At 44.6% G+C, this 72,089-nt stretch overlaps 1 protein-coding gene and 1 pseudogene across 1 annotated transcript; both read left to right on the top strand.

Moving 5' to 3' along the window:
* Positions 1-4,687: 4,687 nt before the first annotated feature.
* LOC109741866 (protein ABERRANT POLLEN TRANSMISSION 1-like) lies at positions 4,688-38,329 on the top strand. Its single transcript, XM_073496557.1, is given in 18 exon segments — positions 4,688-5,257; positions 5,357-5,468; positions 5,573-5,831; positions 5,834-5,868; positions 11,218-11,483; positions 17,324-17,531; positions 18,235-18,408; positions 18,487-18,564; positions 19,254-19,492; positions 20,405-22,523; positions 22,767-22,888; positions 24,318-26,005; positions 26,184-26,287; positions 26,995-27,351; positions 27,470-27,588; positions 28,038-28,296; positions 28,509-28,733; positions 36,475-38,329. Coding segments are annotated over 18 exon segments (6,570 nt in total). The 5' UTR covers positions 4,688-5,108; the 3' UTR covers positions 36,532-38,329.
* On the top strand, positions 12,501-13,861 carry LOC123493767 (uncharacterized; annotated as a pseudogene).
* Positions 38,330-72,089: the final 33,760 nt, after the last annotated feature.

Genomic DNA, 72,089 nt, shown 5'->3' on the forward strand with positions numbered 1-72,089 from the left:
CCCAAACCTGAGGTGGCTAAATAAGGCATTGCAAGCCCGATGGCCCTGGGTTCAGAGGAGCTACAAAGAAAGACCCTGTGCAGACTTTCATATCATCGTGCGGGCTGAATTGTTGGCACTGTTCCACGCAGCAGCAAGAGCATCGGTGAGCAATGGCAAGACCACTTTATTTTGGGAGGATAGGTGGATTGATGACTTTAGGATCAGTGAGCTCGCTCCAAGCATATATGGTCGAATCCCGAAGCGACCTAGAAGCACGAGACTAGTTTCTGACGCAACCGCAAATGATACATGGGCAAGAGACATTGGACAGGACCTCACGACTGTGGCATTAGATGAGTTTCTCAGATTGTGGCCTAGGGTGGTGGCCATGCGACTCAAGGAGGAGGTGGAAGATTCGGTTTCCTCGGCCTGGGAAAAAGAGGGGCACTTTTCGGCTAGGTCTACATATGCAGCCAAGTTCATGGGCCTCGAAGTGTCGCCAACAACACCGTTCACTTGGAAGACTAGAGCACCCATGCAATGCCGATCTTCTCTGGCTTGCCATCCAGAAATGATGCTGGACATCTGACAGACTAGCCAAACGTGGGCTACCTCATCAGGATGCATGTCCACTTTGTGATCAACAGGACGAAACAATTCAACACCTCCTAATGTCGGCGTCCTAGGAACGGGGGTATCCAGACTTGCCTGCCTACGGCCCATGGTGTGGCTCCACTAGCGGCCTGGCACGGCCCATCTTCAACAGCAACCACTCAAGACCCTCGCGAGGCGGACGACACCAAGACCTCCTCAGGGGCAGCCTCACTAGGCTGGCTCCCGAGGAGCGGAGATATCTATGCAAGGGGCACCTCGCGAGGTTCACGTAACGTGAGCCATGACGATCAAGGCCAGGCGGGTGCCAGCGGGCGCAGAGTACCAGTTTCCTCTTTGGTGCTAAAGGGGCAAGCGCAGGCGAGGAGTCCCGAGGCATCAGGCAAAGGTTTCCCTATCGGTGCAACGAGACCAAGCCCAGCAGGACGGCAGGACGGAGGTCATCGCGAAGCCCACAGCTACATCACCACTAGAGCCTTTGGCAGGCGAAGACCACCTTTTGCCAGGATAGCTTGTACTAGTTGTCTCCCTTCAAACATGGCCCTTGTGGGATCCCTTCCCGCCCAATATTTGGGAAGAGGACCAACGCCTCTATAAATAGGACTAGCCACCACCATAGGAGCAACTGACCTTGGATTGGATCCATTCCACCAAGGCCATCCCACCAGCTCACCGAGCTCAAGAACACCTCTCCTCAGGGGGATGTTCTTACCTTGTACTTGTCCATCCTCAGCCTACAAGGCAATCCACCACACCACACTGGAGTAGGGTATTACACCGCAACGGTGGCCTGAACCACTATAAACTCTTGTGTCTCTTGTTCTTTGGGTTCGTCGAGCTAGGCCTAGAGATCGTTGTGCAAGCGAGCTAGGGAGAGAGAGTTCTTCGTGCGCACCCCTGTGTTCGAACCTCAAGGGTTTGCCGGAACCCGTAATCCGACATTTGGCGCGCCAGGTAGGGGGTGCGCCGAAGCCTATCTTCCATCGACCGACGCACCACTGCTCCGCCGCATCCATGGCTAACGCTCGCCAAGCCCGTGCTGAACGCCGGGCCGCCCTTGCCGCTCGCGTCACTCAGACGGCGCCCGTTGGCAAACCTCTCCGCCGTTCTCCGTCACTCGCTGCCAACGCTGCCACCCGCCCGGCCGAAAACGAGCAGCAAGCCTCGTCGCTGCACCCTTCTGTGCGGCGGGACGGACGCACCGCCACCCCGTCGCTGACTTCGGACGGCTCGTCATCCCATGCTCGTCGCACGCCCACGGACGCGCAGGCCGCGTTGCTCATGGCACGTGAGCTCCTGCGTTACCGCCCGGTCGACGACCTCTACGAAGATTGGCTGGACCGCATCGCCAAGCTCGTCAGCGCCGCTGGAGACTCTCCTGCACCGTCCCTCTCGCTACCTCGCCCACCTCCAGCTGCGGGTGATGTATCCCATGGAGCGCCTCCACCACCTCCGCATCAAGACGCCGCCCTCGCACCAAGGCGCGCAGCCTTGCGGCGCGACCCACCACGCAGGACGCCCATGCACAAAGAAGGAAGTTGCCAAGAAGTCCCTCGGCCGCAAGAAAACGCTCCTGCGCTCCCAGCACCACCGCGTTAAGACCGCGTACCGCCTGCAGCGGTGGCGCGTGAATACCAGGACCAGGCTCCGCCTCCTCGACAGGCTCCGGTGACCACAGCGGGCTGTCGTGCCTTCACTCCCGAGCTGCGCAGCGTTGTTTGGCCAAGCAAGTTCAAGCCCGACCAGCCTCCGCGCTATGACGACACCCCTGACCCTGCTGAGTTCCTGCAACTATACGAGCTGAGCATCGAGGCAGCCAACGACGACGAGAAGGTCATGGCGAACTGGTTTCCCATGGCCCTCAAGGATGGCGCGCGCTGGTGGCTCCTGAACATGCCCGCGGGATCGATCTCCTCCTGGGGCAAGATGCGTGAGCGTTTCGTCGCCAACTTCCAAGGCACTCGCGACCGCCTGCCTGACGCTGGTGACCCGCGGCGCATCAAGCAGCAACCAGGGGAGACCTTGCAGAAGTACATCCAGCGCTTCAACAGCGTCCACCTCAAGATCCCCAAGGTGACGGACGAGGCCATCATCTCCGCGTTCTCCGATGGCGTCCGCGACGTCAAGATGAAGGTGGAGCTCGCCATCCACGAGGACCTATGCACGGCCCTGGAAATGTTCAACATGGCAACCAAGTGCGCAAGGGCTGAGGAAGGGCGCCTTTCTCTCCTCGAGCTCCCAGCTGCCGACCAGGAGGACAAGAAGGCCAAGATCAAGGACGTGAAGCGCAAGGGGGCTGCCGTGCTCGCGACGGAGCCAGAGATGAAGCGCGGCCGCGACCACCCTGAGTCGTCCAAGGCCAACCGCCCGTTCTGCGCCTTCCTCATAGCGCTCATACATGCACATTCAGTGGGAGGAGACATTCCCGTCGACGACGAGGTGCCTACGGTGACTTTGTAATTTTTTTCGAGGGGTACGCCAAGACCGTACCTAAGCTTTATAGAAGAAGGAAATAATTACAAGAAGAGTTTTTAGTCTCGCGCCACACGCCGGCGGAACCAAAATGCACACCTACTCCCAAAATACCCTACTACCCACACAACTGTTGGACACTCCGAGCACGTGCCGCCAGCCAAAGTCTCAGCTCATGATAAATCCTTGTCGATAGCTCCCATTCATTGATTGTGTCTCTACATCCAAAGACTCGCCCATTACGTTGTTTCCAGATACTCCAACAGATCAACATGACCAAAGAATCAAACCCCTTTCTAACTCCCTTTGGCATGCACTTCCGGGCTCTCGGCCACCAATCTTGTAACCGCTCTGACGTCAAAGGCAAAAGCTGCATGTCTATGTTGGCCCACCTGAAACATTGGAACCACAATTGCCTCGAATAGACACACTGTAGCATAATATGATCAACCAAATCCTCCTCCTGATCACACAGAAAGCAGGCCGAAGTGGCATCTTGCAACCCATGTCGAAACCTTTTGTCCGATGTCCATAGTCTGCGCTGCAACGCCAGCCACATGAACAATCTACATGCCAGGGGGCCCAGCACTTCCACAATCCCTTCGCGCAGCCAAGTTTGATAGCCCCCTCATTCATGATCCGGTAGGCCGAACCCACCGAGTATTGGCCCGAGGCATTCCACTTCCAGATTGCCTGATCACCCACGTTTGTGTCCAAGTTTAGCTCGCTGAGGATCTCCCAGAGACGTATAAACGGCACCAATCCTTCAGTGGATAGCTCCCCTTTAATATCATTGATCCAATTGCTTAAGAGGAGTCCCTCCCTCGTCGATATTTTGTTCACCGTCTGGGTTCTAACCTTCCCAATCACCAGCGGGGCAATCTTAGCAATCCGCAATCCATTGACCCATCTATCTTTCCAAAACAACACTCGGTTCGCGTCCCCAATTTTCCAGTGAACCAAACTTGCACGCAGTTTGCATATCCTTGTCAGCGGACATGGCCAGACCCTGCCACGGTTTTGAAAGATCTGTACGCCTGAGCCATTCCCATCTAAGGCGGAGAGCGATACCCTGTGTTCGAAGATCGATGACGCTCAATCCCCCCAGCTCCTTCAGTCGACAGACACGCTTCCAAGCCACCAGACATTTGCCCCCATGTATCTCTTCCGAACCAGCCCAGAAGAATGCTTTACATCCTCTGTCAATGCTATCGAGCACCCACTTCGGCGCATCTGCCGCAATCAGATGGTGAATGGGCCGCACCCTCACGACGTTGTTGACAAGAATCAGTCTGCCTGGTCTAGTAATCATACCTCTCATCCATCCCGACAGGAAGTTTAGCACCCCATCCACCAGCGGCTGCCATTGGTTACGAGTAAGTTGCTTGATAGAGAGCTGTAGCCCAAGATATTTGCATGGAAAGCACTGGATCTTCCAAGGTAGAGCCGCCGCAACTCTCTCAGTGTCGCCCTCTCCCGGTCTAATTAGAATCGCCGAAGATTTTTGATAGTTGATTTTCAGACCCGACGCTTCCCCAAAGATATGCATCACCTCCTTGACTTTGTAAACTTCAAGATGATATGCTGGCTCAGTCTTTCGGGGTGCTCATAAGGATAGGGTGTGCGTGTGTGTTCATAGGGTGAGTGTATGCGTGTGTATATGAGCGCTTGCGTCTGTACCGTGTTAAAAAAAATAGGGCGTGCGTGCATGCGTTTACGAGAGGAGTGTATGTGCAGTGTGTATGAGGGTCTTGTGTCAATTTTTTGGTTAAGATGAAGAAGACGTGCGTAACCGCCGTGCGGTGGTTCTTCCCGTTCTCTCTCCTCTGCTTGTTCCGGAAATGGCGCACCACCTCCTCTCCACTCCTCCTCTCCACCACTACTTTACTTTGCGATCCCTCCACTCCGCCTTCTCCTTCCCCCCGTCGATCGGATCCAATCCACCGCGACATACGCACGGCCAACCCCACCCCACCCCACCCCATGGAGAATTCCCAGTTTGATGCGGCCACGGGACGGTGGTGAATGCAGCAGCGGCGGCGATGATGCTCGGCCTCGTGCAGCTGCTGGTGGGGTTCGTCGTCTCCTGGGAGGCCCTCGAGTTCGTCCTCCGCTACGGCCTCCTCCTCTCCACCCTCAAGCTCCTACTCCTTGCCGCCTTGGCCGCCACGGCCTCGTGTGTCGCCGTCCTGTATGCCCTTTTGGCTCTTCTCTCTTGCACTTGCTCTTCACTTTTCTTGGGATTTTTCTCTTGTAATATAATGTCTAACAAACAAACAAACAAATGCAGCTTGTTTGCCAAGGCTCTGGCATGGGTGCTCCGTCGCACGGCCAAGCTCTCCATCGGCTGCCGCTCCTATGGTTTCAATTATCTCAGGGGCATCACCATTAACTCTCCTAAAGTATGCATCTCCCTGCCCTGCTTAATCATTACTGTAGTAAGTACAGTAGTAGTAGTATTTTATTTCTTGCTCATCACAACCAGTGCCAATCCTTCTTTTTTCAGGGACCGCTCCAGTCCATCTCTGTCGGTGAAATTAGACTCGGCCTGCGCAAGCCACTCACCCAGCTGGGGCTCACCATTCTAACTCAAGGCCCAGTCCTGCAACTGCGAATTTCTGAATTGCACATTGTGCTCAGGCAACCCGCCAAATCTGCAGACAAAAAGAAACCTGCCCCGCGCAAGCCAACCTCAGCCTCATCGCCCAAACCAAAAGGAAATTCCAAAGGCCAAGCAAAATGGAGGCTTATAACAAATGTTGCCAGCCTTTATCACTATCTCTAGTGGACCTCAGGCTCAATGTGATGTCCCTAGCCAGAGCTAGAAAGATCACAGGAGGAACAAGGGGAAAAGTAGCAGTTGACCGAGAACGAAGGAGCTTGGGCAGCTCAATTTCATTCATTAATTCGATAGTGCCTGCTGGGAGGTTACAGGAGTACTTAAGCATTACCCTTACAGCCGGGCTCCACCGGGACTCACACACGCACGCTTACAGACACGTAATCGGCCGATGGGCCTGCCCTGTCATACACCGCCTTGTCAGTAGGTGGGGGTGTGACAATTGCCCCTCCTTGAATGGTAGGTTGGTCCCAGATTGGTGCTGCTGGAAAACGATTCTTGAGGACATAGTAATCCTCCCAAGTTGCATACTCCACCGGTAGAGAAGACCACTGGACTAGAATTTGAGTGCTTGCTGCATTTCCTTTCTTAACCATACGCCTGTCCAGTATAGCTTCAGGTTGTGGTGCATTGACTTGCCAAACATCAGGGGTTGGCATGGTAGTGAAAACTGGAGTGTACTTGGAAAGAAAAGGCTTCAACTGTGAGACATGAAACACTGGATGTATAGCACTGGATTCAGGTAACTCGAGCTTGTACGCCACCTCTCCTATCTTCCCCACGACCTTAAATGGTCCAAAGAATTTGAACGCCAGCTTGGGATAAGGACGATTAGCAACTGATGACTGAGAATATGGTTGCAGTTTCAGGAGAACATCACCCACAACAAAGGAGCGTTCAATGCGGTGCTGATCTGCATAAGTTTTCATCCTGTTTTGCGCCTTGACCAGATTGTCCTTAAGCAGTTCAGTGAACTTCTGGCGTTCAGCCGCAACATCAAAAGCCGATGAAGAAGGATCCACATTCAAATTTGGTAATGCACCAAAATTTGGTTCCAACCCATATAATGCCTTGAAGGGGGAGCATTTGATGGAAGAATGATAGGAAGAATTATACCAGAATTCCGCCATGGGAAGCCATTGCCGCCATTTGCCCGGGGCGTCATGCACAGCACAACGGAGGTACTGCTCGAGGCATTGGTTCACCCTCTCTGTTTGGCCATCAGTGGCAGGATGATTTGCAGTGCTATAACTGAGCTTAGGGCCCACTGCAGTAAGCAAATTTCTCCAGAAGTTGCTTGTGAATATAGGATCCCGATCAGAAACAATTGTTTCCGGAACTCCATGCAATTTGACAACTTGGTCGAGGAACAGTTTGGCCACGGAAGCTGCGGTGTAAGGGTGACGTAGGGGTATAAAATGAGCATACTTGGTCAAACGATCAACCACCACCAGTATCACATTCATACCATCAGACAATGGTAAGCCTTCCACAAAGTCCATGGTAATATCATTCCAAGGTTTGGTAGGAATAGGGAGTGGCTGTAGTTTACCTGCTGGGTGTATATGCTCGTTCTTGGACTTCTGACAAGTTGGACATTGTTTGACGAAATCCTCCACTGCCATCTTAAGCCCATGCCAAAAGAAAACCTTACGCAATCGCTGGTACGTAGCATGAATACCAGAATGTCCTCCCACCGGGCTGTCGTGTAAAGCACTTATCAATTTGGTCTGTAAGGCCAACTGATTGCCAATATAGAGGCGTCCATTGTAACGAATAAGCCCCTTATCCAAGGAATAAACTCTGGAATCCGGACTCTTCACTGCTAATTGAGCGAGTAAGTCCATTGCTTCTGGATCCGCCTCATAAGAATTGAGAATTTCTTGTGCCCAATCTGGTCTGCAAATGGATAAGGCATCGAGCTGGAGGAGATGAGCTACCCTTGACAAGGAATCTGCAGCATTATTCTCACTGCCCTTGCGATACTTAATTGTGAATTGTAACCCCAGGAGCTTAGACATTGCCTTCTTTTGGAGTTCGGTGGTGAGATGTTGATCGGTTAAGGAACAAAGGCTCTGGTGATCAGTCAAAATGGTGAAAGGCCCTCTCTGTAGATAACATCGCCACTTATCAATTGCCATGATCACTGCCATGAATTCCTTTTCATAGATTGACAACTTGCTGTTCTTGATACCTAGTGCTTTGCTCATATAGGCCACCGGATGCCCCTGTTGAACCAAGACCGTGCCAATGCCCGTGTCACAGGCGTCGGTCTCAACAACAAAAGGTAATTGGAAATTTGGAAGGGCCAATACAGGTGTATTTTCCATAGCCTGCTTCAGCATGTTAAAGGCCACCGTAGCTTGCTCAGACCAAACAAAGCCCTTTTTGGTGAGCAATTCAGTGAGTGGCTTGGCTATGATTCCGTAATTCTTCACAAACTTCCTGTAGTAACCCGTTAAGCCCAAAAAACCTCTTAACTCTGTTACATTTGCAGGAAGAGGCCATTGTTGCATGACCGCAGTCTTGTCAGGTTCTGTGGCGACACCATGACTAGAGATTACATGACCCAAGTAGTCAATGCTGTCCTTGGCAAAAGAACATTTTGTCAACTTAGCATACAATTTGTTTTCACGCAGAATACCAAGCACAAGCCTCAAATGCTTCAAGTGTGTCTCCAAGTCTGGGCTGTATATGAGTATATCATCAAGAAAGACAATAACAAACTTCCTGGTATACAAGGCAAAGATGGAGTTCATTAAACACTGAAAGGTGGCGGGTGCATTGGTCAGACCGAACGGCATCACTCGAAACTGAAAATGACCGTGATGTGTTTTTAATGCTGTTTTTTCTTCATCCTCCTCATGCATGCGGATTTGATGATAGCCTGCACGTGAATCCAGTTTAGAGAACACCTTAGTGCCAGCCAACTCGTCCATCAATTCATCAGCAATAGGCAGTGGGAATTTATTTTTAATGGTGATATGATTTAGTGGCCTGTAGTCAACACAAAACCGCCAGGTGCCATCCTTCTTTTTCACAAGTAATACCGGAGAGGCAAAAGGACTTAAACTTGGAGTGATCAGACCTGCATGCATCATTTCCTTGACTTGCCTTTCAATCTCGTCCTTTTGTAAGGGAGAATATCGGTAAGGCCTAGAATTGACAGGTTGAGCATTGTTTGCAGTGTAATGGCATGATCAAAAGATCGGTGTGGTGGTAATGCCTTGGGCTCCTCGAAGACATCTTCAAATTCAGTTAGCAATTTCTGCACATCAGGAGCATTAGACCCTGTCACTTGGTCCGGCGGAGCAGGCTCAATCAGTGCCAACGCCCACACGTCGTTACCCGCTAAAGATTTCCGAAGTTGGTCAATGTCCATGACTTGTAATTGTTGTTGTTGTTCAGTGAGAATACCCTGCAAATGCACTTCCTTGTCGCCATAAGGGAAGGAAATGTGTTTGTTACGCCAGTGACAAGTCATGGGGCTAAAACTGTCCAGCCAGTCCATCCCTAACACGGCATCATAAGCGCCCAAGTCAAGAATTCTCATGTCGTGAGTGAAAGTTGCTCCTTGGCACCACCAAGTGAGATTTGGAACAGCTGTAGTGGAGTAGATGCGTGACCCATCAGCAAGACCAACGGCAATTTTTTTGGCATCTTGGACCGGCAACTGTGCATATTGGACAAATGCTGAATTCACAAAACTTCCCGTACTGCCGGAATCAATAAGAATCAGCATAACCTTGTTGCGCACCAAAGCTCTCAACCTCATGGTATTCACCTCTTCAGTACCCGCCAAGGCTTGAACTGAGAGAACGCAGCAAGCTTGTTCTTCATCTGGTTCTTGCAACAGTTCCAAGGCATGACAAACATTGTCAGATAGACATTCTCCAAAATCTCCGACTTGTATAGTTAACAGCTGAGTTGGTTGCTTGCACTTATGCTCTTTACTATATTTATCCCCACAGCGGAAACAAAGGCCATTGGCTTTGCGGAAATCGCGCAACTGACGCTCACGAGAAAAATCATCTGCTGGCCGGCGAGTTTCTGCTGCTCGGACCACCGCACCAGCAGCATTAGGGGCTGCAGCAGGATGATGTCTGATGGTAGTTGCAGGTCGCATCCGAGGGCGTTGATGCTCTCCCCCAATCTCCTGCTCTTCTTCCTGGATGCGTGCTAAGGATGCAGCCCTGGTCACGCTTGCTGGGTGTTGCAGACGGACGGCAGCTCGCAGCTCATCACGTAATCCATGAACAAAATGAGAGACAAACCACTTGGAGTTCAGGGAAGCATCAGTGGAGAGCAAATGATACATACAAGCATCAAAGGATCGCTTGTACTCCGTCACAGTTCCTGTTTGCCGAAGCTGCAATAAAATTGACATCTGCCCATCGTAATCGTCAGTGCCAAACTCTGCAACTAGCGCAGCAATGAAGGCATCCCAAATAATCTGACGATGTGTGCGCTTGTAGGCTTGCAACCAAAGAGCAGCATGATCCTCAAAGTACAGTGTGGCAGTGCTAATCCAATGATGAGCAGGGACGTTGTACATATCAAAGTATGTGTAGCAATTGTCGATCCAGAGTAATGGAAACTGCCCTTTGAAGACCGGAAATGCATGTTTGGGAGGCTTGAGGTGAAATCCGTCGCGGCGGTCGTCGCGGTGCTCGTGGCAGTCGTGGTCGTCGCCACGGACGCGGCGGCGCTCGTAGTAGTCGCCGGCGTCGCGGCGGCGCTCGTAGTAGTCGCTGGCGTCATGGCGGCCCTCGCGTCGCCCGCGTGGAAGCTCCTCACCGCGAGGTTCGTGCGGTAGTTTGCTCTCCTTGTCGACTTGCCCCTGGTGGTGATCCTCGGGGTCATCCTCGTCGGGTAGCGACACGCGCAGGGGGGCGCCGTTGCCTCCGAGCTGGGGGCCGCCGTTGCCTCCGCCGCCGATCTGATTTTGGGCGGGGTCATGGGAAGGAGCAGCCGGCGAGCGCGCTCGCTAGACCTCGTCCAGATCCACGTGCAACTCACGGAGCTCGGCCGTCACCGGAGCGAGCTTATCCTCGAGTGCTTTGGTGAAGAATTCCTGCAGGGATTGCTGCATCGCCTCCATCCCTAGCAATACGAATCGGGTCTGGGCGTTTGGGGTTGGTGGAGGACGCGGCGCCGTTGTGTGGAGTGGAACGAACTGAGTCTGATACCAATTGTGATGTCCCTAGCTAGAGCTAGAAAGATCACAGGAGGAACAAGGGGAAAAGTAGCAGTTGACCGAGAACGAAGGAGCTTGGGCAGCTCAATTTCATTCATTAATTCGATAGTGCCTGCTGGGAGGTTACAGGAGTACTTAAGCATTACCCTTACAGCCGGGCTCCACCGGGACTCACACACGCACGCTTACAGACACGTCATCGGCCGATGGGCCTGCCCTGTCATACACCGCCTTGTCAGTAGGTGGGGGTGTGACACTCAAGGTACCTCCCTCCTCTGTCAATTTTTTTAGTGATGTTACTTTTGACGGATAACATGTCATTTTCTTACTGTAGACTCCAAAAGCTGCTCTTGGCATCAAGGACTTTAAGATTGATTTATCTAAATCTGGAGCACTGCATCCAGTCCTTAATGTTCAAATACACCTGATACCTTTATTTGTACAAGCGTTAGAGATAGATGGCACAGAAAATGATTCTTCATCACCATTTAACAAATTGGATTGGTGGGTGAGTGGACAATACCCTTCAGCTATGGACACTACTGACTGCAGCTCTTTCTTGCTTGAGGATATAGCACTCTCGTGTGAGCTTCATCAGAGGTAACCCCTCAATGGGATGCTTTGCAAACACTCTCGACACTGTATGGTCATTTTAGTAGAAAACTAATCATTGGTGGCTAGGATCTCCGGTGTTTTGATTGAGAAGTAGTAGCTGTTGGCGATTAACTGATTACTATTTTCATCACATGTCTCCGCACACAACTAATTGCTATTTGCTGTACCTTTTTAATGCTTCTTACTGCAACATAACCATAATGTACTCATGTGAACCATAGCAGTCACAAATATAATTTCGGAAACCACCTTCTGCAATTCAACTTTTGCCTCTAATACTTTGCGGTGGATAAGGCGGTTTTATCTATCCATAAGTTACTTCCTGCACCCCCAGAACTTATCGATAAGCCTCAAAGAAAATGTGCATTTTCAGTCTACTTTTGTTCAATGAAGTTCAGGATAATCAATTATCCCAAGGCTAACAATCAGGGTCATATAACAATTGTTCCATGCCTATGTGAAGATTAAATTGCCACCCTAGCTGTTTTGATCGTATTCGGGGAACCCATTCGATTACAGAAACTGCATGTGTTGCATCATTAGTGTTAGAGTTATACTATAAGTCATGTAGTACTCCTTTGTATTTATCCCGTTGTATAAGGGGTTTCCTGCATATGTTCCACACCTATACATGTATATATATATCGGCCTATGGCCTCATGGGAATACAAGTTGCTTATTCCTAACATGGTATTAGAGCTAGGTCAATTTTTTGCACGCTGCAACTCGTGCTATTGATCCGTCTCGATCGAGTCCGGCTCGTCTTCCTCTCGCTCGAAGCTCGAAGCCGCCGTCGCTCCCTCCCGCTCGAAGCCCGCTTCGCCCGCTCCTCGCTCCCTCCCGCTCAAAGCCGCCGTCGCCGCGGCTGCTCCCGCTCGAAGCCCGCAGCTGCTGACGCTGCTCCCTCCCGCTCGAAGTCAGCCGCCGCCGAAGCTCCCTCCCGCTCGAAGCCCGCAGCTGCTCCCGCCGAAGCTCCCTCCCGCTCGCAGTCAGCCGCCGCCGAAGCTCCCTCCCGCTCGAAGCCCGCAGCTGCTGACGCTGCTCCCTCCCGCTCGAAGTCAGCCGCCGCCGACGCTGCCTCGATCGATTTCTCTGCCCAGATCGAGCATCCCGTTCCCGATTGGAAGTTCTGATCTCTGCTAAAAAAAAATATATATGTCTGCTGCATCGGGCTATGTAGTTGTCCCTCGCTGTCCGGTGATCTTCGATGGTACTAACTACACCGAGTTCGCTGGCATCATGCGCATTCACATGCGTGGCATTCGTCTCTGGGGTGTTCTTTCTGGCGAGGTCTGCTGTCCGCCACGTCCGGTTCCTCCAGTGGCCCCTACTCCGCCGACTCCACTGGTTCTTCCTACGGACGCTAATCAGGCCGCCAAGGATGCGGCTAAGCTTGCTGATGAGGCTGCTGATCGTGCCTATGATGAGAGGGTTTTGGCCTATGAGGAGGCTCTTCAGATGTATCATGGTGCTTTGTCTGTTTACACCCAGTGGCTTGATGATGATGCTCGTGCTGCAGCTGTTCTCACTGCTAGTGTTCTGCCTCAGTTTGCTTCTGAGTTTCTGGGTCTTCCTACTGTCTTTCAGATGTGGACCTGTCTTCGTCAGCGCTATGAGCCCTCTGGTGATGCCTTATACCTTTCTGTGGTTCGTCAGGAGCATGCTCTTCAGCAGGGTGACTCTACTGTTGATGACTTTTATGCACAGAGTTCTGCTATCTGGCGCCAGCTTGATTCTCTCCGCAGTGCTGGTTGTCGTACTTGCTCCTGCTGCCAGGCTGTCCAGGCCAATTTGGAGTTTCATCGCGTCTACGAGTTCCTGTCTCGGCTCCGTAAGGAGTTTGAGCCCCAGCGTGCTCAGTTGTTTGCTCGTGGCCGTATTTCTCTCATGGAGGCGCTTTCGGAGATTCGTGCTGAGGAGACTCGCTTACGTGGTGCTGGTTTGCTGGAGGTTCCCTCTGTGCTCGCTACTCGGGCTTCTTCCACTCCACCTGCTGCATCAACTCATTCTCGCTCCAGTGCTCCGCCGCTCTTACCCACTCCTTCTGGAGGCTCAGGTCGCCCCCGTCCACATTGTGACTACTGCAACAATGATGGTCATATTGAGTCCCAGTGCTACACAAAGCGGAAACACCTGCGCAAGGCGCGATCACCATCCTCAGGGACTTCGTCATCTCCCTCGACAGCTTCAGCCATTGCTTTGACTGAGCAGGATATTCTGAGACTTAAGCGTCTGCTTGCGGCTTCAGGTTCTTCCTCGACGGGTACTGCTGGTTCTGTGACTGATGCTTCCCGCACTGCGCAACCGCCCTCTACACAGTCAGGTACATCCCCATGGGTTCTGGACTCTGGAGCTTCTTTTCATATGTCTTCTCATTCTTCCGCTTTGTCCTCTCTTCGATCGCTGGATTCTCCTGTTCATGTCTTCACTGCTGATGGTACTCCACTTTCTGTTGCTAGTAGAGGCAATCTTTCCACTCCTCCTTATTATGTTCCTGATGTTGCTCATGTTCCTCGACTTACTATGAATCTGTTTTCTGCTGGTCAACTTACTGATTCTGGTTGTCGTGTCATCCTTGATGTTGACTCTTGTTCTGTTCAGGACCGTCGCACGCACACTCTGGTTGGGGCTGGCCCTCGCCGCCGTGATTCTCAGGGTCTTTGGGAGTTGGACTGGCTTCATGTTCCTTCCGCTGCCACCACCATCGCCAGTTCATCCGCCGCCAGTTCCTCCGCTTCTGTCGCTTCTGTTACGGGTTCCTTCAAGCAGTGGCACCATCGACTTGGTCATCTGTGTGGTTCTCGGTTGTCGTCTTTAGTTCGTCGAGGTCTTCTGGGGTCTGTCTCAGGAGATGTCTCTTTAGAGTGTCAGGGTTATTGTCTTGGCAAGCAGATTCAGTTACCATATTCACATAGTGAGTCAGTGTCTAAGCGTCCTTTCGACTTAGTCCATTCTGATGTATGGGGTCCGGCTCCTTTTGCTTCGAAAGGTGGTCATAAATACTATATTATTTTCATAGATGATTTCTCTCGTTACACATGGCTTTATTTCATGACTTCTCGTAGTGAGGTGTTGTCTATCTATAAGCGTTTTGCTGCCATGGTTCATATTCAGTTTTCTTCACCCATTCGTGTTTTTCGTGCTGACTCCGCTGGTGAGTATATCTCTAAGATGTTGCGTGGTGTCCTTGCTGAGCAGGGTACTCTTGCCCAGTTCTCTTGTCCTGGTGCTCATGCTCAGAATGGCGTGTCTGAGCGCAAGCATCGTCACCTTCTTGAGACGGCTCGTGCGATGATGATTGCCGCCTCTCTTCCGCCTCATTTTTGGGCCGAGGCTATCTCCACTTCTGCCTATCTCATCAACCTTCAGCCGTCCGCTGCTTTGCAGGGTGGCGTTCCTTTTGAGCATCTTTTTGACCGTTCTCCCGATTATTCGATGCTTCGCTTGTTTGGTTGTGTTTGCTATGTTCTTCTTGCCCCTCGCGAACGCACCAAACTGACCGCTCAGTCTGTTGAGTGTGTCTTCTTGGGCTACAGTGATGAGCATAAGGGCTATCGTTGTTGGGATCCTATCGGTCGTCGGATGCGTATCTCTCGAGACGTGACTTTTGATGAGTCTCGTCCCTTTTACCCACGCCCATCTTCCTCGATTTTTTCAGTGGAGGATATCTCTTTCCTCACTTTTCCTGACTCACCTATCACCCCCGTCGCGCCTGTGCCTATTCGTTCCACTCCCTCTGCTTCTCCACCTCTAGTCGATTTGCAGCCACCATCCTCTCCGGTCTCCTCGCCTAGCATGTCACAGGATTCTACGCCTTCCTCTCCGGTGACTTCTTCGTCACCACCCCCCGATCCTATCTTGGTGATTCCTCCTTCTATTGTTCCATCTTATCCTCAGCATTACACTCGTCGTTCACGACCTGTGGATGCCTCATTGGATGAGTCGTCCTCTTCCTCTTAGCCTACTTATAGCTTGCGTTCTCGTCCTCGTCCGCCTGTTGATCGCTTTGGCTTTCCCACCGCTGGTGCTGCTGTTCTTGAGCCAATTTCTTATCGTCAGGCTGTTGTTCATCCTGAATGGCAGTTTGCGATGGCAGAGGAGATTGCTGCTCTTGAACGCACTGGTACCTGGGATCTTGTTTCTCTTCCTCCCGGAGTCCGTCCCATCACTTGTAAGTGGGTCTACAAGGTTAAGACTCGCTCCGATGGTTCTCTTGAGCGTCACAAAGCTCGTCTTGTGGCTCGTGGTTTTCAGCAGGAGCATGGTCGTGATTATGACGAGACTTTTGCGCCTGTGGCCCATATGACCACTATTCGTACACTTCTTGCCGTTGCCTCTGCACGCCACTGGTCTATATCTCAGCTTGATGTTAAGAATGCCTTTCTTAATGGTGAGCTGCGTGAGGAGGTGTACATGCAGCCACCACCTGGGTATTCTGTTCCTGATGGCATGGTATGTCGTCTTCGTCGCTCTCTCTATGGCCTTAAGCAAGCCCCTCGCGCCTGGTTTGAGCGTTTTGCCTCTGTGGTCACTACTGCTGGTTTTTCAGCAAGTGCTCATGATCTAGCATTGTTTCTTCACATTTCTCCTCGTGGTCGGACTCTTCTTCTTCTCTATGTTGATGACATGATCATCACTGGGGATGACCCCGAGTATATTGCCTTTGTAAAGGCCCGTCTCAGTGAGCAGTTTCTTATGTCTGATCTTGGACCTCTTCGCTACTTTCTTGGGATTGAAGTCTCTTCCACCTCTGATGGCTTTTTTATATCCCAGGAAAAGTATATCCAGGATCTTCTTGCTCGTGCTGCTCTTACTGATGAGCGCATTGTTGAGACTCCTATGGAGCTCAATGTTCACCTCCGTGCTACTGATGGTGATCCTCTCCCTGACCCGACGCGTTATCGTCATCTCGTTGGCAGTCTTGTCTATCTAGTTGTCACTCGTCCGGACATCTCTTATCCGGTTCATATTCTGAGTCAGTTCGTCTTTGCTCCCACATCGGTTCACTATAGTCATCTCCTTCGTGTTCTCCGATATCTTCGGGGCACGATCTCTCACCGTCTATTCTTTCCTAGCTCCAGTTCTTTACAGCTTCAGGCCTATTCGGATGCTACGTGGGCTAGTGATCCTTCTGATCGCCGTTCACTTTCTGCTTACTGTGTTTTTTCTTGGCGGTTCTCTCATTGCCTGGAAGACGAAGAAACAGATTGCAGTTTCCCGTTCGAGTGCTGAGGCTGAGTTGCGAGCCATGGCTCTTTTGACGGCAGAGGTGACTTGGTTACGGTGGTTACTTCAGGATTTTGGTGTTTCTGTCACTACACCGACTCTGCTCTTATCTGACAGTACAGGTGCTATTAGCATTGCACGTGATCCTGTGAAGCATGAGCTCACCAAGCATATTGGTGTTGATGCTTTCTATGTGCGCGCTGGTGTGCAGGATCAGGTTATTGCTCTTCAGTATGTGCCTTCCGAGTTACAGTTGGCGGATTTCCTGACGAAGGCCCATACTAGAGCACAACATGGCTTTTATCTCTCCAAACTGAGTTTGAGGGGGGGTGTTAGAGTTATACTATAAGTCATGTAGTACTCCTTTGTATTTATCCCGTTGTATAAGGGGTTTCCTGCATATGTTCCACACCTGTACATGTATATATATATCGGCCTATGGCCTCATGGGAATACAAGTTGCTTATTCCTAACAATTAGATTGAGTTGGCTTGCTTTAGCTCATCTCCTGCACTCCTATATATTGGCCCATTCAGCCTGAATACACGTGATCCACTTGAGTATTTTGCAGTTGTAACATTATTTATAACACTCTTTAGGGATAAAAGAATTAGAGTCAAGAATTTGGATCTGATGCCTGGTCCAATTGCTGTGAACCTGGAAGAAAAACTATTCACCAAGAAGCCCTCTGCTTCTACTGTTGCTGATCAGAAGGATGAATCTACTGAGGATAATAAATCAGCTGCCAAACCCGAGGGGAGCAAGCTTTTGTCATTGAATAAGAAGATCGATTTGATTCCTGAAAAGGTTGTATTTATTTCCTGCAGTACCACTGATGTTTACCATTTTTTGTTATATATGGGCATTGTCTTTCTCCATATATAGTTCTATGCTTTCTAGCTTCTTGTGAAATTATTAAACAAGACACATAGGCCACTTTTGTCCACCAAATGGATGAGACCATAATATTCTTAGTTATATTCACTTAGCTCTGCAACACACCAATATTTTTGTAGGCTAGATAATTCGAATTCCCGATGAATGCACAACCAGGCTAAGATGTGTTATTCTTTATGTTTTTCAGTTACCTAACTACTGTTCTCCACTTGTAATATTTTAGCATGGAAAAACAATCCTCTGCCTCTTAATACATTTAACTATGACTTTTTGATTGAAAACATGCTAGTACTCTAAGAAGTGTCCAACACAAATATCATGAGCTGATATGATATAACATGTACTCCCTCTGTAAAGAAATATAAGAGCGTTTAGATCACTACTTTAGTGATCTAAACGCTCTTATATCTCTTTACGGAGGGAGTAACACATGTACTGTAGTTCATAACAATTGTATACTCCAGGTGCAATTTCAAATATTTATTGTTGGCATCACCTCAGCATCTTCTACAGCTCTTTGTTTTGCCATTTGAAATTGTTACATGTTACATTTTTTTTAATGTAAGTTGGCTGCCGGGTTACCATTCACTAAAATGCAGTTGTTCTTTGGAAGGTTAGCTTCAATATGTCCAAGCTAGATCTGAAGTTTTTGCCAAAGGACCATGGCCTCTCGATCAACAACGAAATTGGTAGCATTTCTGTGAGACTTATGAAGTCACAGCCTCAGAATGACTTAGGGGTGGCTCCAACACACCTTTGGTTGGAAACTGACGTGACAGATATTCATGTATGTTTCTGTGTTCTCCTATGAGTGATCTAGTTTTTTCAACTTAGATTACGTTATGATGATTATTTGTTTCTTCAGCTTCTGATGGATGGTTCTACATCTGTATTAGAGGTCGTGAAAATTGCAACTGTTGTTTCAGCTAATATTCCCACTCAGGTCAGTTTAGTTTGCTTGCAGTGTAAATTTGTACTGCTGTTGATCTAATGATTTCTCTTAAGAAATTTCTGCCGGCTGCAACTCGATATTTACTGTAAATTGCTGCATTTGTTGGAAAACACTTCACTTATGAACCAATAGATTTACAGTTCTTTCATAATTTTGGCTGGACTAGGTCTCTGTGCAAACAAAAGTAACATCTGTATTAACTATGGAATAAAACTACCATTACACTAGTTGTATCTTCCAGTGATGTGGTACAGCCATATCCACTTCTTTTGAAATCTCTGTCCGAGGTATTGCTTTGAGATCGTTAATTAGAATGCATAGGTGGACTTGGCTATGTGGACTCATAATTGCCAATATATGACTAGAGAAAATCTTGGTAATTTGCATACTTGACTTCGCCAAAGCTGTTTTCATGGCCAATAGAGTGAGTCCAAAAGCTTGGTGTGTCTACCGTATGTAGGTGATGTTTGGTACATTGTCATGTCTTGCATTCATGCATACATGTGCATACAAAGGAGGTGATCATATGGTCAGTTCTTATAGGATTGAGCAAATCGTAGGCTGTCATGTCCTTGTTTTCAGGAAGACAACTTTTTTCACATCCCTGTTTTTTTTGTTATACTTTTTGTTGTGTAATATCTTCTTCATAGCATATGTGTTGATGCATTGCCTTCTCTCAGTCAACAGAGCCAATTCGAGCGGAAGTAAATATCAAGATCAGTGGGGGCCAATGTAATCTTATTATAAGCAGAATTAAGCCACTGATCTTGATGAAGTCAGCTAAAAAGAAGCCCCTTGTTCTTCATGAAAGTTCACAACAAGACAAGGTGCCCAAAGAAAAATTAGCACTGGCTTTGGTACTTACATTCTCAGTACCCGAGTTGTCTGTTGTGCTTTATAGTCTTGATGACATACCTCTGTTCCATGTAAGTTCCTTATCATGCGCTCTGTTCTACTCTGAATGTCCATGAGTCTTTGAACAATTCTTGTAACATGACTACTCTATTAAGCTATACTGATGCTTGATATACACAGTACAAATCACGAATTATTTCAATGTGTTGTTTGTTTCTTTTTACATTTTTAAGAAGAATATTCTCAAAATGCTCCACATTTGTAATGACTGAGCAATGGTAATATAATTGTATGATCAATGCATTTGAATGTCATGACTGAACCCTGGTAATGTAGCAGTTGCAAATGATTTCAAGGTGTTCTGGTTTACATTTGTTCTTTCAATAATAACGTCATTTTAAGGTATTATTTGAGTTTTGAAAAGTTTAAAAATCAATTGGCATTTCAGCATTTCTGAGAGAAATTAATTTAGAACATTCCTTGTCTATGCTAATTTTAAATGGGACCAATCTTTTGCCTATTCATACACTCATGGAGGCCAAATGCTAGATCCATTTCTGCGATATTCCTTGTCGTAGCCATAGCAATACTATATCATAAAATGTAATTTGACACAGTCAATTCCTTTTGCTGTTCTGTTCACTCACCTGCATGCCAAACTGCCTAAACATTGGATATGACCAGATGGGATCAACTTAATTTTACAGTAGCATGTTGTTCCACTTCGAAGGCACTTATCCTTGAAACTCTTGGAGATTATATGCTTGTGAAGTAAATGTAGTTATTACTTTCTTAATAATAGAAATTGTTGTCTGCCCACATTCCCATTTATCAAGACCATGCCAACATGATTTAATGAATTATGAGATTCATGTCTTCTTGGTACTGCAGAAATATTAAGGTTTCAAGCTTTCATGTGTCCAAATTATGAATCACATCAAATTGGTATGTTGCCATTTATAACTACTAACCTTAGCTGTAAATACTGGATCATGCATTGTTGCTTGCTGTCTACTCATTTTTCTGCAAGTAAGTTGGTAAATCAAGGACCTGAACTGCATGCAAAGCTTGGAGAATTAAAATTCCTTGTTGCTGTGAAACATCAACAGTTGATAAATGAAAGCATTTCGGGCACCTTACTGCACATTAGTCGCTCAACTCTTGATCTGGAGCAAAAGGAGGCAGGCAAAGATAGTGGTGTTGACCATGCTAAATCTGCTCTCTCTGCTAATATATCTGGAATAGGAATGCATTTCTGTTTTTATTACCTTGAGTTGCTTTGTACAACTGCAATGTCCTACAAGGGTTTTTTGAAAAGCATTCGCCCCCCTAAGAAACGACCTGTACATGAGACTTCTCAAAAATCTACCAAGAATGCTAAAGGAGCACAGCTAGTGAAGATTAGTGTTGAGCAGTGCTCTATTTTGTATGTTGGTGACATGAGGCTTGAAGATATGTCCGTAGCAGATCCAAAGCGTGTAAATTTTGGTTCACAAGGTGGCCGTGTTATGATAACCGATGATGCTAATGGTGGCCCAAGGATGGCCTATGTAAACTCGACCAGGTTTCCAGATAATAAGAATGTTAACTTCTCCACTTCTCTTGAGATTAATCGATTTGGTGTATGTCTGAACAAGGAAAAGCACTCCATGCAGGTTGAACTTGGAAGATCCAGATTAACACATAAAGAATATCAGTTTGATGATAATCCTGCAGAGGAGGTTACACTTTTTGATGCGCAAAAGGCAAAGTTCGTCAAGCGTTCTGGTGGGCAGAATGACAATGCAGTCTGCTCCCTCATCAATGTGACAGATATAGTAGTCAGGTATGAGCCAGATCCCTGCCTGGAATTACTTGAAGTAGGCACGCGGCTTAAATCAGTTCTGCACAGGCTGAAACTCCAGAATTCTGCTACTGAGGTAAAAGATGAAACAGCGCACATGGATACTTTGACAAAAAAAGATCCTACAGACAATAGCCAGCAAGAGAAGGCACAAAAGAAACGGGAATCAGTTATTGCCATTGATGTGGAATCATTGAAAATTTCAGGTGAACTTGCTGATGGGGTTGAAGCAATGGTTCATGTTGGCTCCATTTTTTCTGAGAATGCCAAGATTGGTGTTTTGATTGAAGGGGTTGCGATTATTTTTTGTGATGCACAGCTTTTCAAAAGCAGCCGTATGCAGATTTCACGCATCCCGATTTCTGTTTCGGACAGCCTTCCTGATAAGAAGTTTCAGTCTGCAACTACATGTGATTGGGTTATTCAATTGCGAGATGCTTATATATGTCTGCCTTTTAGGTTGCAGCTGCGGGCTATTGATGATGCAGTTGAAGATACGTTGCGGGCATTTAAACTTATTTCTGCAGCAAAAACATCCGTATTATTTCCTGAGAAGAAACCTAGCAGCAGCAGCAGCAGTAAAAAGAGCAAATCAAAATCCACGGTATTTCGGTATATCAGGTTAATTGTACGTGACCTCACAGCAGAAATTGAGGAAGAACCTCTCCAAGGTTGGCTTGATGAGCATATGACTTTAATGAAGAATGTATTTAATGAGTCCATAGTTAGGTTGGATCTGCTCGATCAGCTTGAGTCAGCCAAAAACAAAGACTCCCCCAAGGCAAAATTGGATGGCTCTGCTTCTGAAAATAGCAATGACAGCCCTGATGTTTATGTTGATGCGCCTGGCATGCAATCTCTTGAAAAGCTTAGAGAAGAAATCCATATACAGGCATTTAAATCATATTACCAGGCATGTCAGAAGTTGTCAGTATCAGAAGGGTCAGGTTCATGTTCAAGTGGCTTCCAGTCAGGATTTAAGATGAGTAAACAGAGAGCATCAGTTATGTCAATCTGTGCAAAAGATGTTGACGTGAGCCTATCAAAGATTGATGGGGGTGAAGGAATGATTAGTTTTGTTAAAAGTGTGGATCCTGTTTGTGCAAAAAATGATATTCCATTTTCCCGGTTGTATGGCAGCAATTTTACTTTGAAAGCTAAATCATTATCTGCGTATATAAGAGATTATACATTTCCACTCTTTTCTGGAACCTCTGCTAAATGTGATGGACGGCTTGTGCTTGCCCAGCAGGTTAGCCTTTGATGCCGTGCACTCCTTTCATCTATGGAATACTATTAGAACTATAAATTCACCCTTTGGCAATAGTACTCAAACATCATATAGCTGCAATTTCTCTCTTTGTTCAAATACATAATTGTGTTAAAGCTAGGGAATTAAAAATAATTTCTGCAATATGTACTTCATACGTTTGAATTTTTTTTGTCCTGGTCAAATATCACTTCAAATTATATAATTATTTGTTTCTGGTGGCAGGCGACTTGTTTTCAGCCCCAAGTTCGACAAGATGTTTATGTTGGGAAATGGTGGCGAGTAAATCTGCTACGGTCCGCTACTGGCTATACCCCACCAATGAAAACATATGCTGACATACCATTGTCTTTTACCGAAAAAGGCTTTCGCCCCGCTTTATATATAAAGCACCGACCATACAAACACACCGATACAAACACACGCCACCACCGCACATGACACACACCCAAGGCAAATACAAAGGTGCCAAGCACCGCCACGCCACCCCAACGACTACCAAACAACATGAATCGCTTGGAGCCAACGGAGACCTCCGCAATCTTCCGAGGAGAGGCGAGGCGGATAACGACGGAGCAGGGACTCCAGGACGGTGCCTCCAGAAGGGCACGACTATGGGTAGCCGCCACCGTCCGATCACGAAGATCAAGTTTTCACCTGGAGCATCACGAAGGAGTGGGAACACCGCGACGGAGCCTTGATGAAGGATACGGCGTCCACGGACGTCGCCACCGTCGGCCCATGAGCAAGTGGTGTACCCGGCGCTCACACCCCTCCAACGCACCCTACCTCCGCCAACCACCCGCAACCAAACCACCCGCGTGGATATGGCTGCACACCAGCACCTGAGACGCGAGCTCCGCCCACAAACGTCGCGTCTCCCACCGCCAAGGCCGCCGCCCTGCATCCAGACACCCCCAAGACCAGCCAAAGTCACCGGCTTTGCCCCAAAGGACGCACCCGACCGCCAAACCGCAGCATACGTCCCGCCTCGAACAACGCCGGAGCTACATCGGCCCGCACTCGGCCGGGGAAAGGGGGAGGAGGGGGAGCGGACGCATCCGGACCGGCACACCCCCGTGCCGGTGACGGGTGGCCCGAACTCTCGTCGGCGCCTCCCATCCCTCCAGCCTACCTCCCCACCGGACACCCCCTGTGTCGCCCCACCTCGGCAGCCGGCGCAGCTCCACGCGAGGCCACCAACACACACCCGTCCGCCGGCAAGGAAAACCCCAAGGTCCGCTGCCGACCACCAAGAAAGCTCACCGGGGAGCCCATCCGTGCTGCCCGCCGCCGCCCAACCACCGGAGCACCTGGAGCCGGCGAGCCCGCCCACCGACCTGCCGCTGCTGCGACGCTGCAGCCCGTGCCGCCCTCGGCCCGCGTCGCCCGGCCCCAGATCCAGCCGCGCCCGTCAGATCTGGCCGCGCCGTCGCCGATCTCGGAGAGCCGAGCACGCACCAACACCTGGCCGCCCGTCGAGGGGGAGCAGAGGCACCGGAGCTCCGCCTCTGCCCGCTGCACCGCCGTGTCGCCCGGCACAGCTCCACGCTCCGACCCGAGGCGCCGGCCCGCGCCAGCACCGCCCGAGCAGGAGGACGATGAGGCCCCGCCGCCGCCGGCGACGGCTGGGCTTTGCCCAGCCGCGCCCACGGGCGGCGGCGAGGGAGGGGGAGGGGAGAGGGGGCGGAGACCGGCGGGATTTAGGGTTGCCCCCCGGTCGCCTCGCGGGAGCGACGTGGGGGGAGGAGATTATGAGACAAATCTTGAACTAAGCTATTCCCCATTGTCTTTTCAAAGAGGGGAGGTCTCCTTTGGAGTCGACTATGAGCCAGTTTTTGCCGATATAAGCTATGCTTTTACATGTGCATTGCGCAGGGCAAATCTAGCTAAAAGATGGTACTTTGAGCGCCCCGAACCCCCGAGAAGAGAGCGCAGTTTACCCTGGTGGGATGATATGCGGAACTACATCCATGGTAAATTCAGCTTATGTCTTGCTGAAACAATGTGGCATCTCCCTGCTGCAACAAGTCCTTATGAGAAGCTAGATCAATTGCTAATCACAACTGGCTATATAGAAATACGATATGTGGATGGTTACGTCAGTCTGTCTTCAAAGTGTCTAAAGGTGTACATCACTAGCCTAGAGAGTCTTGCGAAGAAGTGCACTCTAGAACCTCCACCTCATACAACTATACCTTTCCTTGAAACACCCTCCTTTTTCATGGACATTGCAATAGAGTGGGGATGTGATTCAGGCAACCCTATGGATCATTATATATTTACTCTACCTGTAGAGGGAAAACCGCGAGACAAAGTACTTGATCCATTTCGGTCAACTTCACTCTCACTAAAGTGGAGCTTTTCACTTAAACCTAGTACTGCTGAACCTATGGAGAGTAAACAAAAAACCCAAGCATCTTCAAATGATTCTCCGACTCTGAATGTTGGAGCTCATGATTTGGTCTGGCTATCAAAGTGGTGGAACTTATTTTTTCTTCCTCCCCATAAATTAAGACTTTTCTCCAGGTTTCCACGGTTTGGAGTTCCTAGATTTATCCGGTCCGGAAATCTTCCACTTGATAGAGTTATGACCGAACAGTGTATTCGTTTTGATGCTACATTATTGCAGATCAACAATATACCACTACAGGCTGATGATCCTGCTAAAGGTCTGACACTGCACTTCACAAAGCTCAGGTTGGAAATTTCTTCCAGTCGTGGTAAGCAGATATTTACTTTTGACTGCAAGCGCGAACCTCTTGATCTTGTCTACATGGGCATAGACATGCACTTATTGAAGGTATTTATTAATAATACTCCTGAACAAACAAGTTCGAAGGATGCCCAGGTAGAAAGCAAGAGTCTGCATACCAAAGTTGCAGATGATCCTGCTTGTGAAAAGAGCAAAACAAAAACTAGATCGACTGAGAAAAGCCGAGATGATGGATTTTTTCTGTACTCTGATTATTTCACAATACGAAAACAAGCTCCCAAGGCCGATGCTGCTAGATTATCAGCATGGCAGGAGGATGGCAGGAAAAAATCTGAGGTGACATCATTCAAGTCTGAGTTTGATGGGGGTGATGAAAGTGACGATGCGCAATCAGGTAGTGATGAGGAGGGGTTTAATGTCGTTGTTGCTGACAATTGTCAGCGAGTATTCGTTCATGGATTAAAAGTTCTGTGGAGTCTAGAAAATAGAGCCGCTATCTTATCTTGGGTTGGTGGTTTAACCCAAGCATTTCAGCCTCCAAAACCATCTCCTTCTCGCCAATACACCCAAAGAAAGATTCTTGAGAAAAAGCAGGCAATTAAAGAAGCTGAGATGTCTAACGATGGTGCTCCCAACTCTTCACCCTTGGCATCACAGTCTTCAGATCCTCTCCAACAAACCAAGAGTTCAGACCCAGCTTCTTCCATCGGATCCAGCAAGCTAGAGCCAACATCAACTAGTGAAACTGGTATGCTTATCACACAATCCCTTTTCGTGCTAGCTGTTTGTACTGACCCCAGAACTAAGTTGGTATCTTTTTGTTTTATTATCTTCAAAAATGTCTTAGTAGCATTGCACTAAACACTTGGAAAATTTAGCAGCTGCATTAATAGTTTTCTTACTTTGACTAGTAACTTGTGATGTAGCAACGAAGCCTTCAAACAGTAGTGATTCTGAAGATGAAGGCACAAGACTTTTCATGGTTAATATTGTCCAACCTCAGTTCAATCTGCATTCAGAAGAAGCAAATGTGAGTATACTGCCGCCCTGCTTTTTTGGCAGTTCATATTAGCATTTTAAGAAATATCATATTGTTTTTCCTTCAGTCACAGGCTTGTCAAAACTCAAAACTATGCACAAACCTTTATCTTCAGCACATTACTGGCAGATAATGACTATAACCAATGTTACCCATACAAGAAATAGTGGACCTAAGCTGATAGTAGTTGTCAGTCTGCTAAATAAGAGAATTCGAATAACAAATGACTCTGACGTGATTTTCACATTTTAATGGGCCAGAGGTTCGTATTTGATTTTAAAACATAAATGCAACTACATTTGATATTTACATCTCACACACAAGTTACTGCCATATAATTGGATAATATATAAATTTCGATGAACCTCAAGGTCCCGTTTGGAACATACGATTCCCATATGGATAAATTTGTAAGAAATTCTACTCTCAGTGAGAATGGATGTTTTGATTAATGTCCTATGAAATTCCCACGTTCCAAATGGTGCCAAAACTTCACGATTTCAGTACGATGGATTGCAGGTACATAGATTGCGTGTGAACACTCCTTGACAGCTAGCGAATTTACTTTCAAGCTCATTGTTTGTTATTTCCTTACTAACTCAGTGCCGTGTTTATGGAAGAATGATTTCAGTTTTGATAATACAATATATTTAGGAACACTGTTGCAATGATTGAGATATCTGTTACAACTACATCAGGGTAGGTTTCTGCTAGCTGCTGGTAGTGGACGGGTGATGGTTCGTTCATTTCAGTCAGTTGTACAAGTTGGTCAAGAAATGTTTGAGAAAGCACTTGGTGCCAGCAACGTATCCATCGGAGAGTCCAAGCCAGAAATGACCTGGTCACGTTTTGAGGTTTCTGTAATGTTGGAGCATGTTCAGGCTCATGTTGCTCCAACTGATGTTGATCCCGGTGCTGGTATTCAGTGGCTGCCAAAAATACATCGCAGATCGTCAGAAGTCAAAAGAACTGGTGCTTTACTTGAGAGGGTATTTATGCCATGCCAAATGTACTTCCGCATCACAAGACACAAGGGAGGAAATCCTGAACTAAAGGTCTATTCTCTGCCATAATTTGAAGTTGCTTTGCACCATTTCCGGAGCATCTTTTGGCATAGTCAGTGCCTCAGTGGAGGTAGCAAGTGTATGTGTTTACTCTTTTTTGGTGATGCAGGTCAAGCCACTGAAAGAGCTGGCATTTAACTCTCCAGATATAACTGCTGGTATGACATCACGCCAATTTCAGGTTATGATGGATGTTTTGACTAATCTGCTCTTTGCGAGAGCTCCCAGGTATTCTGTCTATCTTGTATTACTTCCATTTTAGTATTTGAATACTATTATGCTATCAGTACCTTCACAACAGATTGGGAAGATCTAACGTGGTAGATTCCTTAAAAGAACACTAGGAAATACTCCAATAATGATAATTGGGTGTTTGTTCATATGGGTAACAAACGATGACATTTTTTAGTTTTATATGAGCTTTTGTCATATAATCCCTCCGGTTGTAAAGAGATGAAGTTTTAGGCATTGACACGGTCTCCAATATGTATCTTTGACCGTTACTGTTTGTAGCATAGTATATTATGAAAATGTCTTTATGAAAAGCCGAAATAAGTTTATTTAGTTCGTAATAGCATTTTGGTTTCTGCTAGCTGTATTCATCTGTAAACTTGACTGGACAATATGTATCTTGGGTGATATTTGCTTCGTACTAATGAAACTACTCCATTTTTCAGAACTCGGAAGAGTAATCTGTGTTATCCCCTTGATGATGATGATAGCGACATTGCTGAAGAATCTGATGCAGTTGTACCAGATGGAGTTGAAGAGGTCGAATTAGCGAAGATCCATGTTGAAGTAAAAGAAAGAGAACGGAAGATACTGTTTGATGATATCAGAATCTTGTCTACCAGTAGTGAATTATCTGGTGATCTGAGTCAGTCGCCAAAATCCGATGATTCCACATCAATTGTTACCGGTTCAAAGTCAATGCTGGTATGTATGAGAGTTACAGTTGTTGTCTGTCCACACAGGCATAAATAATATTTTGCTTCCTGTAAATTGTATTTGTTTGTAAACTTCATTGGTTAGTTCATATCTTTTTTCGTACTTACTTAACACTAATGAAGCAGATATTTAAGCTCTCATTAGCATGAATCTTATGAATAAACTACTTCAATCTGAGTTTACCATCATGGCTTTGCCAGGTAAAACGTCTGAAGAAAGAACTTGTGAATGTCCGAAATGGTAGGAAAGAAGCATATTCTATGCTGAGAAGTGCTATGCAGAAAGCTGCACAGTTGAGGTTGATGGAAAAGGAAAAGAACAAAAGCCCTTCATGTGCCATGAGAGTTTCGGTGAGGATAAACAAGGTCGGGTGGAGCATGTTAGCAGATGGAAAAGCCTTTTCTGAAGCTGAGATAAATGATATTGTAAGTTTATTTTTTCTCCAGCCAAGTATAATATTAAGTTTGTGATTTCTCATAGCTCAAAGACTGGGAGTGCCTTTTCAAAAAATGCCGGCGAACAATTATCTGGAGAGAGGGATGGAGGGAGGAAAATTAATCGTTTATTCTCAGATGTTTTGTCATTCCCTTTTTTTAATTCTAGTTATTGCTATGGGAGGGATAGATTTCCGAGAAAACGCATGAGAGCGTGCGTTTCATTGCATTGTAAAGAGGGAGAGTTTGGTTACATTCCTCCTAGGAGGCTGATTACAGAGACCGGACTAGTGGACATCCCAAGTCTGGGGGGTAATGGCTTTGAGCCCTAGCGCGCCCGCATTTGCCCAAAGGGCAGCTTCTTCCTTGATCTTCGCTACGATGGTGTTCATAGATGGGCGCGCTCCGTTGAAGATGCAGTCGTTGCGGTGTTTCCATATCATCCATGGGACGAGGAGGGTCACGGTACCGAGGCCTTTGCGCATGGGCTTAGGGGTGGAGTGTCGCGCCGATTGCCACCAGTCTAGAAGCGAAGGCTCGTCGTCAGGTGGGGTGCACGGGATCCGCAGCCAGCTTAGCGTCTCGTGCCAGGTTTGCCGGGCCAAGGGGCATGCGAGGATGAGATGGTGCATGGTTTCAGGCGCCTGGTTGCATAGGGGGCACCGTGCGGGGTGTTGCAGCCCACGGCGAGCAAGCCTGTCGGCGGTCCAACATCTGTCGAGGTGGGTGAGCCAGTGGATAGATTTCTTCGTGATATGACAAAATTTTATCCTTTTCAATCTTTTTTTAGTATAGGAAGGAAAAAGAAATAAAAGATGGATTGGGTTGAACCTCACAGTCATGAAAATTTGGTAAACCCCATTTTTGAAAATAGAAATTCAATTTAAAGAGTTACCCAAGCTAAATAAGGCGATCTGTTACCTTGAGCTCACATACTCTATCTTGCTAATCCCTGTATCCAGTTTTTCCTTGATAAAGAATCTGTCAATCTCCACATATTTGGTTCTATCATGTTGAACTGAGTTGTTTGCTATGTTAATTGCTGACTTGTTGTCGCACCATACATTCATACAACTGATCTTCAATATCTTCAGCTCTTCTAATAGATTCCTTGTCCATAATAACTCACTCAACCCTTGAGACATGGCTCTGTATTCAGCCTCTGCAGTTGATTTGAAACAACTGGTTGTCTCTTGCTTCTTCAAGACGCTAGATTTCCTCCTATGAAAACACAATGGCATGAAGTTGATCTCCTGTCATCCAGGCAGCTAGCCCAATCAGCATCACAATAACCATCCACGACAAGGTGTCCATGACTCTTGTATATCAGTCCTTTCCAGGACAAGTCTTCAAGTATCTCAAGATTCTATGTACTGCCTAGGCTCATGCATCATGCATATATCTGCTCACAACACTTACTGCAAATGCAATGTCTGGTCATGCATGACACAAGTACAATAATCTTCCACAAATCGATGATATTTCTTTATCCACTAGATCACTTGATTAGGCAGACATTATGGTTTTGATCAATTGGGGTTGAAGCAGCTCGACAACCTAGCATGCCAACATCACGGAGGAGCTCATGGGTACCTTCCTTTGAGAAAGAGTTATTCCTTCTTCAGACCTGGCCACTTCTATACCAAGGAAGTACTTGAGTGGACCAAGATGTTCAACTTGGGGCAGGACCGAACTCGTCTCGCGCCTGGCGGCAGGACGGGTCGATGGTGGCCAGTTTTGGCCGGCCTATTGGGTCTCGATGCCGGGGACTGCTCAGGGGTGCGAAAGGCGATTCCTTTCCATTCGTCTCTCTAGTTGGGGTAGCGGTGGGTGGCGGGTGAGGTGGCGTCAAGGTCCTGGATGCTGGGGCAGCGGCCCTGGTGGTGGTGTCGCGGTGCTCCTAGGCAAAGCCCGTGGCTTGGTGCTGCCTGGTGGCCATGGCCGTGTGGGCGGCGTGGTAGCCGGGGTGTGGCGTTCGGTGGCGGTGAATATTGACTGGGGTGAAAACCTGTTCTATCTTCGGACGGACCAGCGGCGGCGAACCTCATTCCCTTCTTGAAGGCGTCGTCGCTGCTCTCACTGCCCATCGTGTTGCTCCGGGCGAAACTCTGATCCTTGGGTCGGGCGGTGGCGGCGCTTCGGTGTCATAACCTTCCTGTAGGCACCGCCTTGGAGCCCACGGTGCGTCGTATGAAGCTTCTTCTCTTCGTGGTGGCGTGTTCACGGTTGAGGCCCTCGGTGGCTCATGTGGTGCTAGGGGTGGTGTTGTTGCGCTCAGCGCCTATGTATCCTGCCTTGGGTGTGTGCATGTGTTCTGGTGGCGTGCATTGTACCGGGTTGTTGATGATCTTTGCTTTATATATAAAGCGGGGCGAAAGCCTTTCTCGGTAAAGGCCTTACTCAGACACCCCTTTAACCTTGCTATCTCTACGTCATCATCACGAGTGATAATAATATCAACATAAACTGCAAGGATGGTTAGTTTCCCTTTAGAGTGTCTATAAAACAATGTATGATCACCGGTGCATTGTCCATACTCTATGTCACACACCGCCCGTCTAAACTTGTCAAACCAAGCTCTTGGAGACTGCTTCAGTCCGTAAAGGGCTTTCGTCTAAACCTAGGCATTCTCGGGGCCAGGCTTTACAAAGCCCGACCTTAAATTCTCAAGCCCGAGCCCGGCTCGGCCAGAAATAAATGATCAGTGCATTTTTTGATTAAAATAATATTTTTCAGGATATTTAAAATATATATTACACCTATATATCTAATACAATAATGATTTATGCCCTGTTCGGGCTTATCTTTGGGCTTCCAGGCCGGGCTTTGGGCGGAAAAGCTGAGCCCAAGCCAGGCCGGGATGTCGGGCTGTCTGGGCCGGGCTGTCCGTGCTCGGGTCTACTTTCTTCAGCCTTCTTACCTTGCCAACGGTCTCAGAAGTCCAGAACCCAGGTGGAATCACCATGTATACCTCCTCCAGCAAGTACCTATGCAAGAACGCACCCTTCATATCAAGTTGGTGTAGTGGCCACCCGGAATTTGCTGCACAGGAGATCAGAATCCTCACGGTGTTCATCTTTGCTACTGGAGCAAAGGTCTCATCATAGTCAATGTCGTATGTCTGGCTATACCCTCTCACCACAAGAGCCTTTCTCTGTACCTTTCAACCTTTCCTTCTGCATTCTGCTTCACAGTGTATACCCACTTGCAACTGGCTACCTTCTTTCCTGTTGGAAGAGGTGTTAGTACCCATGTCTTGTTCTCTCACAGAGCCTCCAGCTCTTCCACCATGGCCACCCGCCACCTTGAGTTCTCCTTTGCCTTCTTCCAGTCAGTCTGAATTAACACAGGCCACAGACCGAGGAGAAGCAACAAATGCTTTGTGGGCTGGAGATAATGCTTTATAAGAAACATAATTTCCAATACCATTGTCATCGAGCCCATACTGTTTCTTTGGTATCCCTATTGTTGCTCGAGTAGTTCTCCTCAAAGCAATTTCCCTTTAATTGACCCTTCATAGTGTCGCGTTTGGACCATCCTGCAGTAGTGGTACTTCTGCAGGGTTTCCCATGGTTGTTGCTTGATGCGGCGCAAGTCACCCGCGGCAGGCGGGCGGTCGCGCGTGCCCTGGAAGTTGGCGATGAAACGCTCGTGCAACTCGCCCCAGGAGGAGATCGATCCCGCGGGCAGGTTCAGGAGCCACGAATGCACACCATCCTTGAGGGCCATGGGAAACCAGTCCGCCATGACCTTCTCGTCACTGCTGGCCGCCTCGATGCTCAGCTCGTAGAGCTGCAGGAACTCCGCAGGGTCGGGGGTGCCGTCGTAGCGTGGAGGCAGGTCAGGCTTTAACTTGCCTGGCCAGACGACGCTGCGTAGCTCAGGGGTGAAGGTGCGGCAGCCTGCGGTGGTCACTGGAGCTCGTCGTGGAGGTGGAGCCTGGCCTTGGTACTCACGCGCCATCACTGCAGGCAGCGCGCGGTCTTGACGCGGTGGCGGAGGGAGCGCCAGAGCACCTTCTTGCGGCCGCTGGACCTCCTGGCAGCTTTCTTCTTCGCGTGCGGGCGCCCTGCGCGGTGGATCGCGCCGCGGGGCCGCGCGCCTTGGTTCGAGGACGACGTCTTGACAGGGAGGCGGTGGAGGCGCTCCATGGGCTACGTCGCCCGCAGTGGGCGACGGGCGAGGCAACGAGAGGGGGGATGCAGGAAAGCCCCCAGCGGCGCTGACAAGCTCAGCGATGCGGTCCAGCCAGTCTTCATAGAGGTCATCGACCGGGCGGTAGCGCAGGAGCTCACGCGCCATGAGAAGTGCAGCATGCGCATCCGCGGGCCCGCGACGAGCGTTGGACGACGAGCCGGCCGGAGTCAACGACGGTGTGGCGGTGCGTCCGTCCCTCTGCACGGAGGGGTGCAGCGACGAAGCTTGTTACTCGTTCCCCGCTGGGCCGATGGCGGCGTTGGCGGCGGGTGATGGAGAACGACATGGAGGCCCGTCGACGGGCGCCGTCTGGGCCACGCGAGCGGCGAGAGCGGCTCGACGCTCAGCACGGGCTCGGCGAGCATCAGCCATGGAAACAGTGGAGCGGCGGTGCGTCGATCGACGGAAAAGAGGCTTCGGTGCACCCCTACCTGGCGCGCCAAATGTCGGATTCGGGGTTCCACAGACCCTTGAGAGGTTCGAACTCTGGGGTGCATACGAAGAACTCTCTCTTCCCAGTCTTCCCGCTCAACGATCCCACGGCCTAGCTCGACGAACCAAAAAAACAAGAGACATAGGGGTTTATCTTGGTTCGGGCCACCTTGCGGTGTAATACCCTACTGCAGCTTTGTGGTGGATTGCCTCGAGGGGCTGAGGATGAACTAGTATAGTGGATGAACGGCCTCAGGAGATGAGGTGTTCTTGAGCTCGATGAGCTAGTGATGTGGTTCAGGTGGGAATTGATCTGTCCCCCACTATGGTGGTGGCTAAGTCCTATATATAGTGGCCTTGGTCCTCTTCCCAAATGTAGGCGGGAAGGGATCCCACAACGGCCAAATTCAAAGGGAGACAACTAGTACAAGCTATCCTGACAAAAGCAGTCTTCGCCTGCAAAGGCTCTGGTGGTGACGCCGCGGTGGGCTCCGCGATGACCTCCGTCCTGGCGGTCTTGGTCTCGTTGCACTGATATGGAAACCTTTAGCTAATTCCTCGGGACTCCGCACCTGCGCTTGCCTCCTTGGCACCAAAGAGGAAACTGGTACACTGCGCCCAATGGTGCCCGCCTGGCCTTGGTCGTCACGGCTCACGTCATATGAACCTCGCGAGGTGCACCCCGCATTGATATCTCCGCTCCTCGAGAGCCAGCCTAGTGAGGCCGCCCCCAGGGAGGTCTTGGTGTCGTACGCTTCGCGAGGCTTGGCCCCTCGCGTGGGTCTTGAGTTGTTGCTGCTGAAGCTGGGCCGTACCGGGCCGTTGACGGAGCTACGTCATGGGTCGCAGGCAGGCAAGTCTGGGTACCCCTGTTCCCAGGACGCCGACATATATAAATGTTTCCTTACCAAATTCCACTTACCAAAGGCTCTTCACTTCCCGGCAATGGCGCCAGAAAAGAGTCCTGATGACCCACAAGTATAGGGGATCTATCATAGTCCTTTCAATAAGTAAGAGTGTCGAACCCAATGAGGAGCAGAAGGAAATGACAAGCGGTTTTCAGCAAGGTATTCTCTGCAGGCACTGAAATTATCGGTAACAGATAGTTGTGTGATAAGATAATTCGTAACGGGTAACAAGTAATGAAAGTAAACAAGGTGCAGCAAGGTGGCCCAATCCTTTTTATAGAAAAGGACAGGCCTGGACGAACTCTTATATGAAGCAAAGCGCTCCCGAGGACACATGGGAATTGTTGTCAAGTTAGTTTTCATCATGCTCATATGATTCGCGTTCGTTACTTTGATAGTTTGATATGTGGGTGGACCGGTGCTTGGGTGCTGCCCTTCCTTGGACAAGCCTCCCATTTATGATTAGCCCCTCTCGCAAGCATCTGCAACTATGAACGAAGAATTAAGATAAATCTAACCATAGCACTAGAGCAAGTCCATGGCTCATAAAAGATTTAAGTGAAGCATAGAGAGCAATTCTAACAAGTCATGACATAAATTTGGCTCTCTTAAATAGGTGTGTCCACTAAGGATTCAAGACTTAAAACACAAAATCAAACAAGCAAAGACTCATATCATACAATACGCTCCAAGAAAAACACATACTATGTGACGAATAAAAATATAGCTTCGAGTAAAATACCGATGGTCGTTAGAAGAAAGAGGGGGTTCCACTCGGGGCATCCCCAAGCTTAGTTGCTTGCTCTCTTTTAGATAATAGCTTGGGATGCCGGGGCATCCCCAAGCTTAGGCTCTTCTTACTCCTTATTCCTTCATCCATTGTAAGATAACCCAAAACTTGAAAACATCAATCACACAAAACTCAACAAAAACTTCGTGAGATCCGTTAGTATAAGAAAATAAATCACTACTATAAGTACTGTTGCAACCTATTCATATTTTGTTCTTGCATTATATCTACTGTATTCCAACTTTTCTATGGTAAAAACTCATCAAAGAAAACCATAGAGCCATCAAAACAAGCACACAACGCAAAGAAAACAGAATCTGTCAAAAACAGAACAGTCTGTAGCAATCTGAATTGTTCGAATACTTTCGAAACTCCAAAAATTCTAAAAAATTAGTACGACCTAAGCAATTTGTATATTAATCTTCTGCAAAAAGAATTGGTATTCTATCACGCTTTGGCTAAAAATAAGAATTGTTTTCGTGAGCGCAAAAGTTTCTGTTTTTCAGCAAGATCAAACAACTATCGCCCAAGAAGATCCTAAAGGCTTTATATGGCACAAACACTAATTAAACACAAAAAACACAATCATATCAGTAGCATAATTGTGCAAACACTCAAGAACAGAAAGAAAAAAGCAAAAATAAAATTTTATTCGGCATAAGATTTCATTGATGCTCATATGAAAGATAATAATTGAAACACAAAGAGAGCATCATAAAACATGTGACGAACACATTTAAGTCTAACATACTTCCTATGCTAGGAATTTTATAATCAAACAAATTATCAAGACAAGAAATATATAGCATACGCAAAGGAGAGGAATAAAACATTGACAATCTCAACATAACAAGAGGAAATTTAATAACATGAAAATTTCTAAAACCATATTTTCCTCTCTCGTAATAATTATATGTAGGATCATAATCAAATTCAACAATGTAACTATCACATAAAATATTCTCTTCATGATCCACATGCATGCAAAGTTGACACTCTTCCAAAATAGTGGGATTATCATAAAATAAAGTCATGACCTCTCCAAGCCCACCTTTATCAAAAATTTCATAAGATTGAACACTCTCCAAATATGTGGGATTATTTTTAGCTAAAGTTGACACTCTTCCAAACCCATTTTTAATATTATCGCAAATACTATTATCGATATTATATTCATCATGAGGCTTAAATAAATTTTCAAGATCATAAGAAACATTATCACTCCAATCATGATCATTGCAATGAGTAGTAGACATATCAAAATTAGCATCCCCAAGCTTGGGGTTTTGCATATTGTTAGCACAATTGACATTAATAGAATTTATAGTAAAATCATTGCAATCATGCTTTTCATTCAAGGAGCTATCATGAATTACTTCATAAATTTCTTCATCACAATTTTCAGATTCACGAATCTCAAGCAAAACTTCATAAAGATAATCTAGTGCACTCAATTCACTAGCAATTGGTTCATCATGATTGGATCTTTCAAAAAGATTAGCAAGTGGATGGGGATCCATATCAAGAGATTTTTAGCAAGCGAAGATGCAAGCAAACAGAAGACACATGGCACACAAGCAAAGAAGAGATCTGACGAGAAAACGGCGAACGAAAAAGAGGGCAAATAAAACGGCAAATTTTTGTGAAGTGGGGGAGAGGAAAACGAGAGGCAAATGGCAAATAATGTAAATTACGAGGAGATGGATTTGTGATTAGGAACCTTGTATATGTTGAAGATCCTCCCCGGCAACGGCGCCAGAAATTCCTTTTGATGGCGGCTTGAAGCTACGTCGGTATTTCCCCAAAGAGGAAGGGATGAAGCAGCACAGCAACGGTAGGTATTTCCCTCAGTGATGAAACCAAGGTTATCCAACCAGTAGGAGAACCAAGCAACACAACGTAAACAGCACCTGCACACAAATAACAACTACTCGCAACCCGACGTGTAAAAGGGGTTGTCAATCCCTTTTGGGTAACGGCGCCTCAAGATAGGCAAACTGACGTGAATAAATTGTAGTAGATTGACAGATCGAACGCCAAATAAAATAAATAATAATATAATGCAGCAAGGTATTTTTTGTATTTTTGGTTTAATAGATCTGAAAATAAATGCAAAGGAAAAGTAGATCGCGAAGGCAAATAATATGAGAAATAGACCTGGGGGGCGTAGGTTTCACTAGTGGCTTCTCTCGAGAAAAATAGCAAACGGTGGGTAAACAAATTACTGTTGGCAATTGATAGAACTTCAAATAATCATGACGATATCCAGGCAATGATCATTATAGAGGCATCACGTCCAAGATTAGTAGACCGACTCCTGCCTGCATCTACTACTATTACTCCACACATCGACCGCTATCCAGCATGCATCTAGTGTATTAAGTTCATGGAGAAACGGAGCAATGCAATAAGAACGATGACATGATGTAGACAAGATCTATCTATGTAGAGATAGACCCCATCGTTTTATCCTTAGTAGCAACGATACATACGTGTCGGTTCCCCTTCTATCACTAGGATCAAGCACCGTACGATCGAACCCACTACAAAGCACCTCTTCCCATTGCAAGATAAATAGATCAAGTTGGCCAAACAAAACCCAAATATCGGGGAAGAAATACGAGGCTATAAGCAATCATGCATATAAGAGATCAAAGAAACTCAAATAACTTTCATGGATATAAAAAGATAGATCTATCATAAACTCAAAGTTCATCGGATCCCAACAAACACACCGCAAAAAGAGTTACATCATATGGATCTCCAAGAGACCATTGTATTCAGCGAGAGAGAGGAAGCCATCTAGCTACTAACTACGGACCCAAAGGTCTACAAAGAACTACTCACACATCATTGGAGAGGCACCAATGGAAGTGGTGAACCCCTCCGTGATGGTGTCTAGATTGGATCTGGTGGTTCTGGACTCTGCGGTGGCTGGAATTGATTTTCGTCGACTCCCCTAGGGTTTCTGGAATATTGGGGTATTTATAGAGCAAAGAGGCGGTCCGGGGGCACCCGAGGTGGGCACAACCCACCAGGGCGCGCCTGGGCCTCCTGGCGCGCCCTGGTGGGTTGTGCTCCCCTCGGAGCACCCCCCAGGCGCAGCCTTGTCCCATTAGGTGTCTTCTGGTCCAAAAAAATTCTCCGTGAAGTTTTGTTGCATTTGGACTCTGTTTGGTATTGATTTCCTGCGATGTAAAAAACATGCAGAAAACAGCAACTGGCACTTGGCACTATGTCAGTAGGTTAGTACCAAAAAATGATATAAAATGATTATAAAACATCCAAGATTGATAATATAACAGCATGGAACAATCAAAAATTATAGATACGTTGGAGACGTATCAGTGCTTGGTAAGTCAGCGTATCCGGTGGGTAAGATAGCTTTGGAAGTGGCTTTTGGTGATGAGCATGCTTATAGAGCTGAAACATTGACTTTTGAGGTGGTCAAGATCAAGAGCCCTTATCACGCCTTCTTTGGACGGCCAGCTTATGCTAAATTTGTGGCACGGCCTTGTTATGTTTATCTACAGCTTAAAATGCCGGGTCGAAAGGGTACCATCACGGTGCATGGCAACAGGAAGATAGCTTTGGAGTGTGAAGAGGGCGATGCTGCCTATGTTGAATCTGTTTGTGCAATAGAGAAGTTGAAGTTCTACAAAGATAATGTTGACCCGGCGGATATGACCCCCTTGAAGAAGCCAACCACAGAACATGACCCTTTGTTGAAGTTTAAGTCGGCAGACGACACCAAGCAAGTTGATTTTGTTCCCGGCGATTCATCCAAACAGTTCAGTATCGGTGCCAATATGGATTCAAAATAGGAAAGTGCGCTCATCGAGTTCATCCGTGAGAACTGGGACATCTTTGCATGGAAGCCTTCAGACATGCCAGGTGTACCGAGGGAACTCGCTGAGCACACTCTCAATGTTGATCCAAAGTTTAAACCGGTCAAGCAATTCCTTCATCATTTTAATGAAGAGAGGCGCAATGCCATTGGTGAAGAAGTGGCCCGGCTCTTGGTGGTCGGGTTTATCATTGAAGTTTTTCATCGTGAATGGTTGGCTAACCCGGTGCTGGTCCTTCAGAAAAACGACACTTGGTGCATGTGTGTGGATTACACGGACCTTAACAAGGCATGTCCGGCTGATCCCTTTGCTCTCCCCCGTATTGATCAGATCATTGATGCTACGGCGGGATGTGAGCATTTGAGTTTTTTGGATGCTTATTCGGGTTATCATCAGATCAAGATGGTAGTTAAGGACCAGGATAAAACATCTTTTATCACTCCCTTTCGAGCCTTCTGTTATTTGTCTATGCCTTTTGGGCTCAAGAGTGCCCAGGCGACTTATCAACGTTGTGTTCAGAATTGCCTCCACAACCAAATTGGAGGCAATGTTCATGCTTATGTGGATGATATAGTTGTGAAATCTAGAAAGAAAGAGACCTTGTTAGATGATTTGAAGGAGACCTTTGACAACCTCCAGGTCTACAAGATGATGCTTAACCCGGCCAAATGTGTCTTTGGTGTGCCAGCATGCAAGCTCTTGGGTTTTTTGGTCTCTGAGAGAGGTATCGAAGCTAACCCGGAGAAAATCAAGGCTATCACTTCTTTGGCTAAACTGACGTGTATCAACGACGTTCAGCGTTTGGCAGGTCGTATTGCGGCTTTGAGTCGGTTTATAAGCCACCTGGGAGAAAAGGCTATCCCTTTGTACCAGATGATGAAGAAAACAGATCACTTTGTCTGGAGTGATGCTGCTAATCAGGCGTTCAAGGCGCTTAAAAAGCAGTTGGCTGAGCCGCCGGTTCTTGCAGCTCCTATTGATAAGGAGCCCTTACTTTTATATGTGGCTGCTAACAGCAGAGCTGTCAGTGTAGAGGTTGTGGTGGAAAGGAAGGAGTCAGGCAAGGAATATCCGGTTCAGAGGCCGGTTTACTATGTCATTGAGGTACTAATTGAATCTAAGCAAAGGTGCCCATATTGGCAGAAGCTAGTTTATGGAGTGTTTATGGCTAGTCGTAAGTTCTGCTCCCCTAGGGGATATTATTCAAAACAGAGAAGCTACAGGCCGGGTGGCCAAGTGGGCCATTGAACTTGGACCCCATGGTTTGAAATATATGCCTCGGACAGCCATCAAGTCTCAAGCACTTGTGGATTTCATCAATGACTGGATAGAGTTACAGATGCCTGAGGAGAAGCCTGATAATACGTATTGGACTATTCATTTTGATGGATCTAGGCAGTTGGAAGGCTCGGGGGCTGGAGTTATCTTGGCTTCCCCACGAGGTGATAAGTTTTTTTTATGTCTTAAGGTTGATGTTTCCTTGTATTAACAATGCAGCTGAGTATGAGGCCTTGCTCCATGGTCTTCGAATGGCTAAAGATATGAATCTAAGCCGGGTCAGGTGTTTTGGCGACTCAGATCTGGTGACTCAGCAAGTCTCAGGAACTTGGGATTCTAAAGACCCGCTCATGGCGGCTTACCGCCGGGCGGTTGATGCTATTGCTGGACATTTCAAAGGTTTATCAAGTGGAACATGTTGATCGCAGGAAAAATGAGTCGGCTGATGCTTTAAGCCGGCTAGGGTCTCAACGTAAGCTAGTACCAGCTAATGTTTTTCTTGATATTCTGAACAATCCTTCATTTAAGCTGCCTACATAAGAGGATCTTGCTATCCCTGACCCGGAGGCACAGCTGGTGGTGGCTCTTCATGCTATTCCTGATTGGACAGTTCCATATTTGGCTTATATGACCCGGGGTGAGTTACCTGAGGATGAAACTTTGGCCAAGCAAATAACCCTGAGGTTTAAGTCAATGACTATTGTCAATGGCGAGTTACATCGATGCAGTGTCACAGGGGTGTTTCAGGGATGTATCTCTCCTGAAGAGGGCCGTGAAATTTTAAGGGAGATTCATGAAGGATATTGTGGCCATCATGCCGGCTCTAAGTCTCTTGTAGCCAAGGCTTTTCGTCATGGATTTTATAGGCTGACGACTCATGCTGATGTAGAGGATCTGGTTAGCAAGTGCGATGGTTGTCAGAAATTTTCCAAACGAGCTCATGTGCCGGCTCAAGAATTGAGGATGATTCCAATCAATTGGCCGTTTGCGGTCTGGGTGCTGGATATGGTTGGGCCTTTTAAGAGATCCAAGGACAAAAAGACCCACCTGTTGGTGGCGGTTAACAAATTTACAAAGTGGGTTGAGGCAGAGCCGGTAAGCAAGTGTGATGCGGCAACGGCGGTTCAATTTCTTAAAAAGGTGATTTTCCGTTTTGGCTACCCTCATAGCATCATAACTGATAATGGTACTAATCTGTCCAAGGGTGCTATGAAAGAATTATGTCAATGAGAACATATTCGTCTTGACGTATCATCAGTGGTTCACCCCCAGTCCAATGGTCAAGCCGAAAGGGCCAATGAAGAAATCTTGAGAGGCATAAAGCCCGGCTTATGGTCCCTTTGCAGAGGACGTCGGGTTGTTGGGTTGAGGAGTTACCCTCGGTGCTTTGGAGTATCAATACCACCCCCAACAGGTCCATGGGTTATACGCCTTTCTTCATGGTTTACGGAGCAGAGGCGGTTCTTCCCAGTGACATCCGTCACGACTCGCCCCCTGTGGCGGCTTATGTTGGAGCTGATAATGAAAAAGCACGTCGGGATGATCTTGACCTCCTAGATGAGGAACGTGACCTTGCGGCGGCTCGTTCAGCGATTTGCCAGCAAGATCTGCGTTGTTATCATAATCATCGGGTTAAAACCCGGACCTTTCAAGAAGGTGACTTGGTGCTCCGGCTCATCCAGGATCAGACAGATATCCACAAATTATCCCCACCTTGGGAAGGGCCTTTTGTGGTCAGCAAGAATTGGAACAACGGGTCATACTACCTCATTGATATTCGAGACCGCAAGGACTCACGCACATCGGAGGAGGAGACACGTCGGCCTTGGAACATTGCTCATTTATGGCCTTATTACACTTGAGCCACTGGCTCTTGTGTTGTACATATTTTGATCTGTGTATATATTATGATCAAGTATAATAAAGCCGACATCCCTGATAATTCAGGGCCTCTGTCGTTTCATTTCTGAGTATCTGAGTCTTTATTGTCAATTCATAAGATCACTTGGGGGCTTCCTGCTCATTGAGCATAGCTGTGACTACCCTCTTGACCCGGCTTGCACGCCTTGTTACAAATTACTTGGGGGCTTCCTGCTCATTGAGCATAGCAATGACTACCCTATTGATCTGGCTTATACGCCTTGTTATAAATCACTTGGAGGCTTCTTGCCCGAGTTAAAGGTTACCAAAGAGAACTTGCTGTAGTGCGCAGTTCAAACATAGGTATCCTGCCTTGAGGGCTCATTATACGTCACTTGGGGGCTCCCTGTTCAATGAACATAGCTTTATTTACCCTTTTGATCAGCTTGTACGCCAGGTGTAAACACCAAATTCCGGTTTATCCTGCCTTGTATGTCTGCCACTCCGCTCAGGTAATCCTGGAATAACCCGCCGTAGTCTTGACAGTTAATCTTATAAAGACCCTGAACTTGTCACAGTTAAAACGGCGGTTGGTCATGTGAGGCCCGGCTTACAGGTTTGAATGAAGGATTAACTCAGTGGTTGTGTGGCCCATGAATAACACTTGAGATTGAGCCTTGGCAGCCTATGAAAGCCTTGTTTTTTCTGATTTGTTATTTTCTATGAACATTGTGTTGGTTTATATCCTTGTACCATATCGACATATGGTTTAAAATGATTCATGCCATGTAGCCTTAATCCTTATGACTCATATTTGAGCATATCTAGGGTTTTGATAACCCGGTCTGGCTTTGAACGATAAGTCGCCAGTATGCTTTGATTGTGCATTTCGAGTTATGCGCTCTAAGTTTTTGGGCTGTTACCCTTACTGCATATGGCGCTGTAAGCCAGCGGTATGAACCAATCTCACAGGTATGTTTTTACTTGTTATATGAATATGCGAGTTTTGATAACCCGCCCTGGTGATGGACTATACAGTCACCAGAATTTTTTATATGGGACATCATGACCCACCCTGGGGTAAACCGCCAGGGCACATGTTATCTGCTTATGTGCAGGGAATATGATAATATGACCTACATGATTGATAATATTATGAGCATAAAACAGCAGATCTTCCAACATCAAGATCGGCGGTTTAAAGTGTTATGAATATAAACATGCACGATGGCATGGCAGGTCATTGTTTTCAGCTAGCCTATTACAAGGCATCGTACGGCCCAAAAGAATAAGTGTTTTTCTGCACACAAATTCTAGGTGGCAGTCTGAGAGCCGCCTCATGGTTCAGTTGCCCTGGTCTTGATGAATTGAAGCTTTCGGGTTATCCAGCGCCGGTTCTTCTTCTTCCTCCACTGGCAGGAAATTAGGTGATGTCTAGTTGACGCCAGTTACGGCTTTGAATACAGCCTCATCATCTATGAGTGTGGATGGATCAATTTCAGGGGCAAAAGTGTGCTTACGTGTTGGTGGAATAAGATCCATGACTGCATAAACCCGCGCTTTCACTTTTGCATTTTTCAACAGTATAAGCCGCCTGATATTTGGAGAGATCGGTCTCCTCTGTCAGCTTGCTTGCCAAAGGACGCATTTCCCTTACAATTTTGGTGAAGTCATCTGCACTAAAGGGAGACCCATCTTCTTTTAGGCTGGGACAGCCAGTGGCCGGTTCCTCTGGGTCAAGTTCTGCCTGCCATGCCTTGGCCCGGCTCAGGGCGGTGATGGTGCCAGCTCTGGCGGCTGGCCGCTTGATCTCCCCCACCCTTTGGGGTACGACTGACAGCTTGTCCAGTGTTTCTCTGATAAGGGAAGGTGGCTGTTTGGTATGAGAAACGGTAGTTATAGCTCATTGAGTGCCAGTGTATAACTGCTCCACATGGGTGTATGCAGCTTTAAGCTTCATGCGCATGTCTGAGCCAAGGTTGGAAATTCTGGAGCCTGCATTAGCAAAGATATTGATAAACCGGCTAATGATTGATATACATTGGTGGTGAAAGATTGAAATACAATATTACTTACCAAAGATGGCGGCCGTCATGCTATTGATTTGATGCTTCAAGCCGGATAACTCATCAGTTACCGGCTTAAGAGCAGCCTCAGCATCTTCCACTCCTTTTAACAGAGCCGCCTTTTCAATGCCCCAGCCGGTTCTTTTAGCACTAAAATCCTTTTTCAGCTTCTCAATGTCTTCCAAAGCGGTTTTCAGTTCTGATTTGGTTTTGGAAGTTTCAGATTGCTGTGTTTGGATGTTCTGCCGCAGATCCACTACTTGGGATTCTTTCATATTTAATTCAGCCTGCAAGATAAGGAGATTAAGCAGCAGTATGTGGTTATGATAATCATCTTATTTAAAGTCCCAAGCATAATACAAGTATTTTACTTGGCACTTGGGGGCTAATGTACATTGCTCTTTTTGAAGACAAATCTTTAATGACCCGGCCAAGTTTCTTCAACTATAGCCGGCTCATGGGGGCTACATATTTGGATTTGTTCATAAATATGGTGGTAAGTCCCGGCCTAGCTATGCAGCTTAAGCCGGCCCTTGGGGGCTACGTATGCGGATTTTAGCACTACAAATTGAAGTCTCGGCTTAACCTTCCAGTTTAAGCCGGCCCTTGGGGACTACTCGTTTTGATTCAGCAGTTACAAATGCTATGGTATAGCTACAAGACCAAAGAGGCTATCTAAGTCTACAGCATATTCAAGTCTTTCATATTCAGTAGACTTGGCGGCTGATAGATATATACTTATATGAGAAGATTTTGTTAGTGCTTACCTCAAAGCGCTCCTTCATGAGGTTAACCAGGCCGGCTTCAAAATCACGGCTGGTGTGAAGGTGGTTTAGATAACCCACATGAATCTCATGAGCATTGAACTGGGCATAGCTCTTCAAATCCAGTTTCCACTTGCCCTTGTCAGCAGCTGAGAATTCTTCTTTGGCGTTGTGTTTAGATAGGATGGTGGAGTTGCCTGGTGTTGTATAAGCCGTCCCAGTAACTATTACGTCTTCATCTTCTTGAGCCGGCTGAGCGGGACTGGGCGGCTTAGTATGAGCCGGGTTAACATCCATGGAGTCCATAGTGACATGGTGCTCTTCTGGTGGCAGATCATCAATGGCTGCTTCAGAGGTTTGATGCAAAGATTCAGATATTGCTGCTTCTCCGGGTCAGCTGCTTTGGGATCTTCAGCCGGTTTATTCACTTTCAGCTTCTTGCTGGGCTTGGCTATAGCACTGAAAATAAAACACATGACGGGATTAGTCTATCAATTGAGTAAGTATTAAAGCAAATAAGCTTAATGTTCTCTTCCGGCTACGGTTTTGAAACGAGGAATCTGAGTCCCAGTGGAGTCGCCAGATGAGGAGTGAGAAGTTCCCTGATAGTTTGAATCAGAAGGGTTAAGAGGTTCTCGAATAAGACCCGCCTTCGGAAAAGCTAAGTCGGAAATCTGTGAAACCTCTGCTCGGCGCTTGCGAGGAACCGGCGTGTTGAGTAAGCCGGAGGAGTCATTCCCACCGCCGCTATTCCGGGTTGTGCGGCGAACTTCATGCTGCTGCTTCTTCAAAATAAAGTTGGGGTCCAAATAAGCTAAAGGGTGAGAAAACCTTACTTTCCGGCTCGCTTGAAGAATTTTCTACCTTGGGAGAGGTTCTGAGTCGGAGAAAAGTATAGTTACCTCTTCAGAAAAGGATTGGGTTACCTTGCTGCACTTTTGTTACTACTACCGTTACTTGTTCGTTACAAATTACCTTGCTATCAAACTACTCTGCTACTTACAATTTCAGCACTTGCAGACACTACCTTACTGAAAACTACTTGTCATTTCCTTTTGCTCCTCGTTGGGTTCGACACTCTTACTTATCGAAAAGAGCTAAAATTGATCCCCTATACTTGTGGGTCATGAAGGCTATTTTCTGGCGCCGTTGCCGGGGAGTGAAGCGCCTTTGGTAAGTGGAATTTGGTAAGGAAACATATATATAGTGCGCTAAAATTTATTGTCACTTGTTACTATGGAAGACAATCCTTTGAGGGGTTTGTTCGGGGTATCTTCACCTCGTCCGGAACCACAATTAGCTACCCCTCAACCTACTGCACCTACTAAAAATATTGAATATGAAATTCCTTCAGATATGATAGAACAACTGCTAGCTAATCCTTATGCAGGAGATGGAACCGAACATCCTGATATGCACTTGATATATGTAGAACAAATTTGTGGATTGTTCAAGCTTGCAGGTTTACCCGGAGATGAAGTGATGAAAAAGGTTTTCCCTTTATCTTTGAAGGGAAAAGCATTGGCATGGTATAGGCTATGCGATGATATTGGATCATGGAATTGGAATCGTTTGAAATTGGAGTTCCACCAAAAAATTTATCCTATGCATCTAGTTCACCGTGATCAAAATTATATATATAATTTTTGGTCTCGTGAAGGAGAAAGTATCGCTCTACCTTGAGGGAGGCTTAAGTCAATGTTATATTCATGCCCCAATCATGAGCTCTCAAGAGAAATTATTATCCAGAATTTTTATGCTTGACTTTCTCGTAATGATCAAACCATGCTTGATACTTCTTGTGCTGGTTCCTTTATGAAGAAGACTATTGAATTCCAGTGGGATCTTTTGGAAAGAATAAAACGCAACTCTGAAGATTGGGAACTTGACGAAGGTAAAGAGTCAGGTATTAAAATTAAATATGACTGTGTTAAATATTTTATGGATACCGATGCTTTTCAAAAGTTTAGCACTAAATATGGACTTGACTCTGAGATAGTAGTCTCCTTTTGTGAATCTTATGCTACTCATGTTGAACTCCCTAAGGAGAAGTGGTTTAAATATCACCCACCTATTAAAGAAGAAAATAAAGAACCGGTACCAGTTAAAGAAGAAACTATACTTTATAATGTTGATCCAGTTGTCCCTTCTGCTTATATTGAAAAACCACCTTTCCCTGTTAGGATAAAGGAACATGCTAAAGTTTCAGCTGTGGTTAACAAAAGCTATATTAGAACACCTATACCTGATGAACATATTAAAGTAGAACCTAGCATTGCTATGGTTAAAGATCTCTTAGAAGAAGATATAGATGGGCATGTTATTTAGTTCTGTGAAGAAGCTGCTAGAATTGCCAAACCTGATAAAAAGGATAATCATAGACCTGTTGTTGGCATGCCCGTTGTCTCAGTTAAAATAGGAGATCAATGTTATCATGGTTTATGTGACATAGGTGCTAGTGTGAGTGTTATTCCTTACACCTTATATCAAGAAATTATGAATGACATAGCACCCACAGAAATAGAAGACATATATGTTACTATTAAACTTGCTAATAGAGACACGATATCACCAATTGGGATTGTTAGAGGTGTTGAAGTCTTGTGTGGGAAAATAAAATCCCCTACTGATTTTCTTGTTCTTGGTTCCCCACAAGATGACTTTTTCCCCATTATCTTTGGTACACCTTTCTTGAATACAGTTAATGCTAAGATAGACTGTAAGAAACAAACTGTTGGTGTTAGCTTTGGTGATGAGTCTCATGAGTTTAATTTTTCCAAGTTTAGTAGAAATCTTCATGAAAAAGAATTGCCTAGTAAGGATGAATTAATTGGTCTTGCTTCTATTGTTGTTCCACCTACTGATCCTTTAGAACAATATTTGCTAGACCATGAAAATGATTTACATATGCATGAAAGAAATGAAATAGATAAAAATTTCTTTGAACAACGTCATCTGCTTAAACACAATTTGCCTATTGAAACTCTAGGAGGTCCTCCTCCACCTAAAGGTGATCCTGTGTTTGAATTAAAACAACTGCCAGACGCTTTGAAATATGCTTATCTTGATGAAAAGAAGATATATCATGTTATTATCAGTGCTAACCTTCCAGAACATGAAGAAGAAAGATTACTGAAAGTTCTAAGGAAGCACCGAGCTGCTATTGGATATGCTCTTGATGATTTAAAGGGCATTAGTCTCACTCTATGTCAGCGCAAAATTAATATGGAACCTGATGCTAAACCAGTTTTTGACCACCAACGTCGGTTAAATCTGAAGATGAAAGAAGTGGTAAGAACGGAAATAATAAAACTTCTTGAAGCAGGTATAATTTATCCTATAGCTGATAGTAGATGGGTAAGTCCTGTTTATTGTGTCCCTAAGAAAGGAGGTATTACTATTGTTCCTAATGATAAGAATGAACTTATTCCACAAAGAATTGTTACAGGCTATAGAATGGTAATTGATTTTAGAAAATTAAATAAAGCAACTAGAAAAGGTCATTACCCTTTGCCTTTTATTGATCAAATGCTTAAAAGATTATCTAAGCACACGCACTTTTGCTTCCTTGATGGATATTCTGGTTTTTCACAAATACCTATTTCTCAACCTGATCAAGAAAAGACCACTTTTACTTGTCCTTTTGGAACCTATGCTTATAAACGTATGCCTTTTGGTTTATGTAATGCACCTACTACCTTTCAAAGATGTATGACTGCTATATTCTCTGACTTCTGTGAAAAGATTGTTGAGGTTTTCATGGATGACTTTTCTGTTTATGGGAAGTCTTTTGATGATTGTTTAAGCAATCTTGAGCGAGTTTTGCAGAGATGTAAACAAACAAATCTTGTCTTGAATTGGGAGAAGTGTCGCTTTATGGTTAATGAAGGCATTGTCTTGGGTCATAAAATTTCCGAAAGAGGTATTGAAGTGGACCAATCTAAGGTTAATGCAATTGAGAAAATGCCATGTCCTAAAGATATAAAAGGTATTCGTAGTTTCCTAGGTCATGTTGGTTTCTATAGGAGATTTATCAAAGTCTTCTATAAAATTTCTAAGCTAAGCCTCTCACTAGTCTCTTGCAAAAGGATGTTCCCTTTGTTTTTGATGATGATTGTTTAGAAGCCTTTGATACACTCAAGAAATCCTTAATATTTGCACCTATTGTTCAACCACCTCATTGGAACTTGCCTTTTGAAATTATGTGTGATGCTAGTGATTATGTTGTTGGTGTTGTTCTAGGACAAAGAGTTGATAAGAAATTGAATGTTATTCATTATACTAGTAAAACTATGGACAGTGCTCAAAGAAACTATGCTACTACTGGAAAAGAATTCTTAGCAGTGGTGTTTGCTTGTGATAAATTTAGGCCTTATATTGTTGATTCCAAAGTAACTGTTCACACAGACCATGTTGCTATTAAATATCTTATGGGAAAGAAAGATGCTAAACCTAGACTTATTCGATGGGTTCTCTTGTTACAAGAGTTTGATTTACATATCATTGATAGAAAAGGAGCTGAGAACCCAGTAGTTGATAATTTATCTAGGCTTGAAAATGTGCCTGATGACCCACTACCTATTGATGATAGTTTTCCTAATGAGAAGTTAGCTGCAATAAATGTTTCTCATATTACTCCTTGGTATGTTGATTATGCTAATTATATTGTTGCTAAATATTTACCACCTAGCTATACATACCAACAAAAGAAAAAATTCTTCTATGATTTAAGACATTACTTTTGGGATGACCCACATCTTTATAAAGGAGTAGATGGTATTATTAGACGTTGTGTACCTGAGTATGAACAGGGACAAATCCTATGGAAATGTCACTCCAAGGCCTATGGAGGACATCATGCTGGAGATAGAACTGCCCACAAGGTATTGCAATCTGGATTTTATTGGCCTACTCTCTTCAAGGATGCCCGTAAGTTTGTCTTATCTTGTGATGAATGTCAAAGAATAGGTAATATTGGTAAGTGTCAAGAAATGCCTATGAATTATTCACTTGCTGTTGAACCATATGATGTTTGGGGATTTGATTACATGGGACCTTTTCCTTCCTCTAATGGGTATACACATATTTTGGTTGCTGTTGTTTATGTTACTAAATGGGTAGAAGCTATTCCAACTAGTACTGCTGATCACAACACCTCTATTAAAATGCTTAAGGAAGTTATTTTCCCAAGGTTTGGAGTTCCTAGATATTTAATGACTGATGGTGGTTCACACTTTATTCATGGTGCTTTCCGTAAGATGCTTGCCAAGTATGATGTTAACCATAGAATAGCATCACCTTATCATCCTCAGTCTAGTGGTCAAGTTGAACTTAGCAATAGAGAAATAAAATTAATTTTGCAAAAGACTGTCAATAGGTCCAGGAAGAATTGGTCTAAGAAATTAGATGATGCACTTTGGGCTTATAGAATACTGCAGATCCCCCTGCTATTATTACTGAACAAGACCCTAATCTTATTGATTTTCAGCCTCAGTCTGTCTTGCCTGGTGATAAACATACTGAACACAGGAATGGAACAAATGATACCTCTCCTCTTGCTACTCATGGTAATGAGAAGTCAATTGAGGCTGGAGCAATGGGTGAGTCATCTTGTTCTTCTGAACTCTCTGCTCCCCCTGGTTTTCCATTCCCTGCATTTCTTCCAAGCAATGATCTAATTACAGAGGCAGAAAATCCACTCATGATGACCCCTGCTTTGAGCACAGATGATAGAAAGGACATAGCTCTTAAGACTGAACTTTTGGGAAAGGAAGGTGCTGAAGTCTGGTACAGGCATTTTGCCTCCTCAAACAATGATCAAACTGCCATTCAGGTACCTGTTGATTGGGTTAATTTTCTGTCAGTCACATTCCTTACACCTGACAAATTTGACTGGGCAAAGAAGTTTGTTACTTCAACAGTCTGGGATATCATTACTCAAGGAGCCAGTAATATTACCTTGCCATTTGTTATTCCTCAGTCTTGTCCTCCTGTGGACTCATCCTTGTCCTTTTCACAATATTTGGCACAGGAGACACAAGAGCAAGAAGTTAATTCCCTAGCTCCATCTGCACCTCTTTTGGCCCAGGCTGCTGCATCTACTTCAACCATGCACAACATCAAGAAGAGAAAGGAAAAGGTTCCACTAGTGGAGACTGAGATAAGGAGAAGTTGTCGATTACAACAGCTAGCCAAGGGTTATAAGAAAAAAATCTGCATGGATAAGAATTGTCTTGCCTGTCATGCTCTACCTCCCCCAATTCCTGCAAAAGTGATTAAAAGTCTTAATACTTCTTTCTGCAAGGTTGCTGCTCAAGATACTTCAGAGGAGATGCTGAAAACCAAACGCAAGAAAAGCAAGAGCAACCCAGCTGCTAAGGAGGCCCCAAGAGTTAGCTCTATTAATTAATAGTTTCAGTTGTCCTCAGTAGACTCTTAGCACTTTTCCATGAGTTTGGATGGCTCTATCATTTGGAAAGTTACTTGTAAAGATGTCCAGGGTGTAATCCTTCTGCTAAACAGAGCTTTTTGTCAATTTGTTAAACTTTCTGTTACTGGCTGTGGTGCTGGCAGTTCTCTCCACCTGTTTGAGGTGTCTTGCTTTATGCTATGTAACTGGCTGCTATGGGATGGAATGTGGATGAATGTCACTATGATTGTTTTTTCTTATGACTGGAACAGTCCTAAGAATAATGATTTTGTCAATCCTCTTTTATTTCATAAAAGGTGTGCAGTTTTAAGATTAATCTTATGCCAGTTTTGTTATCTCTGTGAACATGAATAAGGAATGGTCAATTCTTAACTGGAATATTAGAGGTTTGAATGATCCCAAGAAATGGACAGCTATCAGAAATAAGATTGAGGAATCTAATTGTGCCATTCTATGCATTCAAGAAACCAAGAGAGAAGTGATTGATAGTAGATTCTTGCAAATCTTTTGTCCAAGGAGACTCAACAAATTTGAATATCTTCCATCTGTAGGAGCTTCAGGAGGTCTGCTAATTGTTTGAAATGATCAAGTCTTTCAGGGTCAACTTTTTCATTCCAACAACTACTCTATATCAGTTTCTTTCATTTCCTCCCACAATGGGGATAGTTGGATTTTGACAAATATTTATGGACCTAGCCAGCAGGATGAGAGACCACACTTTATTGACTGGTTTAGACACTTCCAAACTCCCGAGGACAGCAACTGGATGGTACTTGGAGATTTTAATCATATCAGATACCCACATAACAGAAACTTGGAAGGGGGCAATATTCACAATATGTTAGCTTTCAATGAAGCTATCAGCAACTTATCTCTGATTGAAATCCCTATCAAAGGTAGAAACTTTACCTCGAGCAATATGCAGGATTGGCCTCTTTTGGAAAAGATTGATTGGTGTTTTACTTCTGAGAAATGGACTTTAAGCTACCCAGCTACTCTGGCACACCCTCTTGCCAAAACCACATCAGACCATGTACCATTTATGGTCAAAATTGGTACCTCGATTCCTAAATCTCACATTTTCAGATTTGAGAATTTTTGGTTGGAACATAATGACTTTCTGTCAGTTGTCCACAGCATTTGGACCCAGGATGTGAGTGAGGAAGATAGTGCCAAGATCATTGCAACCAAGTTTAAGCGACTAAGGAAAGGATTAAAGAACCGGGCCAGAAACCTTTCAGATCTCAAGAAAATTATTGATAACACAAACTTCTTGATCCTGTGTTTTGATTATTTGGAAGAAGCTAGGGATCTCACATATGTGGAAACTAATGGTAGAAATATCCTGAAAGCACATTTGGAAAAAGTTCTTAATCACCAAAGACTCTACTGGAAGCAAAGAGCCACTATCAGGAAAATTAAAGTGGGAGAGGCTAATACTAAATATGTTTAGGCCAAGGCTACTATCAAACATAGGCATAATTGTATTGCCATGCTCAAAGATGAGGATAACTTGGAACATCACACTCACAGTGCTAAAGTTGCAATCCTTTACAGAGCTTTCAAAGAAAGACTGGGTACAACTTTTGCCACACAAAATCCTCTTCTTCTGAACCATCTTATAACCTCAAATGACAATTTGGCACAACTTGAGGTCCCATTCACCACAACAGAGATTGATCATGTGGTACTTCATATGCCTGCTGACAAAGCTCCTGGACCTGATGGCTTTAATGCTATTTTCTTGAAAGCATGTTGGCCTATTATTGCTCCTGACTTTTACAAGCTTATTAATGATTTCTATCATGGGAAAGTCAATCTTCAGAGCATCAACTACTCCTTCATCACCTTGATTCCTAAGACAGAGGCAGCATCCACTCCTGCTGAATTCAGGCCCATCTCACTGCTGAACTGTACTCTTAAAATCATCACCAAACTGCTTGCCAACAGACTTCAGAAGGTGATCCTCACTCTGGTGCACAAGAATAAATATGGCTTCCTCAATAATAGATGCATTCAGGATTGCCTTGCTTGGTCTTATGAGTACATTCACCAATGGCACTTATCTAAGAAAGAAATTATTCTCCTCAAGTTGGATTTTGAGAAAGCATTTGATATGATTAATCATGATACAATTGTGGATATCCTACAAGCTAAGGGTTTTGGTAGCAGATGGATTAATTGGATCAAGATGATATATGGCACTGGCTTCTCCTCTATCCTTCTTAATGGTATTCCTGGCAAGCAATTTCTATGTAAGAAAGGTGTCAGACAAGGGGATCCATTATCCCCACTTATATTTGTCCTAGTTGCTGACCTGCTCCAAACCATGTTCAATGAGGCCATGCAACACTCCTTGATCCGCTCCCCTCTTACTCATGCTTCTTGCCCAGACTACCCTATCATTCAATATGCAGATGATACTATCTTGGTGGCTAATGCTGATACTGGACAACTTTTTCAAATTAAAAATCTGCTTCTCCACTATGCAGCTTACACTGGTCTCAGAGTTAACTATGCTAAATCCATAATGATTCCCATCAACACTCCTCCTGGCAAAATGATGGAACTATCAGAGATTCTTGGTTGCAAAATTGGTACTCTTCCCCATGCCTATCTTGGTTTGCCACTCAGTATCAATAGACCAAGAATTGTGGATTTCATGCCCATGTTGAAAAGGATTGAAAATAGACGCTTAAGTTGTTCTACCTTATTATCCACTGGTGACAAACTTACCCTGATCAAATCAGTTTTTGCCAGCATGCCCATCTTCTTCATGTGCTCCTTGATGTTACCCAAAGCAGTGATCAAACAAATTGAAGGTTACTTAAGGAATTGCCTGTGGAGAAAATTTGGGTCTATGGACTCTGGACCTGCATTGATTTCATGGGATACTGTCTGTAAACCTAAGGCACAAGGAGGATTAGGCATTCTTGATATCTCTGTCCACAACAAAGCCCTGCTGATGAAATTTCTTCATAAATTTCTTAATAAAGTGGACACTCTTTGGGTGCACATCATTTGGGAAGCATACTACCACAGTGGCCCTCCTAGTGACAAGCTAATTGACTCCTTTTGGTGGAAGACCCTGCTAAAGATCATACCCCTATTCAAATCGTATGCCATTTGTCAAGCTGGTCAAGGAGATACCATTTTATTTTGGACAGATAGTTGGGATGGACAACCATTACAAGCAAAATTCGCAAAGTTATTCTCCTTTGCTATTCACAAGGACTGTACCCTTCATTTTGTGGATAATCAAGAAGATCTCAGCACCCTCTTCCATAGGCCACTCTCCATGCAAGCTTACCATCAATTGACCAGGGTTGAAGGCTTATTAGCCTCCAGAGCACGTTCTGATAGTAGGGACATATGGAAATATCATTGGGCATCAGGGCAGTACTCCTCCATGAAAATGTACAAGCGTATAATGGGTACTTCCAAAGCTCATAGCATCTTTCAAAACTTATGGGGTACTTCTTGCAGACTGAGGCACAAGATTTTTGGCTGGCTTCTCTTACACGACAGAATTTACACAAGGAATATGCTCCTTCGACGCAATATGCACCTCCCAGACTCTAACTGTGCCCTATGTTCTGACAAAGTGGAAGAAACTTTAATCCACTTATTCTGGAATTGCCCATTTGCTTTGTCCTGCTGGGATGTCATAGCACCTGAGAGAACCAGAGGTATCTCCACTTTTGATGAGGTTGTTCTAATTTCTAATCGGCTTCCTAAAGATTTGGCACATGATATTATAGTTATGAGTTGCTGGAGTAGTTGGTCGGTGAGAAATGACAAGATCTTTCGGTCTGCACCACCAGCTATTGATTCATGGAAGTTTCACCTGTCGGAAGGGCTTTGGGCTGTGCAACTCCGAGCCATAGAGGATAAAGCAAACAAGATCAAGGAATGGACTGATTTAAATCTTTAATGGGTAAGCCTATGATTCCTAGAGCTGGGATTGGCTGAGGACACTTTGTTCCTTGTAACATAACTTGTACTATAACTTGTAACATATTTGTACCTTGCTTTTATTAATGAAAATACCGTAGAACGATTGTTCTATGGTCAGGGCTCAAAAAAATCCGATGGGTATGTCTCCATATAAAATGGTTTATGGAAAAGCTTGTCATTTTCCTCTTGAGTTAGAACATAAAGCATATTGGGCTCAATAGGTCCATGAAGAATTGGTCTAAGAAATTAGATGATGCACTTTGGGCTTATAGAACAGCATATAAAAATCCGATGGGTATGCCTCCATATAAAATGGTTTATGGAAAAGCTTGTCATTTGCCTCTTGAGTTAGAACATAAATCATATTGGGCCATCAAAGAGCTCAATTATGATTTCAAACTTGCTGGTGAAAAGAGGATATTTGATATTAGCTCTCTAGATGAGTGGAGAACCCAAGCTTATGAAAATGCAAAATTATTCAAAGAAAAAGTTAAAAGATGGCATGACAAAAGAATCCAAAAGAGTGAGTTTAAAGTTGGAGAATATGTTCTTTTGTACAACTCTCGTTTTAGATTCCTTGCAGGAAACTCCTCTCAAAATGGGAAGGCCCATATGTCATCGAGGAGGTTTACCGGTCTAAGCCATCAAAATAAATAATCCCGAAGGTTGTCAATGGGCAACGAATAAAGCATTACAACTCAGGTACGCCCATTAATGTTGAAAGTAACATTATCCAAACTTTGACACCGGAAGAACACATAAAAGAGTCCTTCCGGAACACTCCAGAATCATGAAAATAAGGAGGTACGTGATACGGTAAGTAAACGGACTCCGAAAAATCCGCAAAAATATTTTTTATCAGTTTTGGAATATTTAAGAATTTTGGAAATTAAGAAACTTCCCCTGGTGGGCACAAGACACCAGGGCGTGCCAGGCTTGCCTTCCTATATATGGGCCTTCCGTACTCCGTTTCTCTCCCGTATGCTTGTCCTCCAAGATAAAAATTCTATATATACTTCCCGAACCTGTTGATCACCGTATCGCGAAGAAATCCGGTGTTCTCCTTTCTTGCTGCTTTCCTATTAGATCTGAAAACATGTCTTCCCAAGACTCTGAGGGTGAGAGCTATGTTGCTGATTACATCGCAAACCCCAAGTCCTATGGGGATGAGGGGCACTATAGCTGGACCTCCGAAGAAGATGATGAATCGGTTCCTCCCCGGTTAACAAACGAGATCATGGAGGCGTTATGCAAGAAGATAATAAAACTTGAGATGGATAACGACGAGTTGAGGATAGATAACTTTATTCTCCATCAGAAACTGGAGGAAGCGAAGGGGAAACCCTCCACTTTCTCACCACCACCACTGCCTTGGAAATCCGAGGACAAGATCTCTCCTTCATCACCACCATCATCTTCTTCACCACTAAAGGAGAACTGAGTATCGGGTATGGGCACTCCCCTTGGCTTCCGCCCAGCTTGGGGGAGGCGCCCCGGTATCGTATCATCCCACTATCTTTTTGCCTTTACTTATTTTAGTTCGATCTTTTGCATTAGATGATTAAACGTTAGTTCGATCCTTTCTTCCTTGAGAGTTTTCTTAGTGATCTATCCTTGTAATCGTGTGCAAGTTATATAATAAAGTTTAGTTTGAGTTTTTGTTTTCTTTACTTTCATGTTGCAAATAAAGAAAGGAAAAAGAGAAAGGAAATAATAAAAGGAAAGAAATAAATCAATAAGATCGTATACTAATCCTATGGTAGGTGATGGCACCACATAAGGAAAAGTATAAGTAGAAAATTTTATTAGAGATTGACAAACATAACATTAGTCAATGATGCAACTAATGAAAGAATTAATAAGGGAAGAGAAGATTCACATATACATATACTATCCTAGAAATCTTTTGTGACTGTGAGCCCTCATCAAAATATTATATGCCAAAATTGTTGACGTTGGACAAGGAAGACAACTTAATGGTTTATGTTTGTTTATATTCACATAGAAGTCATATTGTCATAGATCCTTTAACATGTGATGCTTGCCCCCTATCTTTGCTAGCCAAAAATTCCGCACTAAGTAGAGATACTACTTGTGCATCCAAAACCCTTAAACCCAAATCTTATTTTCAAGTGTCCACCATACCTACCTAGGGATTGAGCAAGATCCCTCAAGTAAGTTGTCATCGGTGCAGAAGGCAATAAAAATTGCTTCTAAAAGTGTGAGATCATTTAGTGTAAGAGAAAATTGAGCATTGCACGAACTTGTGATGGTGAAGAATAAAACCGACAGACTGCATAATAAAGGTCTCCATCGCAAGGGGCAATGTAATGTGACATTCTTTTGCACTAAGGGGTTGAGCATACAAACAAATAAGCACATGGCAACCTCTGCTTCCCTCTGCGAAGGGCCTATCTTTTACTTTTATGTATTTACCTTTATGCAAAGAGTCAAAGTTTTCCTTCTATTCCTTTTTATTTTTCTCCTTTGGCAAGCATCATGTGGTGAGGAAATATCTAGGCACATATGTCCAGTTGAATATAGATAGCATGAGTTATTATTGTTGACATAACCCTTGAGGTGAATATGTTGGGAGGCGAAATTTTAAGCCCCTATCTTTCTATGTGTCCTGTTGAAATGTTTTGCTCATGGGTACGCGATGAGTGTTAGCAATCATAGAAGACTATATGGTGGTTGAGTATGTGGACTTGCCTAAAGGCACCGATATGTGACCCTTCCTGAAAAGATGACGAATTATAGTTGCAAAGTTGACCGAGAACATAGTTTGTTGGTTTCTAATAGAGTTTTTGCTTTATACATCGATTGTGTGATGAACTGTTACTTATTCATGAGAAGTATATGATAAAATTTCTGCGATAACAGTCCTATGTTTAACTTTGTTGCTATTATAATAATCAACATGATGCTTCTATGTCCGTATTTTGTTTTTATCGACTGATAATCCCCAAGTGTAGGGAATCATCGTAGCAATTTCCAAAGATGGAAGTGATAAGTATGGAGTGTCGAACCCACAAGGAGCTAAAGGTAAGATCAATATTCTCTCAAGCCCTATCTGCCACTGATACGACTCTATGTACACCGAACGTTTGCTTCCAACTAGAAACGAGAAATAAAACTATGTTGTGGGTATGAAGAGGATAACTTTGCATGATATCGGAGAGCTAAAATATAAAAGTAGTTGTTGTTATCATAAAGTTAGAATATACTACTAAATATTATAAATAGCGAGTGTGGAATAATGATGGATCGGTGTGCGGAATTGTCCTAGGCAATTGTTAACAAGACCGATAGTCGTCATTGCAATTTCATATGAGGGAGAGGCATAAGCTAACATACTTTCTCTTCTTGGATCATATGCACTTATGATTGGAACTCTAGCAAGCATCCGCAACTACTAAAGATCATTAAGGTAAAACCCAACCATAGCATTAAAGCATCAAGTCCTCTTTATTCCCATACGCAACAATCCCCTTACTCGGGTTTGTGTTTCAGTCACTCACCAACCCACTATAAGCAAATCATGAACGTGCCACACCCTACAGCGGGAGTCCCCCACGCTTGCGCGACACGGAGAGCACCATAGGACACCACCAATAATAAAACATACAACTCATACCAATCTAGACCATCAATCAACCCAAAGACAAAGGATATCTACTCAAAACATCATAGGATGGCAACACATCATTGGATCATAATATGTGGCATAAAGCACCATGTTCAAGTAGGGATTACAGCGGGGTGCGGGAGAGTGGACCGCGTAAAATAGATGACGATGGTGATGTTGATGAAAACGAACACCGCGGCGATGATTCCCCTCCCGATGGCACTCCGGTGCCACCGAGAGAGAGGAGGAGAGGTTCTCCCCCTTGTGCTTCCTCCTCCATGGCCTCCCCCCTAGATGGGGAGAGGTTCTCCCTCTGGTCCTTGGCCTTCATGGCGATGATGGCCCCTCCGGGATCCTCCTCCATGGCCTCCGGTGATGATGGCCCCCTCCGGCAGGGTGCCAGAGAGGGCCTAGATTGATTTCTCGTGGCTACAGAGGCTTGTGGCAGCGGAACTTCTGATCCAGATTATTTTCTGGGGGTTTCTATATTTATAGGAATTTTTGGCATTGGTTTCACGTCAGGGGGGTCTCCGAGTCGTCCACGAGGAAGGGCCCACGGCCAGGGGGGTGGGCGCGCCCCCCACCCTCGTGGACAGCCCGGGACTCTTCTGGCCCAACGCTTTTGCTCCAGGGGCTTCTTTTGGTCCATAAAAAATCAACAAAAATTGGCACGTCAATTGGACTCCGTTTGGTATTCCTTTTCTGTAAAACTCAAAAACAAGGAAAAAACAGAAACTGGCACTGGGCTCTAGGTTAGTAGGTTAGTCCCAAAAATCATATAAAATAGCATATAAATGCATATAAAACATCTAAGATGGATAATATAATAGCATGAATACTTCATAAATTATAGATACGTTGGAGACGTATCAGCATCCCCAAGCTTAATTCCTGCTCGTCCTCGAGTAGGTAAATGATAAAAGAAATAATTTATGAAGTGTGAATGCTAGCAGGTGCACAAGTTTGATCAATGATAATTTCAATCACCTTTTCTAGCATCATTATATGTCATAACAGTAGCTCATCTCATAAAACTTGTCATGATCAAGTAACAAGCTATTCACATGTTAAAGTATAGATCATAAACTTTCTTGAAAACTAACAAACAATATTCTCAGTCATCAAACAATTGCAATTCATCTTATTTTCAGGAAGGGTCTATGTCAGAGCTTTGATTCAGCAAACTCCACATACTCAACTATCATTTAATCTTTCACAATTGCTAACACTCACGTGATATTTATGGGTTCAAAGTTTTAATCGGACACAGAGAAAGATAGGGGCTTATAGTTTTGCCTCCCAACCTTTTACCTCAAGGGTAATGTCAGCAATAATAACTCATGAAAACCTACATCCAAGTGGATATATATATCCGGATCACTCCAACACAAAGTGCTTGCCAAAGGAAAAAGTGTAAAAAGGAAAGGTGATGATCACAATGACTCTTGTATAAGGGTAGAAGGTAAAAGTAAAAGATAGGCCCTTCGCAGAGGGAAGCAGAGGTTGTCATGCGCTTTTATGGTTGGATGCACAGAATCTTAATGCAAAAGAACGTCACTTTATATTGCCCCTTGTGATAAAGACCTTTATTATGCAGTCCGTCGCTTTTATTTCTTCCCTATCACAAGTTCGTATAAAGCTTATTTTCTTCGCACTAATAAATCATACATATTTAAGGAGCAATTTTTATTGCATGCACCGATGACAACTTACTTGAAGGATCTTACTCAATCCTTAGGTAGGTATGATGGACTTTCAAGGCAAAACTGGTTTAAGGGATGTTTGGAAGCACAAGTAGTATTTCTACTTGGTGCAAAGAATTTGGCTAGCATGAGAGGGAAAGGCAAGCCCAACATGTTAGATGATCCAAGACAATATAACGTTTTGGATATAGGAAAACATAACCCATTAAGTTGTCTTCCTTGTCCAACATCAAACTTTTAGCATGTAATATTTTAATGAGTGCTCACAATTACAAAAGATGTCCAAGATAGTATATATATGTGAAATCTCTCTTCCTTCAATATTCTTTCAGGGATTGTTCAAGTGACCAATTCTGCGTTTGCTAACTTTCAAGAAGTTTACTACCTATACTTATTCTGTGTGAAGTCATTACTCCCCATGGTATAAGCATATGAAACATATATAAATTCAGATTTATGATATTCAATTCATTCAACCATTTACTCACAGGATATATGTGAAGCACGTGAGTAAATGACAAACTACTCCAAAAATAAGTGAAGAACACTGAGTAGTCAAATAATTAACTAGCCATGGGAGGATTCTTTTTCATTCAAGATTTTAGATCCAATGATTTTATTCAAACAGCAAGTAAAATTGAAAATACACTCCAAGCAAAACTCATATAATGTGATGAATAAAAATATAGCTCCGAGTAAGGTATACCGATAGTTTTGAAGACGAAAGAGGGGATGCCTTCCGGGGCATCCCCAAACTTAGGCGCTTGAGTCTTCCATGAATATTACCTTGGGGTGCCTTGGGCATCCCCAAGCTTAGGGTATTTCCACTCCTTATTCTCCTCATATCGATATCTCACCCAAAGCTTGAAAACTTCAATCACACAAAACTTAACGAAACTTCGTGAGATAGGTTAGTATGATAAAGAGTAAACCATTCACTTTGGTACTGTCAAAGACAAGGTTCATAATTGTTCCCACACAATGTCTACTGTACCATATCATTTCTACAATTTATATTGAGAAATATAAGCCATAGAAACTAGAAAACAAGCAAACTATGCAATGAAAACAGAATCTGTCAGAAACAGAACAATCTGTAATGATCTGAACAGCAACCATACTTCTACTACTCCAAAAATTATGAAATAAATTGGTGGACGTGATTAATTTGTCTGTTAATCTTATGAAAAAAGAATCAACTCAAAATCACTCTTCTGTAAAAAATGGTAGCTAATCTCGTGAACGCAAAGTTTCTGTTTTTTACAGCAAGATCACATTAACTTTCACTCAAGTCTTCCCAAAGGTCTTACTTGGCACTTTATTGAAACAAAAGCTATAAAACATGATTAATACAGTAGCTTAATCATGTAAACACACAAAAACAGTAAGGGTAAATATTGGGTTGTCTCCCAACCAGCGCTTTTCTTTAATGCCTTTTAGCTAGGCATGATGATTTCAATGATGCTCACATAAAAGATAAGAATTGAAACATAAAGAGGTCATCATGAAGAATATGACTAGCACATTTGAATCTAGCCCACTTCCTAAACCTAGGGATTTTGTGAACACATAATTTATAGGAACAAGAATCAACTAGCATAGGAAGGCGAAACAAGTATAACTTCAAAACTGTAAGCACATAGAGAGGAAACTTGGTATTATTGCAACTCCTACAAGCATATATTCCTCCCTCATAATGATTTTCAGTAGCATCATGAATGAATTCAACAATATAACCATCACATAAAATATTATTTTCATGATCTACAAGCATAGAAATTTTTCTAGTCTCCTCATAAGCAGAATTCTTCTCATTCGGAATAGTGGGTCACTAATTCCTAAAGTTGACACTCTTCCAACCCCACTTTAGATTATAGTATTATTCATACTCCAAAATATATAAGTGAAGTTCATGGAGCATTCTACAATTAATATAGACTAACCAATATCCAAGCTCAAAATATGTAAGTGAAGCACACGAAGCATTCTATAAAACCATACTCAAAAGATTTAAGTTAAGCACAAAGAGCAATTCTATAAGATCATACTTAAAAGATATAAGTGAAGCACATGAAGTATTCTATAAATCAATGAAGGGCTATCTCATACTAGCTTGGTTCTTAAAGGAAAAAAAACACAAAGGACACAAATCATGTGAACAAAACAAAAACCGAGGTATACCGATATTTGTTGAAGAAGAAAGATGGGATGCCAACCGGGGCATCCCCAAGCCTAGATGCTTGAGTATCCTTTGAAATATTTACTTGGGTTTCCTTGGGCATCCCCAAGTTTGAACTCTTGCCTCTCTTTATTCTTCTCATATTGATAGTTCCTCGATCTTCGAACACTTCATCCACACAAAACTTTAACAAAAACTTTGTGAGATCCGTTAGTGTAATAAAGAAAACTACCACTTTAAGGTACTTTAATGAACTCATTATTTATTTATATTGGTGTTAAACCTAATGTATTCCAACTTCTCTATCGTTCATACCCCCCGATACTAGCCATATATTCATCAAAATAAGCAAACAACACGCGAAAAACAGAATCTGTCAAAAACAGGACAGTCTGTAGTAATCTGGAAGTTTAGTAAACTTATGTAACTCCCAAAATTATGAAATAAATTTGAAAATTTGTACAGAAGTAATGTGAAAAAAGTTTCAGACCCATTTGACCTTCCAGTAAAAAATGTAAAATCACACACTACAGCCAAAGTTTCTGTTTTTGTTCGGCACATAGCAATCTAATCATCCTAAAACCAAAGCTTGGCACATTCTTTTTATAATACAATGGATATATACAAGGGGATAATTATTTACAGAGAAACTTCCATGAAAAATTCTACATTGTTTCCGTGAGCATGAACACAAGTGCTCAAGGTCGACCCTCACTTCTTCAATGCATAACTTTCCAATCACTTCTCTTTTTGAAAAACTTTTTAGGCATGAGAGGCAAGTATTTTTTTTTGGTATTTTCATTCTTTAAATTTTTTGTATGTTTCACCCACAACTAAACAGAAACAAAAAGGAAAAAAATCTACTTAGTGAAGAAAGCAAACAAGCACACACGAGAATATCAACCCCACGCTATTGCTCCCCGGCAACGGCGCCAGAAAAGAGCTTGATAATCCCCAAGTGTAGGGAATCATCGTAGCAATTTCCGAAGGTGGAAGTGATAAGTATGGAGTGTAGAACCCACAAGGAGCTAAAGGTAAGATCAATATTCTCTCAAGCCCTATCTGCCACTGATACGACTCTACGTACACCGAACATTTGCTTCCAACTAGAAACGAGAAATAAAACTATGTTGTGGGTATGAAGAGGATAACTTTGCATGATATCGGAGAGCTAAAATATAAAAGTAGTTGCTGTTATCATAAAGTTAGAATATACTACTAAATATTATAAATAGCGAGTGTGGAATAATGATGGATCGGTGTGCGGAATTGTCCTAGGCAATTGTTAACAAGACCGATAGTCGTCATTGCAATTTCATATGACGGAGAGGCATAAGCTAACATACTTTCTCTTCTTGGATCATATGCACTTATGATTGGAACTCTAGCAAGCATCCACAACTACTAAAGATCATTAAGGTAAAACCCAACCATAGCATTAAAGCATCAAGTCCTCTTTATTCCCATACGCAACAACCCCCTTACTCGGGTTTGTGTTTCAGTCACTCACCAACCCACTATAAGCGAATCATGAACGTGCAACACCCTACAACGGGAGTCCCTCACGCTTGCGCGACACGGAGAGCACCATAGGACAGCACCAATAATAAAACATACAACTCATACCAATCTAGATCATCAATCAACCCAAAGACAAAGGATATCTACTCAAAACATCATAGGATGGCAACACATCATTGGATCATAATATGTGGCATAAAGCACCATGTTCAAGTAGGGATTACAGCGGGGTGCGGGAGAGTGGACCGCGTAAAATAGATGAGGATGGTGATGATGATGGTGATGTTGATGAAGACGATCACAGCGTCAATGATTCCCCTCCTGATGGCACTCCCGTGCCACCGAGAGAGAGGAGGAGAGGTTCTCCCCCTTATGCTTCCTCCTCCATGGCCTCCCCCTAGATGGGGAGAGGTTCTCCCTTTGGTCCTTGGCCTTCATGGCGATGATGGCCCCTCCGGGATCCTCCTCCATGGTCTCCGGTGATGATGGCCCCCTCCGGCAGGGTGCCAGAGAGGGCCTAGATTGATTTCTCGTGGCTATAGAGGCTGCGGCGGCGGAACTTCCGATCTAGGTTATTTTCTGGGGGTTTCTGTATTTATAGGAATTTTGGCGTTGGTTTCACGTCAGGGGGTCTCCGAGTCATCCATGAGGCAGGGGCCCACGCCCAGGGGGGGTGGGCGCGCCCCCCACCCTCGTGGACAGCCCGAGATTCTTCTGGGCCAACTCTTTTGCTCCAGGGGCTTCTTTTGGTCCATAAAAAATCAACAAAACTTGGCACGTCAATTGGACTCCGTTTGGTATTCCTTTTCTGTAAAACTCAAAAACAAGGAAAAAACAGAAACTGGCACTGGGCTCTAGGTTAATAGGTTAGTCCCAAAAATCATATAAAATAGCATATAAATGCATATAAAACATCTAAGATGGATAATATAATAGCATGAATACTTCATAAATTATAGATACGTTGGAGACGTATCATCAACACCTCTCTGTCAAAGCATGTGGACATGGTTTTCGATTTCGGTTTTCGCTTGAGGACAAGCGAGGTCTAAGCTTGGGGGAGTTGATACATCCATTTTGCATCATGTTTTCTTACTATTATTTATGATGTTTTTATCCATAATAATGCTTTTTGGAGTAATTCTAATGCCTTTTCTCTCATAATTTGCAAGGAACACACCAAGAGGGAGAATTCCGGCAGCTGGAAATCTGGACCTGGAAAAGCTACGTCAGGCTACCTATTCTGCATAACTCCAAATGAGCTGAAACTTCACGGAGATTTTTTATGGAATATTTAAGAATTATTGGAGCAAATAACTACCAGAGGGGGCCCACCAGGTGGGCACAACCCACCTGGGCGCGCCAGGGAGCCCAAGCGTGCCCTGGTGGGTTGTGCTCACCCAGGCCCACCTCCGGTGCCCATCTTCTGGTATATAGGTCATTTTGACCTAGAAAAAAAATAAGAGGATGACTTTTGGGACGAAGCGCCGCCGCCTCGAGGCGGAACTTGGGCAGGAGCACTTTTGCCCTCCGGCGGAGCGATTCCACCGGGGGAACTTCCCTCCCGGAGGGGGAAATCATTGTCCTCATCATCACCAACAACTGTCCCATCTTGGTGAGGGCAATCTCCATCAACATCTTCAACAACACCATCTCATCTCAAACCCTAGTTCATCTCTTGTGTTCAATCTTGTTACCGAAACTATAGATTGGTGGTTGTGGGTGACTAGTAGTGTTGATTACATCTTGTAGTTGATTACTATATGGTTTATTTGGTGGAAGATTATATGTTCAGATCCAATATGCTATTTAATACTCCTCTGATCATGAGCATGTTTATCATTTGTGAGTAGTTACTTTTGTTCTTGAGGTCACGGGAGAAATCATGTTGCAAGTAATCATGTGAACTTGATATGTGTTCGATATTTTGATAGTATGTATGTTGTGATTCCCTTAGTGGTGTCATGTGAACGTCGACTACATGACACTTCACCATATTTGGGCCTAAGGTAATGCATTGTGGAGTAGTAATTAGATGATGGGTTGCGAGAGTGACGGAAACTTAAACCCCAATTTATGCGCTATTCCGTAAGGGACCGATTGGATCCAAAAGTTTAATGCTATGGTTAGAATTTATTCTTAATACTTTTCTCGTAGTTTTGGATGCTTGCGGGAGGGTTAATCATAAGTAGGAGGTTTGTTCAAGTAAGAACATCACCTAAGCACCGGTCCACCCACATATCAAATTATCAAAGTAGCGAACACAAATTGAACCAACATGATGAAAGTGACTAGATGAAATTCCCGTGTACCCTCAAGAACACTTTACTTATCATAAGAGACCGTTTGGCCTGTCCTTTGCCTCAAAAGGATTGGGCTACCTTGCTGCACTTTTGTTACTATTATCGTTACTTGTTCGTTACAAATTACCTTGCTATCAAACTACTTTGCTACTTACAATTTCAACACTTGCAGACACTACCTTACTAAAAACTACTTGTCATTTCCCTCTGCTCCTCGTTGGGTTCGAAACTCTTACTTATCGAAAAGAGCTACAATTGATCCCCTATACTTGTGGGTCATCAACCGACGTGCTGGCCTCTCTGTTGAGCCTAGGTAGGACTAAGGTGTGTCGACCAGCCGAGTCCGAGCATGACCCAGGAAAGTGTGTTCGGTCAGAGTTAATAGAGTGTGTTGGGTAAGTTTGTGCGCCCCTACAGGGAAGTTAATCTATTCGAATAGCCGTGTCCACGGTAACGAATGCTCGGAGTTGTATCCTGATCTATACAACTAGAACTGGATGTTGGAGATGATAAAAGGATATGTTGGCTCCAGGATTGCTTTATCGCAGGAAGTAGAGGAAGGATCTTCGGGCGTTACTACAACATACTTGCTACTTATAATATGCTAATTTGCACTCCTCTAATGCTGCAAGATGCTTCAGGATGCTAGTCTTTTATAGGCTAGGTCTTCCCTTCTATTCTGGCATTTCTGCAGTTCAGTCCAAAGATGTAGCCCCGTTCTTTTGATACTGATGCATAGTTAGTATGGGTCTGATGTAAGTCTTGCGAGTACTTTGGATGAGTACTCACGGTTGCTTTGCTACCCCTTTTCCCCTATACCCGATTGCTGCGATCAGATGACGGATCCCAGGAGCGGGATGCCACTATCGATGACTACTACTACCTTGAGGGTTCCTACTACTACGTGGAGACCATTCGATGACTAGGAGTAGTTAGGAGGCTCCCAGGCAGGACGCCTCGCTTTTTTGATTGTTGTTGTTCTTTGTGCCAGCCTTCTTAAGGCAGACTTGTTTACCTTATGTCTGTACTCAGATATTGTTTCTTCCACTGACTCTTGTTTGTATTCGAGCTTATGTATTCAAGCCCTTGAGGCCCCTAGCTTGTAATATAAAGCTTGTATGACTTTAATTTGTGTCTAGAGTTGTGTTGTGATGTCTTCCCATGAGTCTCTGATCTTGATCTTACACATTTGCGTGTATGATTAGTGTAGGGTTAAGTCTGGGCATCACAAGTTGGTATCAGGGTTGACTGGCTGTAGGAAGCCCCTTTCCAACTCCTTTGTTGAAGTTGAGTCTAGTCTTTGAAAAAACTATTTTACTAACATTGTTGTGTGGCTTACGGGCCCACATCACAAATGGGTGGTATTAGGATCTTTTATTCCTCTTCTTAACTCTGGGATTCTGATCTCTCTTTTGTTCGGGTTAAAGATTTTGCTAACTCTGACTCTAGGTTCTCGTAACTACTTACTCCCAGAGAGCCCTTCATTCCATATGATCGCCTGCTTCATCAGAAGATTCCGAAGATACTATTCGATGTTTTCCCGAGAAACTTGTGCCACCGCTTTTGCAATTCCCTACCACTGATATATCCATATGGATAATGTCATACACTTGTCGTACATATAATCATTCCTGTTGCTATTGTTATTACAAGATACAACGAAATATTCTCCGACTTTTGAAGAACCCTTTGTGTCAGTGCCTTGTAGTTCTTTTCCACATGAATACCCCTACGGATAATTCGCACTTATCGAGTACCTTTCATCCCCAATTGTTCATATGTTTCATAAGAAACTTTGAAATACTATCGGATCTTCCGAGAATCCTCTGCAACCTATTGCTCTGGAAAGTCTTGCCTGCCTGCATTATGGGTACTTCCATATGTGTAGCAATATTCATTAGCATCCTTTGTCATCGTCATTTTGAGCATTTGATTCGATATGTTTGTGAATGCTCGCAATCATCAGTCGCAATTAGAATTCTTCCCTTTGGCTCAGACGTCACTCCGGACATGAGCTAGGGTTCGGCAAATCAACCCCTAATTGATTGTCTTTATGATTCTATTCAACTTACATATCTTTTGATCAGAGCATCCTCTTCTGACCCCCCTCCCCCGATTTGAAAATCTTAATTCCTTAGTATTTAAGCCTCAAATTATTTAGATAATTCCATAATTTGATGCCTTTGCCTTCTTTATTCTTCTGGTTGAGTACCGTTACTCACATCAGGTCCTTAGTGGTCCGCTAGATCCTTTGGTGGATTATTATCCGACAGTTGCGCATATTCAAAATCCTTGTGAGTTCTTCCCCTGTTACAAATGCCTTCGGCAATGTGGTATCATTTAATTCTTGTCGTCTGTATTCTACATTGAGATGTTACTATTGCTTCTATAACCATGGTATATGATCCTAAGATGCCCCTATATGTTGAACATATGCCTTCCCTAATCCATGTGAAGCCGAGAGTTTTTCATGAGTAATACTCTTCTGGTGTTTTGCCAGATAAAATTTCAACACTACAACTTCATCGAAAATAAGAGGTGAATGAAAGGTTATGCATTGAAGAAGTGGGAGTCAACCTTGAACTTTGTGTTCATGCCCATGGACATGATGTAGATCTTACCATGGAAGCTTCTCTTAAAATTAATTATCCCCTTGGTATAAAGTTCATCTTATATCTGGGATTTGGTCTTTTGCAATCGTCGTTCCGACCATGTTGTTCTTCTTCGATTTCATTCTCAAATAAGTTAAAGTACTTGTCTTCTACAGATCAATACACCTGTCCAACCTCCATTTTTCTCTACCTTCGAGTATTACCCTCTGGTATCTCCATAATATCACATAACCATGTTGCTTATTATGAGTCTTCATCAAGTATTATTTCTCATCGATTTCAATTTTTCTTGGGTTCTGAGTGGTTAGACACTCAAGGACACTGATAACTAAATCAAGTCTGCACTTTGATTCAACAACTCTTAGTAATCTTCATTGCTTACGAGTCTGAACTCAATCATGTCATTCCCAGTCGATTGTCTATATCATCATCGTCATGCTAAAGCTTGACCATACTATCTATGTTCTTCATCCCCGAAACACAATCCCAACAGTACATTAAGCTTACATTGAGCTTTCAACAACATCTTGGTTGTCTTGAAAGACAATTTTGATTTTGAGCTTGCAATCTTATCTGTAGTTCCGACAACCTTTCGCTTCACCATTCCTTTTGCTTGATGTCGTCGCTGATCGATTACATCTTCATGAAACTTCTCGACAAATGTGTCGTGATCATCATCAACATTCTGAGCTCTTCCAGGATATCAATCGAACTCGTGATGACAAATACCATCCTTGCCCCTCGATGATTTGTGCTATTATCGACAACATTGTTGCCTTCCCTCCAACACAAACTTGTTCATGTTTTGTGTTGTACCTTGAGTTCCTTGTTATCCAGCTTATGTTAGGTTCTACCCTGGAGTATTACCATCCTTTATGTCATGAATGTTGTGAGAATTTCACCACCTCTTAAGGATTCTTGATACAAGTGATACTTCTTGCCATCTCCCTTTCATTTCTTGGTCCCCGTGTTATTTCTAACTAGAATAACGACAACTGAACTATGATGTGTGAATTCAAAACTTCTAGCAACCCTATTGCTTTGAAGTGAATGGTCGATAGTTTCATTCTAGGTCTTTTGGTTATTGAATCACCATTCTAACACTGATCGTGCTACTTGGTCCATATTTCCAGGTGCATTTTTGTTCAATGTTTAATTGTGGATGTTCTCCTCGAACATACTTCAGTATATACTTTGGTCTGTCCAATGCTATCAACTTGTTCACTTAATTGCGAAAATCCATGTTTATGGAAATCTCGATGAATTGTTGTTGAGCCCGTCGGCCACATCCTCTTATTTTCCTCCGAAAATTGTATGAATTATTTTATAAGTTGTTTCTGATGGATCCTTTGCATATCCAACGTCTGAGCTTTACCTGATGACCATGTCAATGCTATCCCGAAGCATGACTGTGGTACTCAAACATCAACAAGGACTTTGGAAGCATAATGCTAAATGTTTCTTGATCAATTGTCCAAACACCATTGTACACTACAAAAAATACACTTCCGTGATGATACGTGTTTGTCACAGTAGGACACGTTTTCTGTCATGCATGTACATCCATGACGATTTTATGATAGAATGAAGATAGTCACACCTATGTTGTCGTAGAAGTGTTCCATGACAATACTAAAATTATCATCACGAAAGTGTCCACTTCCATGACGATAAATGTCGCATCATGGAAGTGTTTTCATCAAGGGTAACCGACATGTGGCATCCACCGTAACGGGTCGCTGTTAAGCTATCGGGTTCCGCTTTGGATCCGATAACCCGTTAACAGCCCGGACCGATGGGGATTTTCCACGTGTAAAATTCTCATTCACGGAAGGAACCACATGTCAGCTAGTCATTGGGACATAGAGGCGCCTATGATATGTTGACACATGGCACGACCCAACAGTGGCCCATTTAGCTTACAAAGATTGGCTCGTTTGACTTGGTCAAAAGCTAGCGGGCCGGCCCATGAAAATCCTGTTAACGGTCTGTTCGCATATAGCCCATTTTAGGGCCTGGTAACTCACGGCCCGTTATGGCGTTCCCGAATTCGGCCCAACAACGTCATGTGGGTCCTCTAGTATATTACCAGCCCATTTCACTTTCGGCCCATGTATGGTTGTAACACCCCGGATGTAACTTTCCATATTTGTAACTCCAACTCTTGCCATTTTCGGCTATGTGTTATGATATTCCCTTCATGGTCAGGTTTTGTTTTTCGTTTTGCATTTTGTTCATGTCATGCATCTCATATCATGTCATCATGTGCATCTCATTTGCATACGTGTTCGTCTCATGCATCCGAGCATTTTCCCCGTTGTCCATTTTGCAATCCGACACTCCCATGCGCACCGGCGCACCCCTCTTGTTTCTTTTCGTGAGCGGGTGTTAAACGTTCTCGGAATGGACCGAGTCTTGTCAAGTGGCCTTGGCACACCACCGGTAGACCACCTGTCAAGTTTCGTTCCATTTGGAGGTCATTTGATGCTCCAATGGTTAATCGGGTAACCGCAAAGGCCTTTGGTGTGTTGCAGCAAAACCCCCCTCCAAACAGCCCAATAACCCATCTAAGCCCCCTCCATGCTCTTGGTCGTTCGATCACGATCGTGTGGGCGAAAACCGTGCCTCATTTGGGCTCTCCTAGCTCGCTATGCCTATATAAACACCTCCCCCTCCGAAATTTCGGGTCCAAACCCTAGTCTCCCCTTCCTCCACGCCACCGGACACATCGCCCCGCCGCACCAGACGTGTCCGCCACCGCGCCGCAGCCAACAGCCGGCTGCCACATCGTCCTGCCCGCTCCCCGCCGCCGCAGGCCTGCCGGGGCCCGGATCGGGCCCTCCCGGCCTGTGCGCCCGAGCCGGCGCGCCT

The sequence above is a fragment of the Aegilops tauschii genome, chromosome 4, assembly GCF_002575655.3.
Source record: "Aegilops tauschii subsp. strangulata cultivar AL8/78 chromosome 4, Aet v6.0, whole genome shotgun sequence".
Lineage (NCBI taxonomy): Eukaryota > Viridiplantae > Streptophyta > Magnoliopsida > Poales > Poaceae > Aegilops > Aegilops tauschii.